Consider the following 60,948-nt stretch of genomic DNA (forward strand, 5'->3'; position numbering starts at 1 on the left):
TTTATGCTTGAGGTTGCCAAAGTTAGACAGCAGTCCCCATTTATTCTGAAGAGAATTGCCTCTGTCTCTGTAGCTCTCTCTCACTCATCTCTACCTCTATTTTTCTGTTGTCTCTCTGACTCTTTCTCTTTGTTAATGCATTGGAATTCATTTTTTAAATTATAATTCTAAAAATAGAAAATGCAGGAGTCTTTTGAGGAACATTTTATCAAATGTTAATAGACCATATTAAGAGACATGAAGGAATATCCAGACAGATCGGGGATCCTGGTGTCCATGCACCTTTCATTGAAGTTAAGAAAAAATATCAAAAATTCTATTTAAATCATCTTGGACAAACTATTGAATAATAAACACAGATCATCCAGTAGAGGGCAGTGCTGACTTATTCATGGGCAACTTCAATATGAATATAAATGCAAAATCTACTTATGAAAACTTCTCCTTTTCTTTCTCTCTCCTTCTTTTCTCCCTCCCTCCCTCCCTCCCTCCCTCCCTCCCTCCCTCCCTCCTTCCCTCCCTCCCTCCCTCCCTCCTTCTTTCTGTCTGTCTTAACAGACAACAGGTGGTTTTGTCCAGGATACTTTGAATTCAGCAGCAGAAGTGCCTTTGTTATAAAGGAGAAGCACAGCCATCAGCTTTGCTCTCTGAACATCCAGATGTCTGTGCTGCCTCACTCCCAGTACTTAAGAAACATTTCTGACCGCAGAGCTAGACTAAGGTAGTGTAGACACCGTGTCCCACTCCCCCAATTCCAATCCCCATTAGTGTTCCTTCATTGACTTCATTTCTTCGGGACTTGTGCTAGGGACGATGATTCAGAGTATCAATGGTGGCTGCTGTCCCTAACTGGTCAGTGGGCTGGTTTGAAGCTCTGGAGAAAAGGGTTTGGGACACTCAGGATCCAGTGGACTTACACCAGCCCTTGTGAAACTGAGCACAGAGAACAGCACATAAGGCATGGGGGAGGGAGGAGATGCTCTATTTCCTTCTTCAAGACCAGTGATGGATGGTCTTGCATCCTGCAGAATGGAGCCTTGTAGACAGAAACCTTGACACCAGACTTGATGTTCTTGCAATGGTGGGTGGAAGCAGTGAGGCTTCCACAGTTGATTCTGCAGGAATCAGTTATGGACAAGTGGCAGTGGAGGCAAAAGATTAGGGCAGATGAGTTGCAGTTGTTGCTGACACTCTGCCTTGCAGGTTCATGTGAGTCTCTGATTTGGGGACACCCAACTATAGATGGGAGTCATTTTGATAAGAAAACAGTTATTTTGAGTTGCTGTGAAGGCATTTTACTGTATGACAACCCTGCTCCCATCTATAGTCAACATTTAGATAAGGACCAGAGTCCTTAGGAGTCTTGCCCCACATTCCCACTTTGCTTTTCCCAGGGCACCTTTTAAAATAACCACTTTGAGTTGAGCTCTTGATCTTTGCTCGAACCACCTTATCCTATCTAATAAAAGGCAAAAAGGGTAATTGACCGTACCTTCACTACGCTTCCCATTGGCTAATCAGGGCGATATGCAAATTAACTGCCAACAAAGATGGCAGTTAACTGCCAACAAAGATGGCGGTTAATTTGCATATGTAGGCACCAAGTGACGGAGCGAAGCCGGCTGGCCCCGGACAGGAGCAGCGAGCGAAGGCTGGCTTGGTGAGCGAAGAGCAAAGAGGGAAGCCCGCCGTGCTGGCCTCTGCCATGCCCTCAGGGCCCGGGCCCCTCCCAGTGAAGAGCGAAGGCCTGGCTTCCAGGCACCAGAGGAAAACTGGTGCCAGCAGCCAGGGGAAGGGGCCCCCGAGGGGCCCCAGACTGTGAGAGGGCACAGGCTGGGCTGAGGGACCCACCCGGCTGCACAAATTTTTGTGCACAGGGCCTCTAGTATATAATAGGTGCTTGCTACCCTAATCTCTACCTCCTGCCACTTGTGACCTGGGACAGAGAACGGCCTTCCCCCTGGTTCACGTCTAACCACTTCCACCCCACCCCCATTCTTGGAGCTGTAAGTAATAGATCCTGTGACATTGCTTCCTTTGTGTGAGTGTATTGAAACTGTGCTTTCTATCAAAACACCTCCAGGACTTTTGACATTCCCAAGTGAAAGCTTGGGTGCTGAGGGATCTACTGCTGAACCAGTGTGGGTGGCTTGTGCTTCCTCATTCAGCAGGTCCTAATTTGCGTATTCTTAATACACCAACTATGGGTCTCCCAACACAGACATATTTTTTTGAATGAGTAATTCATCATATTTTTATTGAAATATTATTGACATATAACATTATATTAGTTTTAGGTGTAAAACAGAATGATTCGATATTTGTATATACTGAAATCACCACAATAAGTCTAATTAACATCCATCACCACACAGAGCTACATTTTTTTTCTTACAATGAGAACTTTTAAGATCTATTCTCTTAACAACTTTCAAATACACAATACAGTATTATTAACTACTAGGGGCCCGGTGCACGAAATTCGTGCACTGTGTGTGTGTGTGTGTGTGTATGTGTGTGTGTGTGTATGTGTGTGTGTGTGTGTGGGGAGTGTCCCTCAGCCCAGCCTGCCCCCTCTCACATACTGGGAGCCCTCAGGGGACCCTCATTTCCCCCCATCACTGGTTCTGCCCCCAGCCCAGGCCTGATGCCTCAGCCAGAGGCGTAGACCCCCATCACCCTCCGATCGCCTGATCGGCCCCTTGCCCAGGCCTGACGCCTCCGCCAGAGGTGTCAGGCTTGGACAGGGGACCCCCATCTCCCCCTGATCACTGGCTCTGGCCCCCGCCCAGGCCTGAGGCCTCTGGCCCAGGAATCATGCCTGGGCAGGGGACCCCCATCTCCCTCTGATCGCTTGCTCTACCCCCCGCCCAAGCCTGACGCCTCTGACCCAGGCTTCAAGCCTGGGCAAGGGGACCATCATATCCCCCCAATCCCTGGCTCCGCCCCCTGCCCAGGCCTGATGCCTCGGCCAGAGGAGTTGACCCTCATCACCCTCTGATCACCAATCACCGGATCGGCCCCTTGACCAGGCCTGAGGCCTCCAGCAGAGGTGTCAGGCCTGGGCAGGGGACCCCCAGCTCCCCGCGGTTGCAGGCTCCGCCCCTGCCCAGGCCTAACGCCTCTGGCCTAGGTGTCCGGCCCGGGCAGCGGGGACCCGCAGCTGCAGCGGCCCCGCGATCGTGGGTTTCGCTTTAGGCCCAGGCAAGGGACCCCTAGCTCCTGGGACTGCCAGCTTCGACCGTGCCCAGCTCCCATCACTGGCTCCACCCCTACTTCCTGCTATCACTGGCCAGGGCGGCAAATGCACCTGATTCTCTGATCATGGCTGGGGGGCAGGGCAAAGGCGGCCCCAGGGTTGCCTTTGCCCTGCCCCCCAGCTCTTAGCTCCCCGCTGGGTTTCCGATCACTGTCAGTGGCAGGGGGCCTCTTCCTGCTTTCCCTTTCGCCTCCCTGCATTGTGCCTACATATGCAAATTAACCGCCATCTTGTTGGCAGTTAACTGCCAATCTTAGTTGGCAGTTAATTTGCATATAGCCCTGATTAGCCAATGAAAAGGGTATCGTCGTACGCCAATTACCATTTTTCTCTTTTATTAGATAGGATAGTCACCATGCTACACATTACATCTCCAGGACTTGTTTATCTTATACAGTAACTGAAAGTTTGTACCTTTTGGCCACCTTCACCCATTTCACACACACTCCAGCCCCTGCCTCTGGAAACCACTAATCTGCTCTCTGTATCTTTGAGCTCGAGGTTATTTATTTATTTAAGATTCCACATGTGAGATCATACAATATTTGTCTTTCTCTAACTTCACTTAGCATAATGCCCTCATGGTCCATCCATGTTGCTGCAAATGGTAAGATTTCCTTCTTTTTATGGCTGAACAATATTCCATTGTACACGTACACCACATTTGCTTTATTCAGTCATCCATCGATGGACACTTAGGTTGTTTCCATGCCTTGGCTATTGTGAATAATACTGCAATAAATATGGGAGTACAGATATCTTTTTTAAAACTTATTTTTTATTTTTTTTATTTATTTTATTGTTTTATTGCTTAAAGTATTACAAAGGGTATTACATATGTGTCCTCCCCCCCTCCCCCCGCCCTTGACAGATATCTTTTTGAGTTAGTGTTTTTATTCCTCTGGATAAATATCCAGAAGTGGAATTGCTGGATCATATGGTAGTTCTATTTTTATTTTTTTGAGGAGCTTCTTGCTCTTGAGGGAGAATATTCTCTCCCCAGACTTCCTCAGTCACTCTTTCCACTCTTAGGATCTTTCTCTTTCCCACCAGAGACTGCCAACCTTGGAGGATCTGGATTTTTAAAGTTATTTTTATAGATGCTTTTATTATGGAAGTTGACAATTTTCTTACACACAACTGCCTTCATCTTTTTTTGTTTTGTTTTTGTTTTTACTAAAATTTTTATTAGCTATTTATTACTAATAAACATTGAGGACTTCCTTAATTACATACCTGTCTGCATTAATAGTTTTCCTTAATGGATTTTTTTTTTATTATTGCTTAAAGTATTACAAAGGGTATTACATATGTATCCATTTTATCCCCCCGCCCTAGACAGTCCCCTAGCCTCCCCTATCACCCAGTGTCTTATGTCCATTGCTTATGCTTATATGCATGCATACAAGTCCTTTAGTTGATCTCTTACCCCCCTACCTCCTGCCCCCCAACCCTCCCCGGCCTTCCCGCTGCAGTTTGACAATCTGTTTGAGGCAGCTCTGCCTCTGTATCTATTATTGTTCAAAAGTTTATAATGGTCTCTATTGTCCATGAATGAGTGAGATCATGTGGTATTTTTCCTTTATTGACTGGCTTATTTCACTTAGCATAATGCTCTCCAGTTCCATCCATGATGTTGCAAATGGTAAGAGTTCCTTCCTTTTTACAGCAGCATAGTATTCCATCGTGTAGATGTACCACAGTTTTCTAATCCATTCATCTACTGATGGGCACTTAGGCTGTTTCCAGATCTTAGCTATGGTGAATTGTGCTGCTATGAACATAGGGGTGGATATATCCTTTCTGATTGGTGTTTCTGGTTTCTTGGGATATATTCCTAGAAGTGGGATCACAGGGTCAAATGGGAGTTCCATTTTCAGTTTTTTAAGGAAACTCCATACTGTCTTCCATAGTGGCTGCACCAGTCTGCATTCCCACCAGCAGTGCACAAGTGTTCCTTTTTCTCCACATCCTCTCCAGCACTTGTCGTTTGTTGATTTGTTGATGATAGCCAGTCTGACAGGTGTGAGATGGTGCCTCATTGTTGTTTTGATTTGCATCTCTCGGATGATTAGTGACTTTGAGCATGTTTTCATATGTCTCTTGGCTTTCTGAATGTCCTCTTTTGAAAGGTGTCTATTTAGGTCCTTTGCCCATTTTTTGATTGGATTGTTTATCTTCCTTTTGTTAAGTTGTATGAGTTCCCTATAAATTTTGGAGATTAGGCCCTTATCAGATATGTCATTGGCAAATATGTTTTCCCACACAGTGGGTTTTCTCGTTGTTTTGTTGATGGTTTCTTTTGCTGTGCAGAAGCTTTTTATTTTGATGTAGTCCCATTTGTTCATTTTTTCTTTAGTTTCAAGTGCCCTAGGAGCTGTATCAGTGAAGAAATTGCTTCGGCATATGTCTGAGATTTTCTTGCCTTTGGATTCTTCTAGAATTTTTATGGTTTCCTGTCGTACATTTAAGTCCTTTATCCATTTTGAGTTTATTTTTGTGTATGGTGTAAGTTGGTGGTCTAGTTTCATTTTCTTGCATATATCTGTCCAATTTTCCCAACACCATTTATTGAAGAGACTATCTTGGCTCCATTGTATGTTCTTGCCTCCTTTGTCAAATATTAATTGAGCATATTGGTTCGGGCCGATTTCTGGGCTCTCTATTCTATTCCATTGATCTATATGCCTATTCTTGTGCCAGTACCAGGCAGTTTTGAGAACAGTGGCTTTGTAATACAACTTGATATCTGGTATTGAGATCCCACCTACTTTGTTCTTTTTCAGGATTGCTGCAGCTATTCGGGGTCTTCTTTTATTCCAGATGAATTTTTGGAAAGTTCGTTCTAGATCTCTGAAGTATGCTGTTGGTATTTTAATGGGAAGTGCGTTGAATTCCTTAATGGATTTTTAAATAACTATTTGTCAGCTAATTTTTTTTAAAAGAAGAGATCCTTCTTTTTTACAGCTGCAACTTTCTGATTCTTAAGCATTTAAAAGCAAGAGAGTTTTCAATCACAAACTTCACAAGGACCCAGTTAGAGTGCATAACCCCCCCACTCATACCCTCGCCCCCCTGTTGTCTGTGTCCATTGGTTGGGCTTATATGCATGCATACAAGTCCTTTGGTTGATCTCTCCCCTTACCCCCAACCTCCCCTACTTTCCCTCTGAGGTTTGACAACAACTGCCTTCATCTTAACATTAAGCTAAGTGTAAGGGTGAGGGCTATGCCCTCCATCTTGCCCCGTATCCTCCATGTTGGGGCAGCAGCCATGTGCTCAGGAAAGTACCTTCTTCCCGGAAGCCCAGGCCTCTGCTGGTCACGCCCGGAATCTTTTTAAACTAACCAATGACAATCAGGGGACGTGCGTGCCATGGATATGACCACATCCTGTGTAACAAGACCCGACTTGAACCCAGCCAATCGGCAGGGCCCACCGTCATCTCTCCTTCCCTCACTCCACCCCCTATTAAAACCCCATTTTTTCCCACGGCGGTCACTCTCGTGTCGCCGTTTTGTCGGTGGAGGCTGGGAGCCAGACCCGGGTCTATAATAATAAAAGACTCTGTGCTTTTGCATCGGACACAGCTGGCTCCCTGGTGTGGTCTATTGGGGATCTTGAAATCTGAGCATAACACTAAGTATTGTAGGTGCTTCAAAAGACACAAGTTTTGCTACTTTATCTCAAGGAGCTCCATTGGGACAATAATATATTAACCCTGAAAATAATTAGAGAACACTATCAGATACAGGGCCCATCAGAAGTAATTGTAAAAGAGGTGAGACTAGGGAGGAAGTGATTGTCTCCAGGTAGCTGGAAAAAAATTTTCTAGAGAAGAATGGGAGTGGGGAAGAAGAGGGAGTGAAGGTTTGCAGAGGAATTGGAAAGAGAAGGAAGAGCTGTTTAAGGAAATGTAATTACTGCAAGTAATATTCTTTAACACATTTCAAGATGAAGAGGAAAGTTTGGTAGGCAAGACTGGAAAATAAAAAAATGAGGAGGGTCTTTTTCACTCTCATTATTGTTTTAAAGTTGTATTTTCCTTCTGCCAAGGAAAATAGTCATTAGAGCATACAAGGTATTCCAGGAATTAGAGAGGCTGCAAGTTCTGCTGCATGAATGCCTGGAACTTTCTCCATTTGACAATCCATTGTTCTCAGCCATGACCTAGTTTCTATGCACTCTAACTGGGTCCCTGTGAGGTTTGTGATTGAAAACTCTCTTGCTTTTAAATGCTTAAGAATCAGAAAGTTGCAGCTGTAAAAAAAGAAGGATCTCTTACCCTTTGAGACAGCGTGGAGGGACCTGGAGAGTATAATGCTAAGTGAAAGAAGCCAGTCAGAGAAAAGACAAATATCACTGATCTCACTCCTAATGAACAAAATAAATGGGTGAACAAAACAGATCTAGAGACATGGAAGCATGGAACAGACTGATGAATCTCAGAGGAAAGGGGTGGGGAGGGGGCAGGAAGAGATTAACCTAAGAACCTATATGCATAAACCATGGATACAGACAATAGTTTGGTGAAGGCCTGGGATTGGGCTTGTGGGTAGAGGGAGAATGGGAGGAAAGGGAACATTTGTAATACTTTCAACAATAAAGATAAATTAAAAAAAACAAATAAGAAAGTTGCTGCTGTTGCCTGTTCAATACATGCAGGTGGTAAGTAGGGAGCAATTAAATGTTTTGAAGCTCTTTCTAGTGGAAATTAATCAAGAATAGCATCTTAACATTTTGTGTAATTAGACCATGGTGTTTTGATTTCGTTCTGTTTTTATAGGGTTGTTTACTATTAAGATGTGAATCAAGGTTTGGATAGGGGAGGATTTAGCCCCAAACTAGAATGTAGTTTGCCAAAACAGATACTTCTGCCAAGAATAAGTTTGTGTGTTGTCAGAATCATGTAGGGTGCTGAAATAGCATATGATTTCAGTCTTTTTTCCCTAATTGTGAAAGGACCCTGTCCTAACTCACGGACCATTGCCTTGGCTTGTGGTGACTCACGTGATGACCACATCACTGTTCTGGCCTCATGAAAAAACAACAACAACAAGACATATCCACTGGCATGGCTCAGTGGTTGAGCATCGACATATGAACCAGGAAGTCACAGTTAGATTCCGGGTCAGGGCCCATGCCTGGGTTGCAGGCTCGATCCCCAGTGTGGGATGTGCAGGAAGCAGCCGATCAATGATTCTCTCTTTCTCATCATTGATGTTTCTATCTCTCTATCCCTCTGCCTTCTACTCTGAAATAAAATATTAAAAAAACAAAAGCAAAACAAACAAAAAACAAGACTTGAGGAGAAGGAGCAGCCAATACTGCTCCCAAAGGAAATAGACATGGGGAACTAAGCTGCAGTGATTCTCTCCCTGTCTCCTGGCAGTTGCTTACATTTCCCCGTTCATAGAAGAAATAATGTGGCTTATGTTTGAATCAGTTTTTTCCCCATTATTGAAATTTTATATTTAAATGGTTAAAATTCTGTCAGCTCATGAATGGGCTGATCCAGGGGAGACTGGAGTTCCACTGCCCCACTAGCCTCAGGAGACTCGCTCATTTGTTTATCTGTCCTTTGTTGCATTGAGCACTTTGGCTCCAAGTTTTGTGACAAATTCTGTGCCAAATGCGAAGAGGAAATTCTGATGGCTACTATTTATGAAAATCTTGCTGAGAATCTTCCCCAGAGGCAGCGGATTCGGAGGCTGGATTTTTCTCACTGGTGAAGAGAATGGACAATTTTGCACTGCAAAGATATTAGTTACAATAGTTGTTTCTCTGATGAGAGTAACAGATTCTTTAAACATAGTTGAATTCCAAAATGAATTATGCCTCTCTTCAGGGAAATTAAAATTTCTGATGTTGAAATTTGTATATTAATTTGTTGTTTTCATTTTCCAATGCATGAACTGCTGTTGAGGTGACATGACTGTCTGGTTTTATTATAGTTTGGGTATTAGTCAGGGTTCTCCACAGAAATAGAACCAATAGGAAATACATACACACATATATACATATATATATACAGAAAGATTTACTGTAAGGAACTGGCTCACTGATTGTGGGGGCCATTAAGTCTGAAATTTGCCAGCAATCTGAGACTTAAGGGAGAGCTGATATTATAGCTCGGGTTAAAAGGTGGTCTGAAGTCAGAACTCCATCTTCTTGGTCTTTTTTTTTTTTTTTTTTTTTTTTTTTTTACTCAAGTCCTTCAACTGATTGGATGAGAACTATCACATTATAGAGACTAATTTGCTTTTTTCAAAGTCTACTAATTTAAATGTTAATCACATCTACAAAATACCTTCATAACAACAATTAGACAAGTGTTTGACCAAAAACTGGACACCATGGCCTAGCCAAGTCAACACATAACATTAACCATCACAGCTTATAAATTCATGTACCTAAAATTATGTATATGAGTTTACAATAAGTACATACACTGGAATGAATGAGACATTTAGACTGGAAATATTATCAGATTAAAAAGCAAAGACACATATATTTTTTTTGTTAATCCTTACCCAAGGATGTTTTCCATTGATTTTTAGAGAGAATGGAAGGGAGGGGAGAGAGAGAGAAACATTAATGTGAGAGAGGCACATCGATTGGTTGCCTCCTACATCCAGGGCCGAGGATCCAGCCCTTGATGGGAATCAAACCCAGGACCCTTCAGTCTGTGGCTGGTGCTCTGGCCACTGAGCCAAAGTAGCTAGGGTGCAAAGACACATTTTTGAGACTTAGACATTCAGAGCTCACACAGACTTCTTAATATGTAGGGCTGGACAGGTTAGAGATCTTATTCTTTTGGTGAGTTTTTCCCAGTCCTGAACCTGCTGTTCCATCTCCCACTGCCCTGATTGCAACGTGCAGCTCTGTTCCCCTTTCATCCTCCCAACAGCTCGAGTTTGTGATAGGAATCCAGTTACCCATCCGTAGTATGGTGTCTGACTTGGAACACTAAATCTAACTCAACCCTTATATTTTACAAGAAGGGAAATAGGCTCAGAGGAAACAGAGTTTGTTCACTATCGCGAGACTCAGTGTGGTATTTTTAAGCATCTTATTTTAAAAGTCATTCTTCATAAGGAAGATAAACCCCTATTGCAAAGGTGACAAACCAATGAGGGCAACTCCCAGAAATATTATTGCAAGTTGTAATTGGGGTAAACAATCAGTTGAGATCAAAGTTTCGCTAGCTCACAGCTTCCTCGTGGAATCCAACACCATATAACAATTTCTGATTCATCACAGTTTAAACATTCTTATCGCTCTCACGTGCGAGGGGAACTTTATGGGTGCAGAATATACAAGTTTGTAAACAAAGTCCCTGACTTTCAGGTTGAAGTCTAAGAAATTATAATAATTGAAACAATAAATAAGTAATAATGATACTTAATGAGTAGTAATAATTACAAAAGAATTAATTACTGTGTATGAGCCACATCACGGGCACTTTCTCATTTAAGTCATCTTCCATATTCTTTGTGCGCACAGATAAGTAAACGATTTAATCAGCTTTGCGCAGTGACAAACTTCAACTGCGTCTGGCTCAGCTTCGCAATCCAAGCTCCCAGCGCTAGTGCTCATGGCCAGTCATGGCCGAAGTTGCACTTTTTGGTCCAGCAACGAGGCAAATGTCATTTGCAACGTGATTTCCAAATTTAAGTTGACACGGGACCAATTTAACTCAGAGACTGTGTTAATTCGATGGGGGTTGGGTTGGGTCGATTTGATGGTTTGTTCGATTCATTCAAGTTGAAGAAAAAGGGGGAGGAGGAGGCTGCGTCCTTAGGTCGAAATATTTGTGGTCTTCCTGTGCACACAACCAGAGCCCTGAAAACTGACTTCAAAACAACTGCTAAAGAATCGGTTTTGATATTACAATTCCAAGCCTTTTTCTCCTACCGCAACCCTTTCTCTCACGCACACGCAGGCAGCACTTGCGCAGCAACGGCTGGGCCGGCTACTCTTGGCCCGACGTGCGGGTACACCCCACGCCCACGCGCGCCGCAGGGGGTGGGGGGGGGGGATCCCGGAGGTGGTGCGGCTGGGCGGAGCCCGGCGGCGCTACTCGAGGGCGGAGCGGGAGGCGGCCGCACGGATCCCGGAGCTGCGGCGCCGCTGGGGCGCGGTCCGTCTTCTCCCGCGGAGCCGGGCGCGCGGCCGCGATGAGCTGGGACTTGTTGCTGTGGCTGCTGGCGCTGTGCGCGCTGCTCGCGTTGGTGGTGCAGCTGGTGCGCTTCCTGCGGGCCGATGGCGACCTGACCCTGCTGTGGGCCGAGTGGCAGGGCCGACGTCCAGGTGAGGGCCGCAGCCGCCCCTGGGCAGTGCGAGGCCGGCTCCGTGCCGCCGAGATTGCGCTGCCTCCGCGTCTCTCCTGGTGCCGTGGAGCTTCCGCCTCGCCGGGCTCAGCCTTTTCCTGCGGCTGCGGGTGGGGGAGGAGGAGGCGCGTCTGCCCGTTGTTTTCTCTCCGGGTCGGCTGGACTTGCTGGACTGGGAGGGGGCCCTCAGCACCCTAAGCTGTTAGCGGGCTCCCGGGGATACTTTGAGAAATAGTGAGCGCATCCCCCCGCTTTGTAAGAGAGAGATCCCTTCTGCGGACGGGAGCTGCGTATGTCTACTTGCTGAAGTTGTTTATCCGCTACTTTTCACTCTCCGGGGGTTTTGAAATGGTAAAATTTGAGATTGTCAACGAAGAGAACACCTGGACCTCCATAAATTGAAGAAAAAAGTTTTTATTTGGGTCAAATTGAGGACATGCCCGAGAGAAGAACTCTGAGAAGCCTTAAAACTGTGCTTGAACTTGGAAGCGTGAGGGCTGCTTGTATAGGTAGAGTGAGCGAGAAGTACATACATTTCAGAGATTAACATTTCACACCAGGTGGAAAGGATGTACAGATAAGGTTGGGTCGTCCCCCTCTTGTCATCGGGGAATCTGAAAATAGAGTTTGGAAATACTTATTCTTCAAGGCAAACTTTTTTCAGGATGCAGAAAGAACAGCACTGCTTTCTATCATTTATTTTTCATGTTGAGACTGTTGAAAAGTATATGTGATTATCCCCATGGAATATGCCCAGTAAGGAATTTGAAAGGCTCTATATTCTCCTTTGGATACTGATTTTTAGTGGGAGCAGTTAAAACATCCTTTCTTTCTCCACATAATCTAGAGTTCGGTCCTACTTACTGGAATAGTAAAGGTATAAAGACGGAAAGGACTAAATTGGCATTTTGCCTGGAGAAAGGTCATTATTGGCATACTAAGCGGGCATTCTGCATGTCCCACCTGTATCTGTGCCCTGCTTAACATTCATTAAATACAGTGTGCTTGGCTCTTTACAGATGTGGCCTTTATTTTTTACAAGGACTCGTACAAAGTAGTCTTTGCGAATCTTATCTTCCAGGTAGGGAAACTAATATTCAGAGAAATTTAATGACCTGCCCAAAGTTGGGCTTTGGATTCATAAGGGCTGGGGGAAGTGTGGTTTCCCTGGACCAAGTTTCCAGTAGGAAGAGATTCATCATTCAGGTAGGTTTGCTTGGAAGTGAGAGCTACTATGCTTTTAAAATGGGGCCCGGAGAGAAGGGAAGCAGTATTGCTTCCGTGAGGGTGAAAATTGGTTCTTGGGGACCGAAAAAAATCTTAGAGGGTCCCTCCAAAGCTAAAACCTACCCGACAAAATCTTATTCTTTAGTATTTCATTTCTCTCATTCCTTTTTATTGGGGGGTGGAGTAAAACTTATGCAACTGACATTATTGAGTTCATGCAAAATACACTACACATAGCAAGGGCAGTGCTACAAAACTATGACAAATTGATGGCTGTGATTGGCAGAGTCTCTCTTGATGGTTTGCTCCATCCATCTCAGCAGATGGAATGCAGTGCCTACTGGCTGCTTTGTGGATGTTTGTGTTTGATCCTCAATGCTTTATATATATATTTATTGATTTCAGAGAGGAAGGGAGAGAGAGAGAGAGAGAGAGAGAGAGAGAGAGAGAGAGAGAGAGAGACATCAATGATGAGAGAGAATCATTGATGGGCTGCCTCCTGCACACCCCACACTGGGGACCGAGCCTGCAACCTGGGCATGTGCCCTTGGCTGGAATTGAACTGGGGACCTTTCAGTCCACAGGCCAATGCTCTACCCACTGAGCAAACTGGCTAGGGCTCCTCAGTGCTTTTTAATGAACTTGGATTTGAGAAGTAAACAAAAATAGTTTATATTTTGTTACTTAATTCTACAAAAAATATTCAACCGCTCATTATGTCAAGCATTGAAAAGGAGAAATGTTGACAATGTCTAGCAGCCAGTTAAATTAAAAGTTATTTTCTCATATCAAACAAAAGTGAAAAGTTAATGATACTAAACATAACTTTTAAGAAATTTATTTAATTTCTTTCAATGTTTTACTTTTGCTGGAAAAGTAACAATTTTGGAGGATTTTAATTACATTACTCTTATATAGTTATATAATTTGCATATGTAGGTTGATACATGATCATTTATCTAAGTAAACACATTACATTAAAAGTTATACAGCAAATACAGAGGTAAAAGTTAAATGTTAATGTTTAACTTTTAATTTTTAAATTTAGCTATTCTTACTAAAGAGTAACCTTGATAGAACTCCTTATGTACAGGACCTAAACAGATACGTAGTATATCAGTGGAATTCAAATTCTATGGGGGAGTTATTAGGAAAAAAAATGACTTACAGGACTCCTGGGGGTAAGGGTGATACTGAAAAAAAGTTAAAGGAATATGGGGTAGACTCAGGTTCCAAAACAGCTCAGACTGGGTAGACCAAAGTGAAAAAAAATTATCCTCCTTATCTTCTCTGGAGAGTTAGTTTTTGTTACTTGAAAAATAAACAATGTACTCACACAATAGAAAATTAAAAATACAAAAGGGTATACAGTGAAAACTAAAGCTCTTGCTTTCCCAGCCTCCTCCCCCAGCTAGCCAGTCTGCCTCCCTGGAGGCCACCACCATTTCCTACCTGTTACGTATCCTTCTAGAGAAATTCTCTGCATTTCCAGGCATATCTCTCTCATGATGACATTTAAGGGGGACTAATTTTAGATACTGCACCTTAGTCCAGGGAAAAATCTGTGGCATGAGTCCAGAGTAGAGGAAGTCTCAGCAGCAGCACATGTGGGGAAAACTCAGGTTTTAGTTGACAGTCACCTAAATATGAGTCAACTGTGAACTGAATGCCAGAAAAATTAGGCAAGCCCGGGAGATATTTAGTGTCTTGAAGCAACAAACTGCAAACAACAACAGATGTCTTCCGTAATCCGTGTCAGCCTCTGTGCTGGGCACTGGGGATCCAGCGATGACTGCTCCAGCCACTGTCCAGGCCCTCGCACAGCCTGTCTTCTGGGGAACAACCGGAGCAGTTTAGTCATCTTACCCTGCTCTGAACTGTACAGACCCCCCGGGGGAATCCTGTGTCCTGCTCCGGTCAGCTCCTTTCAATAGAGCGGGACATTGACCAACTAGAGCTTGTGCCGAGGGGTGTGAGCGGAAGAGTGAGGTAACCTGATGCCATGTCATCTGAGGGAGGGTAGCAGAAATTGGAGGTGTTTATGTATTCTGTAGCCTTAGAGAAGCAAGAGGAGAGGACTTAAGGAGGACATAACAGCTGACTTCAAAGAAATGAGGGATTGTCATGTGCAAGACAGGCTTGAGTTATTCTTTCCGATGCCTCAGGGCGTCAGGTGCTGGCGGGGAGAAGTTAAAGGTATATCATCACATCCCTGTTAGAATCCTTGAACTCCTTGAATGATTAGACTGGTCCAAACAAGGGGCACATGCCTCGGAGGTAACTAGCTTCCTCATCCTGTGAGGGAATGAAGTTGAGACTAGCCAACCTGGGGAGAGAATTCGCAAACTGGGTTTGGGGGTGAACTGTAAGTTCCCTTCCAACTTCGAGAATCTGCTTTCAGAGGCTTTTTAGGGAGATCGCTGTGTATGCCAGATTCTGTGGAATTGGCAAATAAAAGTTAGTGCTAAAAAAAGATTTTCTTCGTCAGGAAGGTTCCAGAACTGCAGGTGGACTAATCATTGGATTTCATCATTGGATTTCAATAATATTTGAATATTGGAGTAAAATAAAATCTTTGTTAGTCCTATGCTAATTAGTAAATAGTTATAAACAAACTATATTTACCCTAGAGTCTGAGAATTGCAGAACGTTGGGACAACCAGTAGTCGATGAATGGATAAATGACGATCTGAATTAGATATTTTTATATTCCTGAGAAAGTCCTTTAGGAGGTGGCTCAGTTGTGCCTTTCCAGGAAGCATATTGTATGATGGGAAAGCATTGTAGGCTAGACATGGTATTTGGGATGTTTCCATCCTCAGTTCAGATATTTACGTGAAACCTCTTTCCTGAGGACAAGTTGCTTTTTCTTGAATGGCTGAAAAACAGTTGGGTTGTAAAACATGGGTTATATTAAAATGCGGGCACCATAGACTAGTGGTCAGTGTGTGGACTTCGGAGCTAGATGTACCTGGGCTCATCTCCCAGCTCTGCTAGGGCTCTTGGGTGTTTGTTCCACGGTTATTTATATTGCAGTGTGCTAGGCACTGAGGACCCAGCAAGGAACAAGGCAGATAGGGTCTCAGCCTTAAGGGAGTTTGTAGTCCAAAGCGGTAAATTAATTTCTGTAAACCTCAGTTTCCTTTTTTATAAAATTGAGATAATTCTTACTTCATAAGGTTCTTCTGAGGATTTTAATAAGGTAATGCAAACACATAGGAAGTAATGAACAAAATGGTAAGTGGTTACAGTTAATAATCCATGGCCCCTGGCTGGAGAAATTGGGACACACAAGTTACTGAGTGAATATCTTATGTTTTGGTTTTTAAACATCTATTTTTTTAAAGACTTTTAGCAAAGATTACAATGGACATTTGATTAAGCACTGGGTATGAGTCACACACTGCTCTGAGAACACTACAGGTTTTAACTCATACCTCTCAACAGTTCAGTGGAGGAGTTCTTATTATTAATCCCATTTTCCAGTTGTAGAAAATGAAGGTTCTGAGTTCTCACACAGGAGCATTTCACTGTTGGGTGTGGTGTAGCTGGGATTTGGACCCTGGCAATTTCTGGAGCTCAGACTGTCAACCTAACAGGCTGTAGAATTGCTTGATGAAAATAGTAAACTAGTTTCCTGATTTTTAATGTTTCTAATAGAAGACCAGAAATGCACATGTGAAGTGATTCCTGGCTTAACTACTTTTTAAATAAAGAACACATTTTGATGAATAAGGCACACAGGAATGTTGCATCACAGTGACTCGACACTTTCAGAGAGACAGAGGCTCTCATCTCCTGCATTGCAAACAAGTTTTTTTTCATTGGACAAAAGGAGGATAAATCACTCGTCATTGCTTTATTATTGTAACATTTTTATTTAATGAGAACATGATTGGGCAAGCAGAGTATAGCACTTCATCTCGCTGTCACGCATTTCACCAGATTCTCCTAGGGTGAAAGCAGAGGCATTTGGGGGAACATTTTTACAAAACGACCTGTACTTGGTAGGCATCAGATATGACTGACAGGGGGGGAACGTATGACTTTCAAAGTCCAGGGTGGTTTCGCCATACCATAGAGTAGGACTTAGCATGTTCAGATTCATTATCAATACCTCCATTGCAAGAAAATAGAATAATAGAATTGACAACTGGATAGGACCTTTAGTAATCATCTTAATCTGAATCCCTCGTTTTATGGAGAAGGAAAGTGAGAAAGTGAGTCTAGGCAGACTTTCTATTTTCTTAGCCTTACTTTTTCTCCATCAAATACATAGATGAGTAGAGCCTTGAAGTCAGACCAGGGAGTTATAAGGTTTACCTTGAAGTAAAGTTTGGAAAACTCACCCAAGAGTCTGAATACACAAAATAAAAGAATTGATAACTGTTACCAATATGATTATATTCATGCTTTTTTTAAAATTGCGTAGGAGTTGTTTTCTTAGGATATTTAATAAAAAAATTAAAAATCACTTTATTGAGGTATGATAATCATATAAAAGTGCACATAGCCCAGTTGGTGTGGCTCAGTGGTTAAGTCTCGATCCATGAACCAGGAGGTCATGGTTCAATTCCCAGTCAGGGCACAAGCCCAGGTTGCAGGCTCGATCCCAGTAGCGGGCGTGCAGGAGGCAGTCGATCCATGATTCTCTCTCATCATTGATGCTTCTATCTCTCCCTCTCCCTGAAATCAATAAAAACATATTTTTTTAAAAAATGCACATAGTTTTACAAACAACTTGAGTGTGGGGAGAAGTATACATCTGTGAGACTATCACCATAATATCAAGGCCATTAACAGAATATTTAAAATTTTAAGTTCCACACATTATATATTCATAATTAGGGGTATTGTTTAAAATACTTTTTTGGGGGGATAATCTCTGGATATGGGTGTAATCCATAGCTTATTTTCTCCCCTCACTCCTTACTCCTTTCTCAATAGAATGGGAGCTGACAGACATGGTGGTGTGGGTGACTGGAGCATCCAGTGGCATTGGTGAGGAGCTGGCTTACCAGCTGTCGAAACTAGGAGTTTCTCTGGTGCTGTCTGCCAGGAGAGAGCAAGAGCTGGAAAGGGTGAAAAGAAGATGCCTTGGTAAGTAAATCAGAAACAGCAATAAATCAGAATCCAAACTCAAATACAGTTCGGGGAATTTCAGCAGTAAGACTGGGATTTTCCTGGGCAGTATACTCTGGTTCCAAATGCTCCAAGTGTTTTGACCCAAATCCTCTTCCTTTTGGCATCTCTTAATTAGCTGCCCTTGTCTTTTTCTTCCCTTTTTCTGCTGCCTTTCTACTTTTTTTTGCATTGCCTCTTGGCATTAGGGAGTGACCACCAATTCTCTCAAATGTTGATGGATTTTTAGAAATCACATAAATGTCTTATATTTTTGACTTAAAGAAGGAATAGTTTGGTTCTTATGTATGACACACATGTTAAGCACAGAAATTTAATTAGAAAGGATCCTCAAAGTGAAGAAATTCAATGAAGCGCGGGTAAACGGCGGCCCGCGGTGGGTGTTGACGCGATGTGATTTCTGCCCAGTGCTCTGAATGTCAAAGTGATAGAAAGGATCCTGACACATTCTGCTAAAATGTCAGATATTGAAGTCATATAGGATGATATAAAATTTTTGTTATAAAGGATGAAGTTTAAAAAATGCAACTTGAGACAATATTTTCATATTGCTATATGTTGCAACAATATTTATTTTTGTTTGTGTTTTAACGTAGTTATGTTCACATTGAAAGCAGCCTTATATAATAGTTATAATTTCTCACGGACACTTAGTATCTAAACTGAGATAATTTTGAATTTTCCAGCAGACCATTTTTTTGGTCATCTACCTATCATTCTTTAGAAACCTTTCTTTCACTTTGCTGATGGAACTAACCACCCAGAAATGAGTCAGTTGTGAAAGCTACTAGGAAGGCCTCTGGTATTTCTGCCCTGGGCCATTTCTTTCTTTGCTTTTGTTGTTTGTTTTGTTTGTTAATCCTCACCTGAGTTTATTTTTTCTATTGATTTTGAAAGTGAAAGTGAGGGGGAGGGGACATCGATGTGAGAGGCACATATTGATGGGTTGCCTCCCACATGCGCCCTGTCTGGAGCTGGGGAGTGAACCTGCAACCCAAGTATGTGCCCTTGACCAGGAATTGAACCTGTGACCCTTTGGTGTGCAGCCAATGCTCTACCCACTGGGAAACACCTGCCAGGGCTGGGCCATTTCTTATGGTAGTTGCTCTTCCGCTGTCGAGACCTGCAATTCCTGTACTGGCAAAAATGAATCGTATCAGCATTTCTTAGTTGGAATGAAGCTGATTGTTTTCCTTTTATCTGTCAGACAACTGGTGCAAACTTTTCTCTTTCTTTTAAAATAATGTTTTACAATTTACTCCTTTGCCCATAAAGCCTTTACATATCTCTCTACTTGCTTGTTTTTTCTTACTGGCACTACTTATTGTATTCAAAGGTTAGAGTTCACAAGAAAAATAATTTTTTTTAATGAACAGAAATAGAAAGGGCTATACAGTCCAACATGTTTCCTGGTTGGGAATTCCAGGATTATGTATTTTTCCTTGTGGGCCTCTGGGATCCTTAGCCTCTGGAAGGAAGCTTTTATGTGTCATGTCACCAGAGAGCTCTGATCTTCTTCCTGATCTTAAGCATAAACTTTGTTTTTCAATGTGTGTAAAAGAGCAACTAACTTTGTGAATTTATCATAAAACAAAAGTGCCTCTGTACTTTAAAGAAATTGCTCCCAAAATTTTTCTAAAATATATTTTTATTGATTTCAGAAAGGAAGGGAGAAGGAGAGATAGAAACATCAGTGATGAGAGAGAATCACTGATTGGCTGCCTCCTGCACACCCTCTCCTGGGGATTGAGGCCAAAACCCAGGCATGTGCCCTGACCTGGAACTGAACCATCACCTTCTGGTTCATAGGTCGACACTCAACTGCTGAGCCACGTAGACTGATCCCTCGCAATTTTTTTTTTTAGCATGTAGTACTGTCTTGACTTCTAGAGTCTCTTCCAACATTAGACTGTTTATGTACAAGTTGAGGAGAGCTATTCAATTTCCTGTGTACCCAGCCAGCTTTTATCCGATAAGATGTTGCCACATCACCACCAGTCCTCTTCTTGATCACTGAGAAACTCTTGTGCAGAACCACTCAGAAATGAGTTTGTTGCCAAGTCTGGTTGTAGGATGGATGTTAATGCAAGTAGCAAAGAGCTTGATTGAACTGTTGCATGACTTCCACGCTAATTTTTAGTGTCTTTATTTAGAGAATGGCAATTTAAAAGGAAAAGACATACTTGTTTTGCCCTTTGACCTGGCTGACATAAGTTCGCATGAAGTGGCGACCAAAGCGGTTCTGCAGGAGTTTGGTAAAGTAAGTAGCATTTTGAATTGACATGTTTTGCTTTGAAGTAGCTGCAAAGAGATTCCCATTTGTGGTGCTTTCATTAAAAGGGCTTTAGGCAAATGGGTCCATGCAGTGAGATCAAGGCCCATGAGTTGGGCCTTTTAATCTCTGAGTTGTTGGCTTTGTGAAATTAGTACTTTTCATACCTTAACAAGTATTAACTCCTCCTTGTAGAATAAAAGAAGCTACTAATTCAGTGCCTTTTATTTATTTTTTATTTTTAATTTTTTAAAAATATATTTTATTGATTTTTTTACAGAGAGGGAGAGGGATAGAGCGTTAGAAACATCCATGAGAGAGAAACATCGATCAGCTGCCTCCTGCACAACCCCTGCTGGGGATGTGCCCGAAACCAAGGTACATGCCCTTGACTGGAATCGAACCTGGGACTCTTCAGTCCACAGGCCGACCCTCTAGCCACTGAGCCAAAATAGTCAGGGCGCCTTTTATTTTTATGACACTACTTTCCATAAAGAGTCACCTAAAATAGAAATTTAATTTCATGGATGAACTCTAATTTTTATTTTATATTTTTATTACTGACTCTGAAAATACACCAGTCTTTTCCAGTGACTCTTCAAGTTATCAGTCTAAGTAACCACCCCTAGGGATTCCATCAATCCATCAACAGGTCATCACCAAAGTGCCTCCTTTCTAATTGTACTGTCTAGATCGACATTCTGGTCAACAATGGTGGAAGATCCCAGCGTTCTCTGTGTGTGGAAGCCAGCATGGATGTCTACAAGGAGCTGATAGAGCTTAACTACTTAGGAACCGTGTCCTTGACAAAGTGTGTTCTGCCTCACATGATCGAGAGGAAGCAAGGGAAGATTGTCACTGTGAATAGTGTCATGGGTATCATGGCTGCGCCCCTTTCCAGTGGATATTGTGCAAGCAAACATGCTCTTCGGGTAAGTCTGCTCAAACAAACTTTGATAGAACTGACCTGAATGTACATGGGGGGGTATGGCCATCACTGTAAGAGGTCATTGGAACTGGGCGTGATGTGGAGAGACAGAGAGAACCCCAAGGAGACCTTTGATAGATGACATTCCCAGAAAATGCTAAAAAAGACTTGAGCCTCACATGCCTCTTTGTAATTCAACAAACATGTATTGAGTACCTACATTGTGTCGTACACTGCCAACAGATCCTGGGAATATAAAGATGAGATATGGTCCCTGCCCTCAAGAATTATAGTCTAGTCAATGTGTCACCCATCCCCTTCTCCTCATTTCTACCATATCTTCTTGGCAAATTTGGTGTCTACCCCTCACTTGTTTACATACTTCAGGATGTAGTTTTCCTCCCCATTTCTGTGACTTACTTTTCCTTTCCCCTTTTAGGTGGGGTTTATCTTACCTGGTCTAAATATACATGTAAGCATGTCAGAAATAGGAACTACCCACTAGATGTTTAGCCTTGATCTTCATATCCCTTGCTGGGTTTAGCTTTGACTCAATTTACCCTTGGTGCATTGGAAGAAGAAAATCTAGTCAAGGCAGAGGCTAGGAGAAAAGCTTGGTTTGCTTTGCTTAACTTATGAGATGTGAATATTAGAAACGTATGAATTTTTAATGTTGGCTCAGAGTGGATATGAAGAAATGTTACTAAACTGCAACATGGAACAAATTAGATCATAAGGCCAAGAGGAGAAGAATGATTAAAGGAGACACACAATTTATAATTAATGCTGTTGAAGGTCAGTTTACATAGAATGTTTCACTGTTGGAATAATGAGATGAATAGCTGACTGATCACCAGCTTCATGAAAATTTGAAGCTTTAGTTCCTTAGGACGTCCTTTCTGTTGGGGAAAGTAGACAGTTGAAGAGAGTGATGAAATGGAATGCTACACTGATGATTTCCTCATATCTGGCACTATAAGGTATCAGTCACTTCCTGCAGAGCAGTTGGGCAAGTCTCAGGCTGGAAGATGAGGGAAAGCAGCTACACCATCTGTTTGGCACCAAGTATCTCATAAGACATTCAGGATGTTTTCAGTCAGATAATGTGAGGTGTTTGGCCTGCCCTCCAAGACTCACTGTTTTGTTACTGGACTTGATGCTCTGACACCATGTGGCAGATTGAGACTAGTTGCTTATACCAGTAGCAGAACTCTGAAACCAGAAGGCTCCTTGAAGAGCACGTTTCCTTCCCCGATGCCCAGCAAGCTGTAGAGTGAACTTGTTTATCAGTGAAATGTTCACACGCTATACTAGATGTGATTTCAAACAAGGAGAGGTGCTGATGTTTGATGTGTTGGCTCTCATGGTGTCTGTCCTCTCTCCCCTTTGCTAAAGCGGGGCGGAAAGCTAAGGGTTTGGGAGTTCATTCACTTGGCCTTTTTCCCTGTCCATCTGAGTTAGGCACTGTGAGTGTGTCTGACAGCATGGATCCTCACAGGCCCTATTTGTTAGAGATCAGCATTAAGGGCTGGTAAAACTAATGTTGTGGGATCACAGGGTTAGCTGTTTAGGCTTTTCAGTAGTTAATTCAGCTTCTAGTCTTGGACCATTTCCTAAATTAGGAAAAGAGATTAGGGAAAGATGTTTACTCCCTGTTTGGGTTAGAAATGGCCAGTATCTTTAAGTCTAGAGCAGTGGTTCTCAACCTTCTGGCCCTTTAAATACAGTTCCTCATGTTGTGACCCAACCATAAAATTATTTTTGTTGCTACTTCATAACTGTAATGTTGCTACTGTTATGAATTGTACTGTAAATATATGATATGCAGGATGGTCTTAGGCGACCCCTGTGAAAGGGTCGTTCGACCGCCGAAGGGGTCGCGTCCCACAGGTTGAGAACCTCTGGTCTAGAGGGTCTTTACCACCCAGAAAAGATGGATGTTGGCTGAAACTAATTGTCTGTTAAACTAGTAATAAATGGAAAAAGTTGAATTTTTCCTTGAGAGTTTGTTAAGTACTAATCCCTCTCACTCCCTCTTGCCCCCAATATGGGCAACTTAAACCACCTTGAGGGATAAAAAGAAACCAAATCTGAGTGATTTTCAGTGGAAAACATGTACCCCTTTTGGAGTGGGGACATGGGGACTGGTCTAAGGAGGGTGTATCAGAATCTCCAGAGGGCAGTTTTTCACCTATCCAGTGCTTGCCTACCCTAAAAATCACTGATGGCATGATCCACCACTTCCAAACAGTGAGCCACTCATACCCGGAAAGAGCTGAGAATGCTTTTCTTGATTGCCTCCAGTCTTAAGGTTAAAAATGGCTAATAAGATCACACAGTTACATTTCCTGTGCTTTATTCAGGCATTTCAGAACATACTTTATAATGTGCTGCTTATTGTCCTTCAGAGTCAGAGGCAAGTAATTTCATGAGATGTGTCTATTTATTTTCTTTGCTTTATTTTATATTAGGGCTTTTTTAATGGCCTCCGAACCGAACTTGCCACGTTCCCAGGTATAGTAGTTTCTAACATTTACCCAGGACCAGTGCAATCAAACATTGTGAAGAACTCCCTGCGTAATGATACCACACAGGTAAGCATTTCTCGTTGGGGTATAATTTGAATGGTTTCCTAGTCATATGTAGGTTTTGTATCACTGTGCCTCAGGTTTTCATGTTCGAACTGCTTATGACTTACTTATAAACCTTAACTCATAGCATTAGGAAAATTGTTAAGGTTAGCTGATAGTGTTTAGCAGCCAGTTTTAACAAAGGCTAAAGAAATTGCTGAGACAGTACTGGCAAGTGACCCACTATTATGTGATCTAAAAACCCAGTTTCTATAAATTCATAAATTATAGCAACACTGAGAGGTTCTGTGTGGCTGAATTTCAGTATATTAACCTGACTGGGCTTTTAAAGAGGAATCCCAGTGAAGGAGCTTAGAAAAAACACTTTTGGTAATTTTATTTTAGCCTCACCCAAGTCTGTTTTCCTCAGCTCAGATTACACATCACGAAGTGATTTATCAAATGAATAGCACACGTCTCACGAAGAACCCAGTGTCACTCAATCATACCAGAATCCCTCTAAAGACCATGACATTTTCCTCCTTCATTAAGATCTATTTCTACTGAGACATAAGTCTGTCTATGCTTCCAAGTAAATGTTAACAGATATAATTTATATTTTCACATTTTTTGTGGAGGCTCTAAGGTAAAATAGAATCATCACCCAATTATAGGAATCAAGGGACTTGGCATGTAGACCTGGTTATTGTAATGATCTGTGTGAGCACGGATGAATTGCTACCTTTCTGGGCCTCAGTTTGTTTATTGATAGAATGGTAGTGGGTTAATTAGATGAGCAGTGCCAGATTTGTTCACTACCAAGAAACCACTTCTATCTTTTTGCTCTGTCTTACCCCCATGGACTCTATGTTTTATAGACTTCCATTTGTTAAATGTATGTGTTAATTTGCTTAAAGATTTTTATTACTAAAGTGATAATTATCATTAAGTACATTAAGATGATACAATTGTAATTAAAAGCCAAAAACCTTCATCTTTTAGTTAGCCTGTATAATCTTATCTGGTAAGTGTGTGTTTCCTGTTAGGCTTTTGGGAATATTATAGACACCTATTAGTATCCACTGGGGTCTGAAGAGGTATGAGGTCACATTAAAAAGTCAACTAGATGACTTCTGGGTCCTTTCTAGCTTAAAAGTTCTGTGAAATACCTTGGATAAATACTCACCATTCCCTTAATTTTTAAAATATTTCTTAGGCTATGCATAGTGATGGAGACCAGTCCTACAAGATGGTGACCAGTCGGTGCGTGCGGCTGATGTTAATCTGCATGGCCAATGACTTGAAAGAAGTTTGGATTTCGGATCAACCTTTCTTGGCAATGGCGTATTTGTGGCAGTATATGCCAACCTGGGCCTTGTGGGTAACAAACAAATTAGGGAAGAAAAGGATTGAGAACTTTAAGAAGGGTCTGGTAAGAACAATTTATAAGTTTCTTAATACATATCAATCTTTAGGAAAGTATGAAATTTTCTAGTGTTTAAAAACTTTTCTTACTAACTCTGCACTAATCTCATGATATCAATACAAAAGACACTAGACGTATTCTATGCCCCATGCATATCTGTTGGTTTATTATAAATTACTACTGGTCTTGGAGAAAAAAGTTTTCTACAAGGTTAAAATCAAATCAGAGATTGCCATTTTTGCTTCTACACTCATTGTTTGACCAGTGTATGTGCCAAACGCGCTTTCTCCTCACAAACGCTTACTCATCCTATAAGTCTCAGCTCTGGTGTCCCCTCCATGGGTTGGTATCTGGCCTTCCCTCTTATTTCTCCCCAGGACCATGTGAACTTTGCCCAGTGCTTACCAGTTACTGTGCTGTTAAAACTGATGCACTCTCACTGAGTAGTGCTGGTTCTTTTGACTTGATCCAGAAGCACTCTGCACATCTGAGCTGTGCCTATGTCCACGTCTAAGAAAATATGCTGATCACTCATTCAACAGTCATTCTTTAGAAAAGTGAGGAATATTAGGAACTGCTTCTGAGAAAATTGTGACCATCAAAAGAGTTTAATATATAAACAGCACAGGAAATGTAAGGAGTTATGCCAAAAATTATAGATCTGATTACACAAAGAAAGGTTATTTCTGTGAATGGTTTTGTTTTTTTGGTTTTCTTAAAATATATTTTATTGGTTTTTTACAGAGAGGAAGGGAGAGGGATAGAGAGTTAGAAACATCAATGAGAGAGAAACATCGATCAGCTGCCTCCTGCACACCCCCTACTGGGGATGTGCCCATAACCAAGGTACATGCCCTTGACCAGAATTGAACCTGGGACCCTTCAGTCTGCAGGCCGACGCTCTATCCACTGAGCAAAACTGGTCAGGGCAGGATGGTTTTATTATTGAAGTATGTCTTTGAGTGATACTACTTTTTTAAAGAAAGAATTTAGTAGGGATCCTATCTAATAAAAGAGAAACATGGTAATTGGCGTACGACCACTACCCTTCCCATTGGCTAATCAGGGCGATATGCAAATTAACTGTCAGCCAAGATGGCGGCTGGCAGCCAGGCAGCTTGAAACTAACATGAGGCTTGCTTGCTTCAGTGACGGAGGACTCCAACGTTCCCCGCCTGCCGCTGCAGGGCTCTGAGCCTGCAGTTTGAAACATTTTAACAAATATATCTCAGAGCTGGAGTCAGAGCTGGAGTTATACATTTTTTCAAACTGAAACAAACCAGATACCTACTTTCAGCAGCGGAGGCCTAAGAGCTGGAGCCTCAGAGCTAAAGCTGGCCCAAAATTAAAAAAAGAAAAAAAAAGGAGCGGTTGGGAGCTTCCGTCACCCGCCAGACTGAAAACAGCACTCAGCCCCTCACCCAGACTGGCCAGGCACCCCAGTGGGGACCCCCACCCTGAAGGGTGTGTGACCAGCTGCAAACAGCCATCATCCCATCACCCAGGCTGGCCAGGCACCCCAGTGGGGACCCCCACCCTGATCCAGGACACCCTTCAGGGCAAACCAGCCAGCCCCACCCATGCACCAGGCCTCTATCCTATATAGTAAAAGGGTAATATGCCTCCCAGCACTGGGATCAGCGTGACAGGGGGCAGCGCCCAAACCCCCTGATTGCCCTGCAGCTGTGTGTGTGACAGGGGGTGGGGCCACAACCTCCCTATCTGCCCTGCTCTGTTTGTGACAGGGGAAGGCACCCCAACCTCCTGATCAGCCCTGCTCTGTGCCTGATACGGGGGAGCTCCCCAACCTCTGATCGCCCTGCGGCTCTGTGTGTGACAGGGTGCGGCGCCCCAACCCCCTGATCGGCCCTGCTCTGTGTGTGACAGGGTGCGGTGCCCCAACCCATCCCCCCCCCCCCCCCACGGGCCCTGCTCTGTGTGTGACAGGGTAGAGCCATAACCTCCCCATCGGCCCTGCCCTGAGTGTGAGAGTGGCGGTGCCCCAACCCCCTGATCCGCCCTGCTCTGTGTGTGACAGGGGGCGGCGCCCCAACTCCCCTATCGGCCCTACTCTCTGAGTGACGGGGGAGCTCCTCAACCCCCTGATGGGCCCTGCTCTGTGCATGACAGGGGGGATCTCCCCAACCCCCTGATGGGCCCTGCTCTGTGCATGACAGGGGGGAACTCCCCAACCCCCTCATCGGCCCTGCTCTGTGCGTGACAGGGTAAGGAGCCCCAACCCCCCTGATGGGCCCTGCTCTGTGTGTGACAGGGGGCAGCGCCCCAACCCCCGGATTGGCCCTGCTCTGTGTGTGATAGGGGGTGGCGCCGCAACCTCCCCATCGACCCTGCCTTGAGTGTGACGGGGTGGTGCCCCAACCCCCCAATCAGCCCTACCGTGAGCGTGACTGAGGGTGGCATCGCAACTTCCCAATCTGCCCTGCTCTGTGCATGACAGGGGGCGGCGCCCCAACTCCCCAATTGTCCCTGCTCTGAGCCCGACCAGGGGCTGCACCTAGGGATTGGGCCTGCCCTCTGCCACCCGGGAGCTGGCCTAAGCCAGCAGGTCGTTATCTCCCGAGGGGTCCCAGACTGCGAGAAGGCACAGGCCAGGCTGAGGGACCCCCCTTCCCCCCAAGTGCACAAATTTTTGTGCACCGGGCCTCTCGTTGATATATAAAGAGAATTCTAAAATGGGATCATACCATATGTATCATTATATAACCTACCACTATTTAAGCAATCCATGAATTGCCATACATTTATTTTACTTCAACTTTTTGTAGGATAGTAAAATGAATTAGTGAAAAAAAGCAAAAATGCTTAAAACAAAATGCTTAAAAAGACTTAAAGGTTATAAAACTTCCATACTGCACTAACCTCTCCGGAGCTTGAAAAACCATAAAGGTGAGGGGGGTGGGGGGAGGAGTTACACATTTTCTACCAACTTGTACTATGGACCAGTTTTCTTTGGGCCACATTGTTTATAAGTATTTTGGTAATGTTAGGGTTTGGTGGTGTAAGATGGGTCTAAAGGTAGAACTTCATCAAAGATAACATCTAAGTTTTATGGAGTACAGCTGATAGAGTGGTACTGTGCCCACTGATGGATAAGAATCCAGAGGGAAAGGCTATCTTACTAGAGGTGAAGGCATCCTGGTGCCAGGCTACCCTACTGGTCCCAAGATCTCAGGCAAGTTACTTCTCTGTTAATCAATATCCCCATCTACAAAACGAGATTACTGATGACAATAGCATTTAGTCATAGGATTGTCATTGAGATTGAATGAGTTAGTATGTGGAAAACTCTAAAAACACATGTGGAATGTTATACTTACTAAGGATTAGCTGTTAATGCTTTCATTTTGATGGTACAGGGATACTAAGCTAATAGATAGTGAAGATCAAAGTTAAATAAGAGGCCAGAGAGAGAGTACATTATCGAAATAGTTGTTTCAGAGGGAAAAGAAGGACCAGGGGCTAGAGCAGCCGTGGGCAAACTATGGCCCACGGGCCGGATCCGGCCCGCTCGGCTGTTCTCTCCGGCCCGCGGAGCCGAAAGAGCGGAGGGTTCTCTTGCTCTCCCCTCCGCTCCTTCACCAGCAGCAGTGTTAACATGGCAACGTCGGGAAACACGGCCGCAGCTCCTTCTTCTGAGTCCAGTTTAAGAACCCATTGTGGCCCTCGAGTCAAAAAGTTTGCCCACCCCTGGTAGAGTTTCAGTCCTACTGTAGCAGATGTTATTTTGTTTTATTTACACAATATCTAACTATAAATATAAACATCACTCAGTAAATCTAGCATTTGATTACATCTAACCTTTGCTAACAGTAATGGCCTTTCTCTTCCTACCACTGTCTTTAATATATGGTCTTATTGCTTTATTACTTTTTAAGGATAAACTGGACATCATTTTGTTTCCCACTACCATTTCTGAGATATCATACCTCATTCTTTACATGAAACCATGGGAACTAAAAAATTGTTTCTCACTTTTTCCCCTCAATTCTCTCCTCCCTGCTTCTTTCCTCCACATTATTTTCTATTACATATATCCATCTCCTTAATTTGATTTGTTTATAAGTATCTAAGTTAAGAGAATGCTAATATAGCTTTATTCCAAATTAAATGTAGTTGGCAGTAGTACTTGAATTTGTTTCTGTCCTTGAGGCTAGGAACACTATGTCTGTAACTTTGATGAATTTTTATTATTTTAAGAAATCAAGAACAATAGCTGCATTGAATTTTGTGTTTTATTTTTTTGTCTTAGTGCAAGTTCTTGGAAGTGGTAAATGCGTATCTTCCCAAATGAAATGTTACATCCTTAGGGATGAATGAGTTGCTTTGTTTTCTATTTTAAGCAATATAACTAAAAGTTCACAAGACATTTTAGAGTCATCTATCAAATATTTCTATTCTAAATATTCTGATTCTTTGTAATTATTAAGACAAATCAGTGTAGGTATGCTACTCTAGAGGAGTAATAATAGAGATTTCACAAAATGGCATGAGCAGATGCTTACCAGTGATAGAGGAGATAATGATGCTAAGTCCATTTTCTAGATCTAGAATTTTAGCTATGATTTTTATTCTAATTTAAGCATTTGCTCAGGTTTTCTAAGGATTCTCAACAGTGAATCATAACTATAGAGCTCCTTAAAACAGAAGGAATTGTCAAAAACGGGGGTAAATTCAAGGTGGCACTGACTCATGTTGCTGTCACTTTGTTTCAGGATGCAGATTCTTCTTATTGTAAAATCTGGAAGACAAAACATGACTGACAGAGTACTTGGATTTTCAAGCCACTGGAGGGAGAAATGGAAACCATGAAAACAGCCATCTTCTTGTGCACAGAAGACCAACTTGTGAATTTACTTTTAATACATACAACTTCCCTTCCAACATGTAATAAACAACAAATAAAAGATTACTATGACACTTTCAATAAAGATGGTAATACGTACTACATTCTTGGATAAGAGAGCATTTTAATGTACTCTGGCATTTATCCTTAAAATCTACGTTAGTGGAATACTAATCAAAGAATTATAGAAATCCATTAATGTAAATGTAGGGACTATTCCACGAAGCTGAGTGCTGGGTAATGAGCATATGTGAAGAAATATCTAAATGGTCCTGCCACCAAGGTGCTTACACTCTCTTAGAAGAATTGACAGGAAGTAGTACTCTTAGCAGCCATGATTTATAAAACACCTGTTAATATGCTATTTGCTGTACTGGGGTGCTTTTTAAAAAATATATTTTTATTGATTTCAGAGAGGAAGGGAGAGGGATAGAAACATCAATGATGAGAGAGGGTCATGGATCGGATGCCTCCTGCACACCCACTTCTGGGGATCGAGCCCACAACCGGCATGTACCCTTGACCAGAATCGAACTCGGGACTCTTAAGTCTACAGGCCGACGCTCCACCCACTGAGCCAAACGGGCCAGGGCTGAGGTGCTTTTTATTAATTCATTTATTCCTCATGAAAGTACACTAACGTAGGTGGTATTATCTTCCTTTGTAGAGGAAGAAAGAACATGCCCAAAGCAAGTCGGTATTACTTTCCCAAGGTCCCAGGGCTAGTAAGGGGTAAAGTCAAGATTAAACTCCAGGAAGAATTGATTGGTAACCCCTTACTCTATAATTAATTTTACTTTAATCTTTAGCACCTTACAGTAGATAACATGCATAGGCCACAATAGAAAATCAACAAATATTCCTTAACTACTGTCAAAAGGGGGGTATAACAGGAGAAAATCATGGTGGTTCTTTATAAGCAGTTCACAGTTTAGCTATAGCCAAGGTAACATACATAAAGTAACTGTAGAATAGTCGTTGAGGAAGTTTGAGGCCACCCTGGTGGCTATCCTTGGGAAAGGGGGATGATGGAGGTACACCATGGGGTACAGCAAGTAAAAGCAATGAAATAAATGGACACAGCAACATGGATTTGTCCTAGAAACATGGTGATGAGTGAAGAAAGAACACAAGTATGTTTATACACAAATTGATGTGCAAAGAAGGTAGTGCTCATTTTGCAAGAAAACAAAAGATAAACAGATGTATTACAATGATTGCTTAGGATGGGGAGAGAAATGGGGGGTGTAGTATGGGGATAAAATGTAATAAACGTGATGGGAATTATGATTAATAAATCAACACTGCATCTGGGGTAAAACCAAAACTACAGATTGTGGAACAATTCTACAATGGTACAAAATAACGTGTGGCATGGTACAGACTATAGTGCAAAGTTCAGAAAAGGGAGAAATGTGTGGATAGATTAGTGTGGAAACTTTACACAGAAGGTGTGACTTGCACTAAGCCTTTCAAGGGTGGCATTTATACCAAAAGAGGCTTTAGGTGGTAGGGGTCCAGGGCAGTTTGGTTTTACTTGTCATTGAATCTTCAGTGCTTGGTATTGTACTTGCCAACGTTTTGCAGCAGTTCTCAACCTGTGGGTCGTGACCCCTTTGGCGGTCGAACGAACCTTTCACAGGGGTCGCCTATCTTGCATATCAGATATTTACATTACGATTCATAACAGTAGCAACATTACAGTTATGAAGTAGCAATGAAAATAATTTTATGGTTGGGTCACAACATGAGGAACTGTATTTAAAGGGCCAGAAGGTTGAGAACCACTGGTAGGGCCTGTTGAGCTTCTGTAAGTCAGGCATTCTTTGCCTCCAGAATGTCACGAATTAAAACTCAGAGACTGAAATTAGCATAATACGGGGATAAAGGAAAAGGGAATTCAGTTTGCTTAATTACACCAGCCAATGAGTGGTAGAAGATGTATAAATAATTTAAATGATTTTTAGAAACTCATCCGTATGGTGTTTTTCTATAGCATGTAATTAATACCTATATGTAACTCCCCCCCACCCCCCTCAATCCTCAGGCTCTTTTGTCAGCAGCCCGAGACAGAAAGGCAGATTTTTGTCAAAGTACATTTTCTCAAATATAGTCAAGAACTGTGAACCCAAGTGTTTCCATATTGACTTTTTAAAAGTTTATTATTTTGCACTGACATTTCATTTCTTAATTATTATCTCCAATGGGTTCTTAAACTTGATGAATATATTTTTCAGTTTGAGACTTGCCAATTCTTCTGTATAGTGTCTAATTCTCTGCTGAAACTTTCAATCTTGTTTTATATCTTTAAACATACCAAGGGTAATAATTTAAGCCTGTGCTTAAAAACTTCACTAACTGGATGCCCTGTGAATATGTTCATATTCGCTATCATTTTTCTTGGGTTTTGATCATGTTGTCTCCTCAAGTGCTTTATTTTAGATCGTCTAGTACTAAATTTGAAAAATTATAAAAATAACTTGAAAAGTCAGTTGAGAGAAGAATTATATTTGCTCTGTGTAATGGGTAGGTACACTAGGCACTCAGGGTCACCTTAATCCAGTTTAGGAATTGCGAAGATTCAAACTGCATCTATTTTTTGTTCACCCTTAAAATTAGGATGTAGTCTTTGAGGTCCCAATCCTATGTATGGTCAGTTACTCAAGTCCTCCCTTCCTATGAGAGCTCTGGACTCCAATTTTTATCCCTTTAACTACACAGCAAGGCTATAAAAGTGTTTAGCTTCTCAGGTTCTCAACCACTTCCTCCTGAACTGCAAATGCTCCTAGAAGAGAAGCAGCCAAAATGCTGAACTCAGGTCTAAGTTTCATTTTGCCTTGGATCTTGTTGATGTAATTCTTCATTATCTTCTTGGTCCTCTGATACCTTTAAGTTTACTTTAAAATATTATTTTGCCCAGCTTTACTAGTTGTTCTCTGTGAGATGGCTGCTGTGGATTCCCTAGACACTACTAAAAGTAGAAGTCAGAAAACCAGGTTTTAGGGAAAATTCAATAAGGTCACTTTTGAATACATCAGATAGAGAAAACTAACTTAAAAGTGCAAAGAAAAGAGGTTGATTTTACATATATATAGGGTGGGGCAGAAGTAGTTTTACAGTTCGTATGTAAAATCCTATATAATAAAAGTCTAATATGTTAAGTGTCCAGTCAGCCAGTCGGCCATTCAACCAATCAAAGAATAATATGCTAATGATATGCTAAGGCTACTCAACCACTTGCTATGATGTGCACTGACCACCAGGGGGCAGATGCTCTGACGGGTAGGTTAGCTTGCTGCTGGGGTCCAGCAGATCAGGACTGAGTGAGACAGGCTGGACATGCCCTGGAGCCCTCCCGCGGTCCCTCCCTGGCTGGCCAACCTCCCCCGCCCCCGCATAGTGCACTGGTGAGGTCCCTCGGCCTGGCCTGAGCCCTCTCGCAATCTGGGACCCCTTGGGGGATGTCTAAAAGCCGATTTTGGCCCAATCCTGCAGGCCAGGCCAAGGGACCCCACTGGTGCATGGATTCATGCACCGGGCCTCTAGTAATACACTTAATTAATAACAAGAATGATCTCTTTCATGTACTCAAAACTGTAAACCTACTTTTGCCCCACTTTGTATATTTGAACATCCTCAATTTATTGATATTTTAAATCTTGGGAGTGGATTAGATGGTTTATGGTGAGTATAGAATCAGAAGAGGGGGCCTGGAACCAATTGGTGAAAAGTTCCAAAATTTAGAGGTCAGGTAGAAAAGGAAAAGCAGCAAAGGAGGCTGAGGAGTAGCCACGGAGACAGGAAGAAAATGAAGATAATGTGGTATCAGGGAGGCGCCAAAAGAAAAAATAAAGGTGATTCAAGGAGTACTCAAATGTATCAAAAGCTACTTGAAGGACAAATAATACGAGAACAAAAGGTGACTAGTTAATTTGACAATTTGAAACTAAATAGGGACCTTAATTAAAACTTTCTTTGGGGAAACAGTAGAAATGGAATCCAGACTGGAATGGTTTGACAAGTGGAAGATGAGGAAACTTTGCCATGAACGAGAGAGAGGGGCATGGGAGCAGTTTGAGGAGGATGCGAGGTGAAGGAAAAGCATGGCTTGTCATTATGATAATAGTGAAAATTTTAAACAACTTAAAATGTACATTACTTAAGCGATTGCTAAATCTATCAATGTTAAACAGTCATTAAAACAGAATCACAGAGAGTGTTTTTCAGTTGAATTCAGAGAGAGGAAGGGAGAGAGAAAAAAAGAGAACATCAATGTGGGAAACACCGATTGGTCGCCAGGGATCAAACCTACAACCCGGGTATGCGCCCTGACCAAAAACCAACCTACCACCTTCTTTGGTGTATGGGATGACCCTCCCACCAACTAAGCCACACTGGCCAGGGCAGAGAGTATTTTTGAGAGAACTTTCATAGGTGACAAAAAATACATAAAATTGTCCAGCTAGTAAATCTCAATTATGTAAATCGTAAGACTGACTTCTAAACTCAGATGTAAGTAACATCAAGCCCTGTTTTCTTAACAACCATGCTGTTTCCCCAAAATTGACTAACATACAAACTGCATGAATTCATTAAGTAAAAATTAGTCCAAAAAGTTATCCTTTAACATTGCTTGATTGAATTGCTCCACATACTAAATAAATGGAATAATAATAAAAAAATCGAATCACTACATTTCAAATAATTCCAATCATTTCTAAAGAGAATGTGCTACTGTATTACGAATTGAGGAGGCTACAATAGATTTAGTTGGAAATAAAGTAATGAGTACAGGAAATCAATGTCTCAAGTGATGCAGATTCATTGTTCCTCCTCGTTATATGTACCTGTAAAAAGTTTGTAAACGGCTAGAAAATGAAAATAAATTCCTGCTCACATTATGAAAATTTTTCTCCCATCTCTTTTTGCCTTTAGCTCAGACACCCTAAAACACTAGTAACTGGTAGTCCTATTGGGTAAGTCATGCCTCAGAAACAGTATATTCAGTTGAAAAGAAATGCATAAGGATCTAGAACAGCGGTTCTCAACCTGTGGGTTGTGACCCCTTTGGGGGTCGAACGACCCTTTCACAGGGGTCGCCTAAGACCATCAGAAACACATATAATTACATATTGTTTTTGTGATTAATCACTATGCTTTAACTACGTTCAATTTGTAACAATGAAATTGGGGGTCACCACAACATGAGGAACTGTATTAAGGGGTCGCGGCATTAGGAAGGTTGAGAACCACTGACCTAGATCTATAGAATGGCCTCTAGCAATCATGGATTATCCTAATATTGCTAATCCTGTGAGCATTAAATGATAAGTGGGATAAGTTCCTTTCCTTTCACATGCATAAAAAGGATACTTGGAAGAAAAATATTTTATTGGAAGAGATTTCATTAAAAATTTTAAATGTTTCTGAATTGAAGTATATGAAAAGAAAATAATTATATGAAAACATTTAGTCATTCAGACCATGTTAAATATTAAAATAAAACAGCACAAAGTTTGAAAATACTAAAAAATTTAATTGCATTTCAAATAAATAAATATATATACATTACGTAACTTTTAATAGCACCGTTATCATTACTTAAAAACACTGATAGGAATATCTTTTTAAGTATGTAAAAATTACATAGTTGTTGACTTTTGTAAGTCAAGTCACCTATCACACATTTAAGAAAGCATTAAAAAGTCATTCTCTAATTTTATACAAATGCTTCATATTTAACAAAGCCTACCACAATCCATAGGGCACAAATATTGGCCAATAGTTCTAACTTTTATGTTAGACAAAGTCCTCCCCCCCCTACCCCCCTTAAGATAGCTAAGAGAATCAACTTATAGAGCTTAGCTTTCCCCAGGCATCTGACTTTTGGGAAGAGAGAGGGAAGGTCAGTGAAGTTTGCAAAATCACCCAGTTACTCTTCTAGAATGAAAAAATAAAGACATCCCATTTGATGACTATCCAAGTCAAAATAAGCTCTAATACAAATGTATATGGAGAGGTTTTGAAGAATAAATTGGATATCCCAGGGGAGGGTCAGCCGCTTGTACTGTAAGGTTTCTTAAAAATAGTGGATGAGCTTGTATACTATAACGTTCCTCATCATCATTTGTGGCATAAAGCAATTCCCAAGAAAGATTGGCCCACTGACCTCTAACAGCTTCAGCATTTAACTTCCCAACTTGGATCAATAATTCTTGAAGGGTAAGTACTCTCCCAGTGTAAACTCCCTTTAAAGTACAAATGGGGTGGGGGGAGAAAAAAAAAAGAGATTATATTCAGGCCTTTATATTTTACTTATAAACCTAGAAAAAAATTCTATCATTCGAGGCAAACATAGAAAGTGGTGTATTAAAATGTACACATGAGTTGCTTGTCTTCAGAATTGAGTCACCTCTATTAGGTAATTCTATGGAAAAGTATGCGAGAAAAGATTCCCTGACAGCCATTTCACTCCATCAACAGAACAGCAAAATCTCACTATTTTATTTCCTTCTCTATTCCTTCATCAGATCTGGCCTCAGCAATGCATAAGTCATAAATACTAATCAGTGGAGATCACACAATAGGCTTTTTTTTTAAAAAAAAAAAGCTCCACTAAGATATAATTCACACTCCATATAATTTACTTATATAAAGTGTACAACTCAACTGTTTATTTAGTATATTCAGATATATAAAACTATCATCAGTCAATTTTAGACCATTTTCACGACCTCAAAAAGAAACCATATACTCTAGCTCAGCCGTGGGCAAACTACGGCCCGCGGGCCGGATCCGGCCCGTTTGAAATGAATAAAACTAAAAAAAAAAAAAAGACCGTACCCTTTTATGTAATGATGTTTACTTTGAATTTATATTAGTTCACACAAACACTCCATCCATGCTTTTGTTCCGGCCCTCCGGTCCAGTTTAAGAACCCATTGTGGCCCTCGAGTCAAAAAGTTTGCCCACCCCTGCTCTAGCTATTATCCTCGCATCCCTTCATTCCCCTAGTCCTAGGAACCATTACAGTACTTTCTAACTCCATATATTTGCCTATTCTGGAAATTTCAAATGAATGGTGTCATATAATATGTGGTCTTTGTGACTGAAGTCTTTAACTTAACATGTTTTCAAGATTCATTCATGTTGAGCATATAACAGTATTTCATTCCTTTTTATGATCAAATAATATTCCATTGCATGGATATACCACAATTTGTGTATTTATAAGTGATGAACAGCTGGGTTATTTCCACCTTTTGGCAATTATGAATAACACTGCTGTCAACATTCTTGTACAAGTTTTTATTTGTATCTATGTTTTCATTTCTCTTGGGGATACACCTAACAGTGAAAAACTAGGTCAGATGGTAATTCTATGTTTAATCATTTGAAAGCTGTCAGGTTTCTCAAAGTGGTTGCTCCATTTTACATTTCCACCAGCACTGTTATTAGAGTTCCAATTTTCAAAATCCTTGACAACACTTATCTGATTTTTTTCATTTTAGTCATCCTAGTGTGTATGAAGTGATGTTCACTGTGGTTATTTGCATTTCCCTGATGACAAATCTATGAGCATGGACTATCTTTCCATTTATTTGTGTCTTCTTCAAATTATTTCATCATTGTCCTAAGACTTTTCAGTGTACAAGTCTTTCACCTCCTTGGTTAAATTTATTCTTAGGTATTTTATTCTTTGTGATGCAACTGTAAATGTGATGTTTTCTTAATTTCTCTTTATGACAGTTCACTAGTGTATAGAAATGCAGCAATTTTTATATATTAACTAGAGGCCCGTTGTAGGAAGATTCCTGCAATAGGGCTTGGTTCCCGCCTCTGCCGCCTCGGCTCCCTCCCGCATCCTCCCGCCTCCCGCCGCCTCCTGCCTCCCGCCGTCTCCCACCCCTCGCACTCCCACTGCCCGCCGTGCCCCGGCCGCCCGTCGCACCCCGGCTCTGCTCCCGCCTCCCGCCTCCGCCGCCTTGGCTCTGTTCCTGTCTCTGCTGCCTCTACTTTGCTCCCTTCTGCAGCGCTTGGCTTGCTTCTATGTTGTCTTCAGTCTTCGCTCCCAGCCGGTATATGCAAATTAACCGCCATCTTGGTTGGGTTAATTTGCATATAGTCACTCTGATTGGCTGACGGGCATAGCAAAGTATGGTCAATTAGCATCTTTGTCTTTTATTAGTGTAGATTTTGTATACTGCAACTTTAATGAATTACTTTGGTGGAGTCCTTAGGGCTTTCTGCTTATAATATATCATCTACAGTTAGTACCAGTTTTACTTCTTTTCTGATTTTAATGACTTTTCTTTTTCTTACTTAATTGCCCTAAGATGTCCAATACTGCGTTGAGTAAGTGGCAAGAATAGGGATCCTTGTCTTGTTACTAATCTTAGATCAGCTTTTCACTATTGAGTATGGTGTTAGCTATGGGCTTGTGATATAAAGCCTTAATTACACTGAGGTATGTTCCTTCTATACCCATTTTGTTGCCCACTTTGTTGATTTTTTTAAGACATGGTTTTCTTTAGTCCTTTGAACATATTTATGTCTACTTTGAAATCTTTGTTAATCTGATATCTGGTTGCTCTCATAGGCAATTTCTGTTGTCTTTTTTTTTTTTTTTTTTAAACCTGGTATATGGATCAGACTTTCCTGTTTCTTTTCATGCCTCATAATTTTTGTTGAAAACTGGACATTTCAGATAACACTGTAGCAATTCTGGGTACTAATCCTCTCCTCCCCCTACTGCATGGCTTGCTATTATTATTTGCTCATTAGTTTAGTGAGGTTTTGGATAACTTTAGTGAAGTTAATCCCTACCTCCACACCTACTGTGAAATCTTTGATGTTGCTCCTTGGGTAGTGCAGCCTTGTGAATGCCCAGTTCCCATGGGACAGCAGTGGTTTTGGCAGGGCTCTCTGTGTTAAGTGGTCACACCCAGCTGTTAAACACCACTGATTGCTCTACATTTTCAACAATAACTTGGGGCATATGTTGCTTCAGAGACTGATCCAATTAAATTTGGGCTCCTTTGAAAAAATAACTTTGGAGATGAATGTTTGAAATTTGTTCTGATCCCAGGAGGTCTCTTCTCTGCTGTTTCTTTCCAGGTTCTCCCTGTTAATCAACCCAGCCTACAGTTTAACTTGTATTTTTAATAAACTTACCAACTATCTCTTAATTATTTTTCACTACAGCCTCCATAGTTTTTGAGAGAATCTTAGGCTTCAATGTGACCACACTGTTTTGCAAATAATGCTGGTTCCTTTTGTTGTTGTTACTGTTTTGTTAATCATTTGCTTCTCTCACTGGAAAAAATCTCTGAGCCAGAGCTCTGAATCTGAAGGTGAGACAATGATGTGCTCTGAGTAACACCTCTGCTGCAGGAGATAAGTACTTGGTAGAGGGGCAGCAGTAATTTCAGGTCTTCTTTTCTTGCCTCTCCCAGTGTGGAACCTCCACCCTATGGGTACACAAGGGTGATCAGGGCCCTAGTATTCTCAGTAGCACCATGTCCAGGCTAAAGTCTCCATCCAATGAGGTAGGTTATCCAGAAAGGAAGTCTCACATCTTGACTACATATGCTTAGAACCCAGCCTCAAACAGGTAGCTGAGAATAAGATGAGAAATGTTGGAAGTCCTGCCTCTTTCAGAAAACGTTAGTTCTCCAACTGGCAGCTGAGGGAGAGGAGCTCTGTTCCTAGCCAAACACTGAATGAATTTTTCTGTCTTACTGAGCTGGGAGAAAATGAGCCTTGGCTCAAATACCACAGACTCTCATTGTACCTACTGCATTTTAGTTGATTTTTTTTTGAATAAATGTTTCTTCATTTGCTGTATACTTTTAGGACCATTTCCAAGACTTTAAGTGCTCGTTTTAAAAAATGACTTTCATCATTTTCACTGGGGAGCACATCTGCAGAGCTTCTTAGGTTCTAATGCCAACATGGAACCCATAATAAGCTCATAACATTGAATCTTTCATACTTGTCCACACTCAATGACATTTTAAATGCTATGAGAAAAGTACTAAATCTTTAAAAAATTATTCACTATTTGAAGTCTTTCGTAATTTTCACAAGTCAGTTATTCTTCAAATAAAGTATAACTGTCAGCAAAGGAAATACTTTGCCACTCATAAATTAATTTTTCTTCTAGGAGTCAAACCCAAAGTGATAATTTCTATACTTGAATTTAGCATAGAAATACAACCCTTTTAGTCAAGTATGCTATAGCAATGACATTTACTTGACTATTCTATGAGTCAGTTATTACACCATGAATACACAACATTTTTAATTGGCTCCTATTAAGTTTTTAAAAGTAAATCATCAGTCATTTTATAATTGGATTATGTTGACCATAAAGTCACGATTATAGATGCATTAAAGCTGTTATTAATACATAGAATGTCATCTCTCTATCACTTAGTTCAAATCCTTTATAATTGATTTCAGTTCTTTAAGGTAATATACAAAATCTACAAAAAAAATTTTAATATACAAAAAAATTTAAAAACTAAGTTTTAACCTTACCATATTAGGATCATACCCCAGAGAAAACAAGTATGGTTTTTCTTGTAAAACTGCTTCCTTCCACTTTTCATCAGATACCAAACCAATGTACCAGTTGCTTTCATATTCTTCAAGGTAGTTAGTTAGCTCTTTAAAGTCTTCTATTGGACCCAAACTTGCTTTATCAATCATTAGTTTCAGAGTATACCTAAAAAATGGAGAAACAAAGAATTTTAGAAATTTTTACCAACTTTATAAATGAAATAGATTTTGTTCAATCAATATTTTTAAGATATTAAACTGAAATGACACAGTTGGTATTTCAGATCAAAAGAGAGAAATGATGGAGTTAAAGTGAAGAAATCCAAATGAAAAATAAGTTCCCCACACAAAGAAAACATAAGGAAATATACATTGAAGTGTATTCCTGATAAAATCACAATACATAGTAAACAATTTTTTCGTTCTTAGGAAAGTGATTATTTTTTAAAATTAGAAATGAAGATGCATCTTCTTCTAGGTTGTTAAAAAACTCAACATATTCTTGCCAATGTTACAATTTGTATGTCATCAAAATGAATTACCTGAAAGCTTTCAGTGTTAGCTGGAACAGTTCTGGCTTTTCAGTCATCCAATCAAGGGCAAGAGACCAAGGCAAAACACCATTGAAAACTCTCAATATATGACCAGGACTAGGATCCATATTGTCTCCACAAAATAAACTAAAATAACAAGTCATTACTGCATGAACATAAAAGTCTTTTAAAACTCTGTCCTTTGCAATTTCTTCCAGTACATTTCCTTCTGAAGGGAAACATTCCAACTGCCTTAAGACAAATTGGTACCAGTCTTCTGGAAACAATAAGCTCATCTCCTTCATTTTGGAACTCGGTACACAGTTAGACCTCCACTCCTCAGGTACGCTCAACAGGTGAGAATGAGAACAACTGAACTCCATGAGAGGAATATATGCCGTATCTTCTTGTGCTCCTTTGTCAATAGCAGGGTATCCCAATATGACTGCTTTGTAAAGACTATTTTCAGTAAATTTGCCTATAGAATGATCACCAACCATTCGTGATTCTACTGATCCTGGAAGAGGCAAATTTATACTTTGCAAAACTTTTAATTGATCTTTTTCTTCATTTTCTTTTTTGGGAGTTGGCTCATCACCCAAAACATCATCAGACCAGTCATCTAAAATTTCTGAATTTAAACTAACTGTGTCCTCTGGGGATTTGGTTTGTGGTGAAGTATTCAAACCAGGAAGGATTATTAGGGATGCTTTCCCTTTATTTTCAGTTTTTTGGACATTTTCCTGCATGCTGGACCTTCTGGAGCAGTACTGAACAAGTATCCACACAAGTACTTTAACAAGGTCACCTTTAAATTCTCTTAAGTTATCACGAGAATCTATTATGCCAGAGAGGACATTCCTGGCATCAGAATAGATTTTCACAGGCAACACAGTACAGGGTGTTAAGACATTTCCAAAGTGTCTATTAATTGAACATATTTTTGCACATTCTTCCTGTACAAAGGCACCTTCAAAAACTTCATCAACTCTTCGAGCTTCAGCAGTATGACATGATGTCTCTTGCAATTCTAACCCCTAAAGAAGAAATTAAAAAGTACTCAAGTTTATGATCACTTATTACATAGAGAAAAGCAATTAGGTAGGATTATTTTTCTTTGAAAGAGAAGGAAAAGGAATTCGTTTCTCAAAATAAAAATATTAAAAAATGTAAACATTTTCTTAACCTCAAGAGATATACCTTAACTCCAACTTAATGGTCCTTAACATATCTGATGGTGGATACAGAAATAAAAAGTAATTGCATGATTTCAAAAGAAATTCTAGAAATTCCACTAGAAATTACCAAAATAATTTTATTCAATATGACTGTAATTTTAAAAGACTATCTGTAGTCAAGGCTGAATAACACTTATTCAAACCTTTAAAATAATTTTTGGAGGGAAAAAAATAAAATTGGAATTATACAATATGCACAATAGTTTTGTATCCTTCCCTCCTACTTTATGAGAGCATTATTCTATTGTGTGGATATGCCATAATTTATTTAATCATTCTCATATTCCATTTTTTTACTATAATAACAATAATAATAATAATAATAATAATACAGATTTATGGATTTGGTTATTGTCTGTCTCCATAAAGCAGCTCTCTTTTGGCAAAACTAAGCAAGCTTGTATCCAAAAAAATTAAAAAAGGAAGAAAAAAAGACTGCCACCAAAAGGTATGTCCTTATACCACATGTGTCATGGAGCACAAAAGATCAATAAAAGGAATCACATTATTAGGTTTTATAAGCAACTCAAAAAAGGCATTTTGCTCTAAAAGGAAGGAAAAAAACAACACAGGGTGTAGCAGGTAGAAGCATTGGGGTCAAAAAGTTTTTATTAAATTGAGACTGCTTATATGATGTAGGTGTGTAAAAAAATGTTACAAAGTCATACTTTTGAGAGGCTCAATTAGACAGGAATAAAAAGAACAGGAGGACTGGACGAAAAGAGGGAAGGTATGTTTTGTTACTATGCTCTATTACACAATTAGCACTAATCTGCCTATCAATATGTACATATTGAAATATACTTTAAAAATCCCTAAGTGTTTTCACAGGTAACTAAAAGATACTCTTTCAAACTGAACTACTAAGTGTTTGATGTGTACATAACAGGTAAAATTTTACACATGCAAAATAAATATAGTACTACAGAGGTTTCAAATGCACACTGACCTTAATGTTAATACAGCAGTAAGTATAGCCACATTCTAGAATCATTATCCACATTAAACGATCCTGAAAGCGGCCCAAGTAGTGAGAACCAGGTAAGAGGAGACCTAAAACAAATTTGAAAAAAGAAAAGTCATTGCTCAAACTTGTTTTATTTTTCCACACGAATCTTTAAAATTGATAACGCCCTTTCATCTAATTCACAACTCCTTTGACCCTCTCTTTACATCAAAAATAGAAATAACTATTCATTGCATTAAATTGAGCTCTCAACAGGTGATAATACATAAAAAGTCAAGGATATAGTTTCCAGAAAACAATATATTAGCACTTGCTATATAAAATCCTAACTACATGTTAAATATATCAAGAAAAGTATTAAAAAAGCTGTATATAAAAGCCATCTTTACATTAATGATTTACAACACTGTGGACATTTTATAGACATGCATAAAAATGTTTTGTGGGGCCATGGCCAGGTAGTTCAGTTGGTTAGATACACCAAAGTTTATGGTTCAATCCCCAGTCAGGGCACATACAAGAATCAACCCATGAATACAAAGATTAGTAAAACAACAAATCGATGTTTCTCTCTCTCCCTTACCTTCTCTCTATAAAACCAATATATTTAAAAAAGTTTTATGGTACTAAAATTTACATAAAATACTACCTACTACACTGTACAAATACTTTTAAAACTTAGTATTTATCACAACATTATGTCTGAGATTTGCCTATATTTACTGCAAACAGCTCAATCATTCATTGTAACTGCACTGAGAAATCATTATATAAATAGCGCTGAATTTGAATATTCACTTCCCACTTAATAAACATTTTGGATGCTTCCAATTTTAATAATGCTGCAGAAATTATCTTTGTGCAAGTCTGCTTATACAAGGTGTTGCACAGGAAAGTTAACAAACAGAACTAACTGATAGGCTTGAAAGGCCTGCTTACAAAGTTGCCTTGACTGGCATTTGGGAACTTGTATTTCAGTGCAAACAATACAGTTTATACCAAACACTGGCTTTCCTTCTGGGAGTCTGGAATTTTGGTATGCATTAGGCAGGGAGGGTGCCTCATGACCAGCTCCAGCAAAAACCCTAGACATTGAATCTCAAGTAAGTTTCCCGGATAGTCAACATATCACACATGTCACAACACATTGCTGGGGAATTAAGTACATTCTGTGTGACTACACTGGGGAGGACACCTGCAAGTTTGCATCTAGTCTCTTACCCAAAGTGACTTTTCCCTTGGCTGATTACGCTATATATGCTTTAGCCATAAAATATCTTTTTCTTTTTTAAAAATTTCTTTATTGTTGCAAGTATTACATATGTCTTTCTCCCCCATTGTCCTCTCCCAGCCCACCCTCGCTCCTAGCCCAGGCCTTCACCACCGTATTGTCTGTGTCCATTGGTTATGCTTATATGCATACAAGTTCTTTGGCTGACCTCTTACTATGACTATATGCTGAATCCCGTGAGTCCTCCTAGCAAATAATCAAATGTTTGGTCTTAAACCAAACAAATGTGCAAGTTTCTCTAGAATTGGAATCACTGACTCAAATTGGAATCACTAGGTGATGGGAATATACATTTTTACTACAGACTATAAGTTTATTCTTCAAGGTAGCTTACAAATTTACATATTTCCTTCCAGCAGGATTTGAGAGTTCCTGTTCCCCATACCCATTGCCAATACTTGGTAATGTCAGACTTTTTATATTTTTGCCAATTAGATGTGTGTGAAATGTTACCTCTTTTTCCCCAGGAAATACTTTACAACACACTTCTTGGCTGAGTGTGACTGATTTGATAATAAAGTATAATTTCTACTTTATTGTTAAGGTATTTATCATTTCAGATGTGAGTTTAATCTTACAGGTATTTTTAAAAGTGGCACAGCACTGCCACTTAAAAGTGGCATAACATTGCATAATAAAAATTAATTGGAACTGGATAAAAGTATTAAAAGTATAGAATATTTCCTATAAAAGGAAAATGATTATTCACAAAAAGTTTGTACTACAAAGGTAAAGTTTTTTCTAAATTCTCTAACATCATCGTAAAGAAAAGCTCAACCCAAGTAAACATTACATTCATATTGTAATTTTAATTGCTATTCTGCCTGGCATCAGTTTGCTAGGAAGTCATCACTCATTTCTAAAACAAGTTTCAGGGGCCTATGATAGGAGGTTATATACTGTTGTCATCAGCTTATACCTTATCTAAAACCAACCTTTAGAGGCATTACATAGTTCTATAATAAAATTATATAAGTAACATAAAATTATAATTATCATAAAATTAATTCATTCTCATTAAAAATATTGCTAATTTACATAGCACTTCATTTTGGGAGGCAACCAATCATTGCCCAAAACCTTTGTTATCTTACCCTGTAACTTTGTCAGACTGCTTAAGTTGCTATTTAAGAACTAATAATATATGAGCAAACTCCCTTAAGCCCTTCAATATGACACTATGTAAAATAAAGGTAGTTTTCACTCTTTATGGGTCTAAAGCTACTGCATCTTCTTGCTATGAACTCATAAATACATACCAATTTTGGGAGATAAAGTGTTTTCATGTTTCAATGATGAGGCTACAACCTGACTTTATTCAAGAAAAAGTTGTTTAGCCTGGCTGGTGTGTCTCAGTGGTTGAGCGTTAACCCAGGAACCAAGAGATTGTGGTTTGACTCCCAGTCAGGACACATGCCTGGGGTGTGCAGGAGGCAGCTGATCGATGATGTTCCTCTCTCATGGATGTTTCTACCCCTCTCCCTTCCTCTCTAAAAAAAAAAAAAAAAAAAAATGCAAGAGTTTTTTAAAAAATTGTCAGATCATACTAAAATTTTCCCTTAGTATTTTCATTTTATAACTTTACCTCAAAATAAGGAGCAGGAGATAACAATAACAAACAGGAGATATACATCTACTTCATATTTAGTCTTTCTGCCTGTACATCAAAGTATTATAATTTGTATAAGTAGTTGGCTCAAAAGACTGTTTTTCTGTGTGTTCGTGTTTTTGTACTTTAAATACATTAGTGAGTATTTAAGCACAAGCCATTTACTTACCAAAACTTCCAGCTACCATTGCAGACTGCAGTGCAGCGGTCAAACTTGGGATCATCTGGTGGTAGTACACTGAATCTGCACACACAGAGGCTGCAGTGCCCACCACTCCCGGCCAAGTCCGAACAGGTCGGGGAAACCCCACCAGGAACAAAGGAAGGGTGAAGAGGGGGAGTAGGGGAGAAGAGAGTAGTGTGGAAAAAACTATGAAAACCAACAAGAATGGACAGAAAACAATGTTGAGTACACATAAAGTGGTGGTTGATTGTCTACGATTTTTCTCTGTCCATGATGCAAAAAGTACAGCCACAGCAAACTGCAATTTAGAGATGAACTGAATCAGACGGTCACGCATGATACCAACCTGTAGAAGCATAAAAATAATTTTTTATTCTTAAAGAATCTTTTATATTTCTTATTCAAAATGATTTTTACTCCTTATTCTTTCTCATTTCATGAAATCTAAAATCTATTAGAAAAAGAATTTAGGGAGGTTTTTGGATATAAGATTAGTATTAAAAAATCAATTGCATTCTACACTGTAGTAGTAAATAAGCCAAAAATGAATAAAGGAAACAATTCCATCTATAATATCATTATAAAGAATATAATACTTAGAAATAAATTTAACAAAAGCATACTTGTACTATATTGAAAATTATAAAATACTGTTGAAATAAACTAAAGAAGACCTAAATAAATGTAAATATAGCTCATGTTCATGAATGGGAAGAAGGAACATCATTGAAGAAAGAACAGTTTTTCCAATAAACAGTGCTAGACAATTGTACGTCCATATACAAAAGAATAGATTTGAAACCCTACCTCACATCATATATAAAAATTAACTCAAAGAGATCACAGACCCAAATGTAAGAGCTAAAACTGTAAAACTCTTAGAAGAAAATATAGTAAATCTTTCTGATCTTGGAATGGGCAGTGTTTATTACATATAAAACAAAAAATACAAGTGATAAAAGAAAAAACTGATAAACTGAACTTCACCAAAATTAAAAACTTTTTTTGCTTCAAAGGACATAAAGAAAGTAAAAGACAATCTACATAATGTGAGAAAACTTTTATCATATATCTGTCAAGGAACTTGTATCCAGAATATATAAAGAACTCTTACAACTCAACAATAAAAGGATAAATAATCCAAATAAAAGTGGGCAAAGTATTGGAATAGACATTACTCCAAAAAACATGCATAAATGGCCAATAAACATATGAAAAGATGCATCATTAGCATTCAGAGAGATACAAATCAAAATCACAAGATAGCAGTCCACACTATAATGACTATAATGAAAAAGTCAGATAATAACAAGTGTTTGTGAAGATGTAGAGAAATTAGAATCCTCATGCACTGTTTGGTGGGAATGTTAAATGGTGCAGCCACTTTGGAAAAATATTTGGAAATATGTCCATATAAAAAACGTGTACACAAATGTGCATAGTAGCATTATTCATAGTCAAAAGTAAAACAGAATACTACTAAGCAACAAAAAAGAATACTGATACATGCTACAATAAGGATGAACCTTGAAAACATAAGTGAAAGAAGCAAGATGCACAAGACTTTAATGGAAATATTGTATATTTCCATTAATATAAAATGTCCAGAATAGGCAAATACATAGAAACAGAAAGTAGATTAATGGTTGCTGGGGCTGGATCAGGAGGTGGGTGTGATGGAGACTAGGAATGATAAATACAGTATGTACGAGGTTTCTTTCTGGATGTTGAAAATGTTCTAAAATTAGATTATGGTGATGGATGGAAAATTCTGAATATATTAGAGGCCCGGTGCACGAATTCGTGCACGAATGGGGTCCTGCCGGCCCGCCCTGATCAGGGCCAATCGGGCCAGGCCAGCTGGGGGGAGGGGCTGCAGGCAGTTGGCTGGCCAGCCCCGCCCCCTGGTCAAACTCCCTGTTGAACTCCCAGTTGAACTCCTGGTCGAGGGGACAATTTGCATATTACTGGTAGCCTTTTATTATATGGAATACCACTAAACTGCATATTTTTAAAAATATATTTTTATTGATTTCAAAGAGGAAAGGAGAGGGAGAAAGATATAGAAACATCAATGATGAGAGAGAATCAATGACTGGCTGCCTCCAGCACACCTCACACTGGGGATTGAGTTCACAACCTAGGCATGTGCCCTGACCGAGAATCGAACCATCACCTCCTGGTTCATAGGTTGATGCTCAACCATTGAGCCATGCCGGCTGGGCTGAACTGCGTATTTTAAGTGGACAACTTAATGGTATGTGAAATACACCTCAATAAAGCTGTTAAAAAATACACTCACCAGTAAGAGTCTGATTCCTGTATTCAGGCTTCTGTTCCACCATGTGTCTATACTGGTCAACAAGTGCACTGTGGATACAATGACTATCTCCAGTAAAGCATTTTCTGTATTCTGCCATACCTGCAGTACACAAAAAATCCACTTGATTAGGGAGAATTTGATAACCTATGTAAACTATTAGAGTAAACAAAATCACAATTAAATTTAGAAATAGGAAAGTATTATTAAGTGCATACTAGGATTACCATTCTAAAAGCTCTTGTGAATCCAATGGAGACAGGCAGAGAGTGTAGCCCTTGTAAGGAACTGTCCAATGAAAGAAATGCTATCATAGCAAAAGGTGACACTAAGACAAACAAAAGACAAATTTAATTAAGGCAATGTAACCCCTTCTACCATATTTTATTTTGGCCAATATGAGGCTTTATAAATCCCATTTAAGCTATTAACTAAAAAAAACACACGAACCAAACAAATGAACCAAAACATAAACACTTATATGAAGTATATATTACACAGATATAGGACTTTCATATTTCTGTACACTTTGTAGATATAACACAAAGTTAGTAAATTTTTACCTTCCTACCTAGATTTAGCAAAATCCGTCTGACAACACCAATCTTCATGAGCCTTGCTTGCTTTTTTAAGAATAATGTCATAGTCTGCACATCCTTTGGATAGAAAGGGTTTCGGAAAATTCCAAAGATATAGACACTTTGAATTTCTCTAAGTATCCATAGTACTATAAGTAATATCATCAAAACATAGCCAACAATAGCCTGGGAGCTGGTTTTGGAAATCTGTGAACAACAAGCAAAGTGATGCAGCAAAATACTTTCTAAGAGAGCCAAGACTAATATAATGACGTAGAAGAGGCATTCCTTCCAAGAAAACTGTTTTTCTGAACCAAGGGGTAAAGTCTTAGATTTGATTCCAACTCTGTGTCCAATTACACTGTGTTTGAAGACAAAACGCATCTCACTTAGGTTAAGACTCAGTAAGAACCCAAGTCCAGTCATGAAAAGAACCACTCCAACAGTGCTGGGAATGAAATACGATGTTACAGCTGTTCCCGCAGAAATGATGAACATTATTAATAATCTGCAGAGAATAAAAAAAGGATTTGTTTGAAAAGCAATAATGTCCTTTAAGAGTAAGTTACATATAACTTTAATATTTAAAATAATTACCGTAGATGGGTTGACATAGATGAGCCTCCCAGGCCAAACGCTAAAACCTGTTCCATTGACCATAAGAAAAGCGCATCGGGTGGGGGCAGAATCCCTAGTGCCCACAGAAAGGGTAAAAATATAAACAAGATGTGTAAAATCTGATTCATTTGTTCTAGAGCTGGTATATTTACCATAAACCTATAGGGAAAAGAAAATATTTAAATCATACAAAAATTATATATAGCAGAGAATCTTTTCAGGAAAAACAAAACATACATACACCCCTCCCCTCCCACACCATAAATACCACCACCCCCAAACCAAAGAACACTTACAGAAAGGTCCTAGTCCCAATTTACAAAAGATCAACACATATAAGTTGTGATCATTGTCCTTCCCTTATATCAGGAACTACCCTCTCTCCTCAGCAGTGTACAAATTAGCACTTAGAAAATATGTGGATTCAAATGTGGAAAGAAAATGTAATTAAAAGTAATCTATATATAAGTAATCTATATATATAAAAGCCTAAGTGACCGAACAACCAAATGACTGGTCAGTCACTATGATGCACACTGATCACCGGGGGGCAAATCCTCAAAGCAGGAGCTGCCCTGTGGTAGTCAGTGCACTCCCACAGCCAACTTCCAGTAGCCAGCTAACCTCCCATAGCCAGCCAACCTCCCCCGGTTCCTCCCCTCAGCCAGCCGGCCCCAATCACCCCGATCGGCCCTGACCCCTGAATTCATGCACTGGGCCTCTAGTTTACTGAATAACATTGAATTTAGGAATCTGTAAAACTGCACTGAGCCCAGGGCAAAAACATTTCTCCCTTAAATGTCTAAACTACATTGGCTACATTCTACCAATGATTTTTTAGAGTATAAAATTTTTGTTTAAAATTGCAAGTAACTCTGGGAAATCCAAAGCCTTCCTGCTGTTCACACATCAGTAGCTGGCAGAGAAGAAGCTGTTCTCTTTCTTCAACTCTCTCATACTATCTTGCTCCCAAGCCCCAGAATTTGAAGTTAGTATAGTTAATAGCAGAAGCCAGCAACATTAGGTTATGAATGTGTCTCTGTGGGTTAGTCTGGAAACTTAACTCACACTTGTTTCTATTTTGTATATACAGTGGTATGAATTTGAGAACACAAACTGGTACTATACAATCTCATAAATCAGAGATGGCTTTTCTCCTAAGTGGAGAAACTGGTTCTTGATACAGCACTGACCAGTTAAATACAACATCATTAAATGAATTCAAATAATGTAATAAAAACTTTAAAGCACACGAGAATAAAATTATCTATGTTACTAATTTTTTGAAATGAGGCTAAACAATCACCTTGTCTGGAAAGCAACAATGTCATAGTACTTATGGAGTTCCAGAGATAACTCAAAAGAGATGAATCTCAAAACTTATAATTGTACTTTATACCTGAGCTACTAGAAATCAAGGAAAAAGGCAACTTCTGTAATAGTCAACACTTAAATGTACGTTAACAGTCCAGAAGCAAATATATAAAAACTACAGATATAATAACAGCATAATGTGTTTGGTCACACACATAGCAGGACTATGCTAGCTAATGCACTCTGCATCATAATGTATGTCCTTCACATTTTTATAAGCAGAGAATTAATGAACACAAGGTTAACAATGTGATGCTAAATTAGAGGACAATGCTTTGTGTAGTATAGTTTAAAATAAAATTAATCTCATCCTGAGAAGAAAACACTGAAGTAACAAAAAAGAAAATCGAACCATACACAATAAGCCACAGGAAGGTCAAGGAAAACATGCAGATATATAGAGGGTTTTTTGTTGCTGTGGGTTTTTTGTTGTTGTTGTTAAGATAACACTGCTCCTTAGATTCATAGACAGCAAGCTGACAGCTCTCTGGGGTGAGGGATGTGGGGGAGGCAGGGGGCATGGAGAGATTGAGCAAAAAAGAAAAACAAGAGAGAAAGAACTCATGTACTCACAGACAACAGTATGGTGATTGTGGGGGAGAGGGGAAAGGGATGTAGGTGGAAGAGGGGATGGGGGATAAAGGTGATGGAAAAATATATGTATTTTTAAATTACATCTTTAAAAAAAGATAACACTTCTCTTGCTAACATAGTCAAGGATAAGATAACATGTAAACTAATGTATACTCAAGAAATAGTTTATCCAAATTACATTTACTCCCTAAATATTTTTGTTTTGAAAATAAATATAAGCAATGGCACAGAAAAGTATTTATATGCAAGATCATAAATAAATAGAAGCATATGTAATTGAGGTAACTAAACATTGTGATTATATTCTTGTGTATATGACTCAGCCCAAATAGGTTAATTCTTTTATATAAAAATATTTAAATTTTTTGTGGTTAATTCTTTCATATAAAAGAATTGTGTTAATTCTTTTATATAAAAATGTTTAAATTCTAATGTTTCTGATAATTACCTCCCAAAAACCCTCATCTCCAAATACTATCACATGGGGTGTTAGGGCTTTAAACATGAATTTGGAGGGAACACAAACATTCAGTCCATAACATGACTATCCATTTCTACCTGGACACTAACCTATAAAAGAGAAAGCTATAATCTATAGCAACAAAGAAAGAAATGTAAGATTTAGAAAAAGGCAAGCAAAATGGGGTTAGAAAAGGCAAGCAAAAAGTGGTTATCAAACAATTTTGTAAACAACTTTGTTAAACATTCTTTAGATTTTTCTTCTGTAGCCAACTGATTTTTAAAAATATTTCTTTCTTCAATATAGTTACTATAACAAAATTTGATGTTATCTATTCATCAGAAATTCAATCAATCTGTACATAATATTTATGTATATAAATTTTAAAGTATTCATTTTCTCCTCACAGTAAAGTTCTATCTCTTTCCCCAGGTTTTAGCCAGCTATCATAGAGATTCATAGCTCCTTCTTTAAAGTGAAACATAGGACTGAAATTTTGTTGATTTATCTTATAAAGGATTTTCTTTTTACTCTTCAATAAGATTTACTTACTGTTTTAGTATGTATGTTTAACAGAAATTTTTCCTAGAGATTAATCATCAAAGCTCTCACCCAATGGTTTATCTTGATGACTTCCACTTCAAAGATACATTTTTTAATACTATGGAGAGTGCTCTTATTATGTCTGCTTTAAAATAAAGCGAGTTATAAAATATTTGATAGCTTATTACCTGTATGCAAGATCTATAGAAACGAAGAAAAAAATATAAAGAGGTCTCATAAGAGGAATGATTTCATAAGTATCCTGGGTTTGAAAAGCTGCAGTCTCTACGGCTGTGTTTACAATTAATGAATATTCTCCTGTACATAATGTTATCCATCCAAAGAAAAACAGCAGAACAGTGCCTCCTGCACTGCCATACAGCAAGGTTATCCTATTTGGGAGCAGATACCACGTTCCAAGACCACACAATAACCCAGCAAGAACAGAATGAAAAACCATATTGGCTGTATATTTCTTCCCAGGAATTAGAAATTTGATAGTCTCAGCACCAGTACAACTTGTAAATTCATGCTCATCTTCCTCTGCTAAGATATCTGTGCTTAGCATTCTTTCTACCGTTGATGATTTGTTTCTGGCGTATAAACTTGTGAACTGGATGACAAATGCGGTGAAAAGCATTAGTCCACCTGAGAGCGCTGCTGTGTAATAGTCTTCCAGGATGCCTAATTGGTACAAAAGGGTTCCTATCCCACCCAAAACCCATGGCATCAGAAAAAGGACAATTTGATTAATATATATGTAAGGAGGTGCACAATAGCCTAATCTGAGCCGAGGGCCTCCAAGAACAGTCTGTGGAAAGCGCTTCAGAAGGAAGTCCTTTTTGTAATCATTCAGTAGAGGCACATCAGGACTCATCCTTCTCACTCAGAAGTACCCTGAAAGTCACATCACTTTCTGTAACACAGCAGTCTCTAAAAAAAAGAAAGAAAAAAGTCACTTTTTGGAAATGTCATACTTAAAACATGTAGGGGAAAGCCCACATTTCTATTTTCTCTCCTCAATTCCTTCAAGGGCAGGATTTACAACCTCATTTCTCTACCTCCTCCCCATTGCCTGACGTACTTGGTGCTAAATAAATAATGGCTAAGTTGTTTTTCATTTGAAAAAAAAAACAAAAAAAAACGACCACCACATTATTATTTTATCTAGAACATAATATCTGGAATTAAATCTTACATTAACTCACAATTTGAGATTTTTGGGACCAAAGTAAAGTTAAAGAAGTACTTTCAACTCAAATCTGGTTTAACTGATCATTTCCCTGAGAGCTTTTGTTGTTTGATTATTAACTTTTCCCTTTATTACAAGGGCCAGCGGATTTTTTCTGTAAAGGGTCAAAGAATGAACATTTTAGGTTTTGTGGACCATATGGTCTTTGTTATAATGACTCAACCCTGCTGTTGTTGCAGAAAAGCAGCCACAGACTTTACATACGGAAATGGATATGATTGATTGTGTTCCAATAAAACTTTATATTATTTACCCAAACTGGTTGTGGACCAGATGTGGCCTGTGGGTAACAGTTTACCAACTTCTGCCCTAAAATAAGGATATTCTCTGTAATTACCTTGAGTTAAAATAGAAATAGAAATGGAAAACAGAAATACTGTTAGTCATATCACTTAACAATTATAGTAAGTTTAGGATTTTCCGATAATTTAAAAAGTTAAATCCTGCTAAAATAGTAGCATTCTGATAAAAAGCCACTGGCTGTTCAACATGTAGTAGGAAGAACAATGATTTCATCATTCAACTCAAAAGACTTCAGGTATCAGAATAATGCGTATTATTAGCTATATTATCACAGGATTAAAATTTTAGTCTCTCTTTCTGTTGTCAGTTTTAAAAAATCTACTTGCTCTAGGAAAGCATTTGAAATAATAATACATGCTTTAGTCTAGATCAGTGATTTCCCACTGGTGTCCTGCAAGAATTTTTAAAACTATGAAGTCAGGGGCACTAACTCCCTTCTCCCTTAGACTATCAAATAAAAAAATGACAACAGCTAAAACAATAGCTGTCTGGTGTGAATTCCCTCTCTTGAACCACAATTATAGAGGTCATATATTAGAGCTGCATCTTATTGGTCACATCGCATAATGAGGTTGCATCTGATTGGTTAAGTCTTGGTACCAGAAATCCTTATTTACAAGTATAGATACCTGATGTTTTAAAAAGTCACTTTGGAGCAAAAAGGATAAGCAATTACTATAATTTTTTATAAATCAATCAACATTAAACTTATTTTTTTTGGTCAGATTGGCAAAAATATTTTTGAATGTGCCGCAGAATTTTAGTAATTATTTTATGTGTGTCATGAGATGAAAAAGGTTGAAAATCGCTGCTCTAGATTATTTTAATTTAAGGGTCACAAAAACTATGTATCAAACAATGTGGTCTCTCTTATTTTCAAGTTTTCCTTTTCCTGGGATATACTCAGTAGCTTATCCAGAAAAACAGTTGCCTAACACAGGGCTAGCTAACAAAGGATTACCTCAAATGTTGTACTAGAAAAGAAGAATTATGTTTAAAGCCATCTTCACAATGATAAACATATATGCCAATAGAACAGAATAGAAAGCCCAGAAATAAACTCTTACATATGATCAAAGATTTGACAAAGATACAAGACCATCCAATGAGGAATGGACAGTCTTTTGCAACAAATGGTGCTGGGAAACAGGATATCCAGATGCAAAAGAATGAAGTCAGACCCTTACCAAACACCATATACAAAAACTACCTCACTAACTGGTTTGGCTCAGTGGATAGAGCGTCAGCCTGCAGACTCAAGGGTCCCGGGTTCGATTCCAGTCAAGGGCATGTACCTTGGTTGCGGGCACATCCCCAGTGGGGGGTGTTCAGGAGGCAGCTGATCGATGTTTCTCTCTCATCGATGTATCTAACTCTCTATCCCTCTCCCTTCCTCTCTGTAAAAAAACTACCTCACATGGATCAAGGACCTAAATGTAAGAGCTAAAATAATAAAACTCTTAGAAGAATATACAGGAGAAAAGCTTCCAACATTGGATTTGGAAATGATTTCTTGGAAAGCAATAAGTAACAACAAAAAATAGACAAACTGGACTGAATAAAAATTTTAAAAGTATATGCATCAAAAATACTATCAACTGAGTCAAAAGGCAACCCACAGAATGAGAAAAAATATTTGCAAAGCATATACCTGTTAAGGGATTAATATGCAGAATATATAGAGAACTCCAAAAACCCAACAATAAAAGAACAAACAACTCAATTCAAAAAATGGCAAAGGACTTGAATAGGCATTTCTCCAAAGAAGACATACCAATTCCAATAACCAAAATGAAAATAATGAAAAGATGCTCAACATCACTAGTCATTAGGGAAATGCAAATCAAAACTACAATGAGATATTACCTCACACCCATTAGGATGGCTACTATAAAAACAACAAAAAATGACAAATATTGAAGAGAATCTGGAAAAACTAGAACCCTTGTGCACTGCTGCTGGGAATGTAAAATAGTACAACTTCTATGAAAAACAGTATGGTAATTCCTCAAAAAATTAAAAATCGAATTACCATAAAACCTAGGAATTCCACTTCTGGATATATGCCCCAAAGAATTAAAAGCAGGTTCTCAAAGAGATATTATATACTCATGTCCATAGCAGCATTATTTACAATAACTAAAATGTGGAATCAACTCAATGTCCATCAAAGGAGTAATGGATAAACAAAATGTGGTATATACTTATAGGGGAATATTATTTAGTCTTAAAAAGGAAGGAAATCTTGTAATATGCTACAACATAGATGAACCTTAAAGACATTATGCTAAGTGAAATAAGTCACATTTCAAATACTGTATGACTCTACTTATATGAGGTACTTAGAATAATCAAAGTCATAGATTGAAAGTAGAATGATGACTGTCATGAGCTGGGGGGACAGGAGAATGGGGAGTGTTTTTTAATGGGTATAGAGTTTTACAAGATGAAAGGAATCATGGGAAAGTATGGTGCACGACAATGTAATAATCTTGATATTACTGAACTATACACTGAAAAATGGTTAAGATGATAAAATTTGTTATATATTTTTACAACACATAAAAATATTTAAAGCCATCTTAAAATAGCCTTTCTTCCCGTCAGTTTAAAAGTTTTTGTGCAAGCCACTTCTACCCAATCAAAATCAGCCCTGGAGAGAGCTTTTGGGCATTACAAAAGGTTTTTGGGTCACTATTAAGAATTACTGCTTTACAACCTCTCTTGTTAGACTGTTAGGAAATTCTTTAAACTATAAACACTTATCCTATACTAGAGGCCCAATGCACGAATTCGTGCATGGGTGAAGTTTGGCTGGCCCACCCTGATGATGGCTGATTGCGGGCGGGGCTGCTGTGGAGCTTGTACCTGCTGCCAGCACCGGCCCCACTCACACCCACTGCTGGTGCCTGGTGCTGGCACCGATTGCTCAGTGCCATCAGAGGGTGTAAGCGGTGGCTGCCAGCTCTGATCGCCCCTCAGGGCTTCTCTACCTCCCTCTGCTCCTGAGGGGAGATTGGGGCCAGTAGCTACTGCTTGCACCCACTGCCAATGCCAGCCCCGCTGCACCCACTGCCAGCGCCAGAGCCACCACTCACACCCACTACCAGTGTCGGCCCCGTCGCACTTGCAGGCAGCGCTGGAGCCACTGCTTGCACCCACTGCTGGTACCCGGCACCCTTCCCAATTGCTTGGCGCCATCATCAGGTGCGAGTGGCAGCTGCTGGCCCTGATTGCCCCTGAAGGCTTCTCCACCTTCCCCTGTTCCAGAGGGGTGATCTGGACAGCAGCTGTTGCTCACACCTGCTGACTGCACCGGCCCTGCTCGCACCCACTGCTGGCACCAGCCCCAATTGCTCCATGCTGTCAACGGATGTAAGCGGGGCTGGTGCCGTCAGGAGCAGGGGTGGCGGCAGGAGCGGGGCTGCTGGCAGACAGGGGACCGGGGGCCATGGCAGGAGGGGCCAGGCAGGGGAATGGAGGATGGGCTGAGACCTGCCTCTGTGCCTAAAGCAGTCTTACGGCCCACAGTTCCTTTCAAGGTGCATGAATTCGTGCACTGGGCCCCTAGTTGTCTTCTATCTTCAAGCCATTAGTCTTCATTCTGCACAGAACAAGTCATAGCTTTTACTCACATGGCAGCCCTGCAAGTACTCACAAAACAGCAGAACTTATATGGTTGATGGTTCAATCTCAGGGAATGAGAAGATTGCCTCCCTACCCTCTGAATAAGTTTATCTCCTGTACTGATGTCAGGCTTAGGATTCTGTACACTGAGTGTACTGTATTCTGATATGATTGTTCTGTAGACGCCATCGGGTAAGTAAAGGCACACTCCTGTAAGCAGGGGTAAACATTCTGATTTCAATTATCTATGAAAAATGACATCAGATAGGAAAATAAACTTGGCTGGCTGGCCTGGGCTTTTTTAAGATCTGGATGTGCCTGAAATTCCCCAGGAAGTTAGGAAAAGTTGCCCTCTCTTGCTCCACCGAGGCAAGCCGGGAACAAGGTGAGATGGCTTGCTGGGAAAGGAAGCCAAAAACTGAGGATACTTATCAACCAGATTACCTAGCTGCATGCACGTTACTACTCACGTTTGTTTAACTTTGATAGGATACCCTGTGATTATATTCCAAGCAGGGAAATATTCCGAAGATCTATTGTTAATGTGAAAACATGTTAAGATTCCCATGAGATATTGCAAAGTAAAACAAACACACGAAGACCCATTTGCATTTTAAAACAAGAGTACATACACTTGCATGTTTAATGGCTGTGCAATTTGTACAGGTGTAAAAAGTTTCAGAAGGCATACACACTATGCTGTGTTTGTGCGTGTATTTTATGTATGACATTTTCACACCTCTTAAGTTTACCAAACATAAACATTCTCTAGAACTCTCAACCCCATGCCCAGCAAACACATTCTGTGCTTTTCATCGTGGGTGCCTCTGCTCAAAGCCTCTCCTTTGCCTCTGATACCTGTACTCCCTTCCCTAATTAGTAATCTTAGTCAACTTTCAAGATTCAGCCTATTCCTTTTCCGAAAATTTTGCAGAGTACATAGGCCAAACTGTGCCTCTCTTCTCTCTCTATATTAAAAGCACTGCTTGTTTATGCAACTCATCTTGTAACATGTATCAACATAAGGCATTTCTTGTACTGTTCACTCTTCACATGTTACCTTTTCATCTTTTTTTTTTTCCCCTTCTCTATTAAGTTATTTGTGAGGGGCTAAATCTTGAGATACTTTTGATTCTCCCTAATATTTAGTGAAACACCTTGGCATGGAAAGGCATGTAATACATTAATGGCATAGCTTAAATACGCTGATTAAAGTAGAAAAACATTAAATATTGCTGTTTAAAAGGGAAGTTGGGAGGATATCCTATAATATTAAGGATGGTCTTTGCCCTAACTGCAGGAATGAGCTAACCAAAGACAAAACACCTAATATACAGCCGAGTAGGAAAGAAATAAGGCAGATAATGAATTCAAAAGCCTGATAAATATCTTCTGATGAAGTAGACTTCATAGAAGTAACCGCTGGTCCTTGACAGAGAGTTGTGGAGAGAGGCAGTAGATCAGTGGGTAAAGAGATATTCATGGTCAGGGGGCCAGAAGTTGACCAATTGGGGGCAAAAGTGGTTTAGTTGGAGATAAGAAGAGAAAAAGTCCATTACCATCTAAGGAGAGTAATTTGTAAGCGTTAGCGGGGTAACAAGGCCATCGGCAAATCAAGACTTAAAAGGCCATTTTCCATTTCACAAGTGTCTCTTAGAAACAAAATGCTGTTAAGTCACCAGGCTAAAATATAGTCTTTCAAAACAAAATTAAAATCACACCAGATTGCTCTCTCTAGCGACTAAGTTCATCTTACGTCTCAAGAAAGTCCAATAGTGGCACCTGTAGGCTTTATAACGAAGAACGAGAAACCTGTCGCAATTTAAAACTGCAAGAACAACGTGGCTGTGCGCTGGCTTGGAAACTGAGGCGACAAAGAAGTCTCCAGGGGGTTGGGATCGAACGTACCTCGAGTCACCCGAGGGAAGAGGCGATGCAAAGGCATCCAGAGGGCTGCATTTCTGCAGATAAACAGACTGGGCGCTCCCGCAGGGAGAATGTCTGCGACCCCGACGGGAAGACAGATAAACTGCGGGGACTTGACAGCCAGCTCCTCCCGGTCGCGCCGCAGCCCGCTCTGCGTTTCCATGGTTAACGTCAACTCCCGCTGGCGCCACCCGGCGCGGAAGTGAGAGCGCGCGCGCGCGCGCGGGGCGGGGCGGGCGCTCGGCTCGCCACGCCCCCAGGCCGGCGCTCACTCGGAGGGCTCCCTTCCGGCCGGCTAGGCGAGGTGGAGCGGGGCAGTAAGCGCGCTTTGTCCGCTCCCGACTTGAGCCAAAGCTCGCTTGGCCCAGGGTCGGGGTAGTCGCCCGCGATCTGGCCTTGCCTTGGACCCTGACGCGGTAAAGCGGCGAGGGGAACGCTAAGCCAGCCCTGAACTTTCACCCGGACCAAGAGCGTCTTGCTGACGCAAGAGCGTCGTTGCCCTGGTGACGTACGTTCCTCTGCGGGGTCGTGCTCTCGCGCGGATAGAGACGCGGCCGCCATTTTGCCGGCGTCCGGTCACTCGTGGTCTGACAGCCACCTGTGGAGTGGAGTGCGGCTCCCGCGGCTCAGGGTTCTGCGACTTCTGTTAATCACATCCGCACTTTGGCCGTCACCACCCTACACGCCGACGGTAATAAATGGCTTCTAAGTGATACTTCATCCATCCTATTCGGCTGATTTTCACTGCACACAGTGCTCGCTGTCGGTCCTGATTGCATTTCCCCTTTCTGAGTGGATTTGACTGCATATTTAAATGCAAGGGACCAAAACGCCCATCCATGAAACACGTTACTGAGGTCTCTATCTGTTTTTTAATAAAGTAAGGTCAAGGCCCCGTGTTCCAACGGGAAAAAAGCATTGTGGTGGGTTGTTAGTACTTAGCGATA

The 60,948-nt window shown here is 40.2% G+C and overlaps 2 protein-coding genes across 2 annotated transcripts; one reads left to right on the forward strand and one right to left on the reverse strand.

Moving 5' to 3' along the window:
* The first annotated feature begins 11,341 nt into the window (after positions 1–11,341).
* On the forward strand, positions 11,342–30,106 carry DHRS7 (dehydrogenase/reductase 7). The gene is made up of 7 exons (XM_059694815.1): positions 11,342–11,572; positions 17,767–17,919; positions 20,115–20,221; positions 20,926–21,165; positions 23,633–23,755; positions 24,948–25,163; positions 29,891–30,106. Exons 1-7 carry the CDS (start codon positions 11,440–11,442, stop codon positions 29,936–29,938), a joined length of 1,020 nt encoding a protein of 339 aa, XP_059550798.1. The 5' UTR covers positions 11,342–11,439; the 3' UTR covers positions 29,939–30,106.
* Positions 30,107–35,536: 5,430 nt separating this feature from the next.
* PCNX4 (pecanex 4) lies at positions 35,537–60,255 on the reverse strand. The gene is made up of 11 exons (XM_059694749.1): positions 59,984–60,255; positions 53,082–53,826; positions 49,902–50,081; positions 49,298–49,812; positions 48,954–49,054; positions 48,709–48,828; positions 46,392–46,752; positions 43,305–43,408; positions 41,127–42,154; positions 40,564–40,750; positions 35,537–36,269 (listed from the first exon to the last, which is right to left on the reverse strand). The coding sequence occupies exons 2-11, from the start codon at positions 53,768–53,770 to the stop codon at positions 36,018–36,020; spliced, it is 3,537 nt and encodes a 1,178-aa protein (XP_059550732.1). The 5' UTR covers positions 53,771–53,826; positions 59,984–60,255; the 3' UTR covers positions 35,537–36,017.
* Between the last annotated feature and the right edge of the window lie 693 nt (positions 60,256–60,948).

The sequence above is a fragment of the Myotis daubentonii genome, chromosome 1 (assembly GCF_963259705.1).
Source record: "Myotis daubentonii chromosome 1, mMyoDau2.1, whole genome shotgun sequence".
In the NCBI taxonomy this organism is placed as follows: Eukaryota; Metazoa; Chordata; class Mammalia; order Chiroptera; family Vespertilionidae; genus Myotis; species Myotis daubentonii.

Coding starts and splice junctions, on each gene's coding strand:
- PCNX4 (XM_059694749.1), bottom strand. CDS start 53,770: ATGAGTCCTGATGTGCCTCTACTGAATGATTACAAAAAGGACTTCCTT. Junction 50,082..53,081: donor TCTATAGATCTTGCATACAG/GTAATAAGCTAT, acceptor TTTTCCCTATAG/GTTTATGGTAAATATACCAG. Junction 40,751..41,126: donor CTAACACTGAAAGCTTTCAG/GTAATTCATTTT, acceptor TCCATTTTTTAG/GTATACTCTGAAACTAATGA.
- DHRS7 (XM_059694815.1), top strand. CDS start 11,440: ATGAGCTGGGACTTGTTGCTGTGGCTGCTGGCGCTGTGCGCGCTGCTC. Junction 17,920..20,114: donor GGTGAAAAGAAGATGCCTTG/GTAAGTAAATCA, acceptor GTCTTTATTTAG/AGAATGGCAATTTAAAAGGA. Junction 20,222..20,925: donor TTCTGCAGGAGTTTGGTAAA/GTAAGTAGCATT, acceptor TGTACTGTCTAG/ATCGACATTCTGGTCAACAA.